The sequence below is a fragment of the Nicotiana sylvestris genome, chromosome 10 (genome assembly GCF_000393655.2).
Source record: "Nicotiana sylvestris chromosome 10, ASM39365v2, whole genome shotgun sequence".
NCBI lineage: Eukaryota > Viridiplantae > Streptophyta > Magnoliopsida > Solanales > Solanaceae > Nicotiana > Nicotiana sylvestris.
Genome location: NC_091066.1, coordinates 5575428 through 5647516, shown reverse-complemented (window position 1 = coordinate 5647516; position 72089 = coordinate 5575428). Strand labels below are relative to the sequence as shown.

Below are 72089 nucleotides of genomic sequence, written 5' to 3'. Positions count from 1 at the left end.
TCAAAGCTAGAAAGAAATTCGGGTTACTGATAATCAGGAGACGAAAATAAAATATTTTTGAGAATGATGGTAAAGCAGTAAATAGTTTTGTATTTCAGTAAGATCTCAATAGTATTTCGTGTCCTTACAGATGTTGAGTCTTTCCCCTTTTATAGTTGATTCTAGGAGAAGATATAATGTCTTTATCTTAATGAGGCAATTATGAGCAATAAATGATATTTAAAAGAAGCGTTACACAATCATTTCTATTTAATTCAGATTCTCTAACGTATTTGATATTTAATGTTGTATTTAGACTCTTTTACGTCATCAGATTCGTGTCTTCAACTTGTTCTGATCTTTGATCTTTAAACGACTCGAATAGGTACGAGACTCGTACCGATTTTAGTAACGGTCCACACCTATGTTGCTTTCTTTTCCCTCTATCTGTTGTCGCCCGTGTCTCTTGGCTATTTATTGCGTTTTGACCTTTTGATCAGTCCACGTGTCATGACACGTCATCTTCAATATTCAGACTCAGTTTTTTCCCAATACAAATATGTTTTATGTGATTACCTTATTAATGACATAATTACCTTATATGTTACCAATGATCTAGAATGTGGCTGGATATTTTAAAATTTGTAATTGTGATTAGTTAATACCAGTGTTGTGTAAACGATGAACTTGAGTAATTCATGTTAGCCAACTTGTATTAACTTTTTGAAAGGTCTTAATAAGTTACTAATTACTTATATTTATTTTTGAGATTTTTAACATCAAACTGAAAAGTAGCTTTCTAATAATTCAGATAGAAAAGATAGTCACTTATAACATATTTATCACATAAGTGAATTAAAAAGAAAAAATAAAGAAAATACAGATGATTTTTTTTTTCCAAAAAGAATATAATCAAGACAAATTCTCTCAATGACAAACTTAAAACAATTGTCTGAAAATCAAATCCGATTCACCAATTAAAAATAAAATGGCAAAAACAAAACATAACAAAACCAAACGCATCTGAAGGTGACTAAGTGACAATTATCAATCTTTACATACTAACGAGAGCAGCTCGGTGCACAAAGCATTTCGCGTTCATGCAGGGTCCGGAAAAGGGCAACATCCTAATGGGGTGTGATGTAGGCAGCCTACCCTAATGCGAGCATCAGTGGCTGATTCCACCGCTCAAACCCGTAACTTATAGATTACACGGAGATAAATTGACCGTTACTCCAAGGCTCACCTTTCATCTTTTACATACTAAACATATATATAAATATTTGGATTTGATATAAACACATAATCAATACTATTAGACAAAAGGGCCATTGCCAACCACTTTCTTCTTTCATTATTATTAATAAGCAATAATTTTCTTTTGGATTGTTGTATCATCCATTGTTTACTCTTCTTGTTTTGGGCCTGTAGGCCCACTAATCTGACCCGAAGACCCATTAGTCTGACCCGAAGGCTTGTAATATCCAGTGACCGGGTCTGGTACCCATGATGATGACTCTGAAGTTGCCCTCTCTTCCTCTTGTTTTCCTTTACTCTTTAAAGTCCTTTTTGTAGACTCTGTTTCTGCTTGTGATACTGCTGCACCATACCCTCTCCTACAAAAAACAAGATTTCTCAACAATATATTTTTACTAATTTCAAAGCAGCATTAGATATATAAGGATAATCCGATACACTAAGCTCCCGTTATACGTGGGATCCGGAGAAGGGCCGCACCACAAGAGTCTATCGTACACAACCTTACCCTGCATTTCTGCAAGAGGCTGTTAAAGTAGCATTCAAGGGCGGAGCCATAGTATTAGTTGCCGGTTCGGCCGAACCTAGTGGATTTTGTTCAAACCCTGTATTTGTATTGAGAAATCCAATGAATATGTATAAATTATTAATTTAGAACCTAGTAACTTAAAAGGATTATAATCCCGAACCCATAAGGTTCAAATTATAGCTCTGTCTCTGGTAGCATTAGATATTGCAGATTTAAAATTCTAAATTTTGCCCCAACATAAATATAGAATTAAACTTATATATACTGACATTATAGGCGAATGCAACATATCAGTACCAGGCAGTGGCGGAGGTCGGATCTTCACGAAGGGGGTTCAAAAAAAATTGTATCTTGTGGGAATTGAACTCATAACCTTATGTAGATTTTGAACCCCCTTGACCACTAAACTATACTTTTGGATTGCGTTAAGGGGGTTCAAAACTTAATATATAGAGGTAAAAAACAGATTTTGCCTTATATATACAGTGTATTTTTTCGGCGAAGGGGGTTCGCCCCCCTAAATCCGCCCCTGGTACCAGGTACTTTCGACGCATAGCATAAATTTATGTGTAATTTGTAAGAATTCACTATAATTGCAACAAATAGTAAAGACGAATTCATAGCTTTAAAAATACAATGAGTTCAATGTTAAAAGTCTTAAAGATTGAACTCATAAAGTTTAAATCCTGAATTCGCCTCTCGATAACATTACACTTTTACTGGTTGTGATAAGTTATTTACTATCTTTAGGTGTTAGCAATCATAGAAATTTACATATAATTAACTTTCAAGTGACTTGATAGTGTGAAAAATTATCATATAGAGTTGAAAATTCATATATCTCTAAAATAATAGTGTGATACTCCCAATTTATGTGACACTTATGTGGCTTCTTGAGAATCAATTTTACTTATCTTTGTAGCTAAATTGGATTAGATGAACTCCATATTGTAAAATTAAAATATAAACGTTCAAAAATTATACGAAAAGTACTATAAGCTATAATTCTTCACATATCAATACGATTAAAAATATATCTTAATATTGAGCAAAGTTCATATAATTTGAATCTTGAAAAGCGAAAAGAGCTACGTAAATTGGAATAGAGAAAATATGAATAAGTACTCGAAGATCGAACTCACCTGGTAATGAGACAAAAGGAAAGCCTAGTTTTGGAGAGTATTCCTGTCATATTTCCAGCCATTTTGATTAAAAGTAAATTTCAAAACTTGTTAATACTAATAAAAGTATTGGTGAAATATTTCGAGTTTTAGAGAAACACAAGCCAAAAGTTGCTTTATATAAGAAATGAATAGTCAAAAAGTGGAAATATTGGTGAAGCCGTGTAGGGCAATTTTATGATTGAGTCCACTTGGTCATCCTTGAACAAGAACCATCCACGTTGCAATATTCTATAGAAGCATTATACTTTAATTCCTAATATGGTAATAGAATAATATGAAGAAACTTCCTAGAGGAAGACGTGTAAGAAAAGCCAAAAAAAGAAGAGCGTTTTGGTAATTTGAAAAGAACGTGAAATTATAGTTAAATCTTGGCTCCATAATATATTGGAGTTCCAGTATAATATATTGATCTAGTATAATATGTTGAAAGTTCATACACATAGTGCTCCAATCTCCAGTATATTATGCTGGAACTTTCCACGTGTTGGAGTTCCAGCATAATATGCTGGAAATTCATATACAGGTGCGCCGATCTCCAATATTATGCTGGACCGATCCATGTTGCAGCAAAATAGTGACTATTTTTCAATAACCTTGCAAACGCTACTATTTTTTTAACTTGGCTCGTGCTATTAATGTATTGAAAGGTTACCGCCTTTGGCCTTTCTTGTAATCACGACGTACTTGTGCCCAGTGGCGGAGGCAGGATTTTCACGAAGGGGGTTCAAAAAAAAAATTGTAGCTAGTGAGAATTGAACTTATGACCTTATGTAATTTTGAGCCCCCTTGACCACTAAACTACACTTTTGGATTGTGTTAAGGGGGTTCAGAACTTAATATATAAAGGTAAAAAACAGATTTTACCTTAGGTGAAGGAGGTTCAGGTGAACCCCTTGCGCCCCCTAAATCCTACTAACGTGTACCCCGCATATGATGTATAAAAGTTGTTGAAAGCATACAATAAATAAATGTCCTATTATAATACTTTAAATTTTTTAAATAAGGTGATCACACAATTTAATACTCATATAATAGTAAAGCAGATAAAATTATAAGTTCAAGTCATACCATCACTCGTTAACAAAATATTTCTACATGTTTCGTCCAACAAAAAAAAATTATATCGCACGTGAGGAAGATATGCTACAATTACAAATATAAGATAAATATATAAATATCTACATGTTTCCAAAAAAAAAAAATTATATCGCACATGAGGAAGATATGCAACAAATATAAGATAAATATATAAATAAAGTACGTCATCTCTCGTAGTTTAAACATTTTGAATGAAGAATAGCAATAGAAATTCCCAAAGATAATTGTAGTAATGGTTCAAACATGTGCCGCAAGCTTAATTTTTTCGACGAACTCAAAAGAATATCCACCTTAATAACTAATGAATTACAAGGTACAACCCACTAGAACAAGAGGGGGGGGGGGGGGGAGAGAAGAAAAAGAGAAAAAGAAGTCACAAATAAGAAAGTGAAATATTGCAGATTATAGAGTATCCGAAATTTCAAATAATCTTTTTTCCTACGCCGGACAAAAATAGTTCCTAGCAACTGTCTGCCTTCCCACATCTAAATCCCAAAATCGAGTTGTTTCACTAGTTTTTTCCTGTCACTCGGTAGTAATTTGGTTGCGTACTCAGACGGGGCAAGGTGGAACATCAAGAGTAATACCAGCTTGGATTTGGCCCCAACCAATAAGACGCCAGTGCTTCTCGATTCTCCGGCTAAGAGCAATTTTCTCACCTTTGCTGGTACACACTGGTGATGTCAATTGCAGTTTTGCAAATACATTCTTGACAGCGACAACACGAGCGCCGGTTGACATAGACCCTATGTTTAACATGAGGATTTCTCCCTTAGCCAACTTCGAGACTTTACCCTGCCTTTCTGAGTCCTTTGTTCTCACTCCCAGAAGACGGCGGAGCAAAAAGAAATTTACCTGCATTACAAAGTGATGTCATTTGGAAGAAGAATAGAAGTCATGCTCTTTCTGTTCTAAGAAGTGTTATCTAAGTGAAATTACCTCCAGCTCAACAAACACTTCAGGAAGTGATCCAACCTCTCCAAGAACCTGCCCCACTAATCGGTCAGCACGAGTCAGTGTTGGATCCATAGTTGTTCCAACTCCAATGAGGCCTCCGGGCACAGCAAATTGTAGTTCATTTTGCTCAGCAAACAATGACACTATTCTTGAATATATTGGGGTACACTTAATGTTGCCACTCTCATCCTTGACAACAATACCAGGACGAACCTCAATGAGTTGATTTACCTTTAGGACACCCTGCAGAAAAAAGTTTACTTTCTCATTTGACAATCCATCTTCCAATCAAATTTTCATCTCTATATGAAGGTTAGCATAAGCATCGGGTAGAAACAAAAGAACATCTATTGGGTTAGTAATTTGTGCCCTTGGTCAATTAACATGAACCGCAAAAGAAGAGAAGGTGTGCCTGTAGCATTTGTTTGCTTTATGGAATATAAGAACATACCTTCAGTATACTGCCACCAGCAACACCACCTCTGATATCATCAACTTCAAAACCAGGTTTGTTAACATCAAATGATCGGATGACTATCATATTTGGTGGTGAAATGAAATTCCTTTCAGGAATGGGAATTTTCTTCACAATATATTCAGCCACAACATCAATGTTGTACTTCAGTTGCGCAGAGATTGGTACAACTGGGGCACCATCAGCAACAGTTCCCTGAACAAGGTTTGAAGTAAGGTCTAGTGAAACAGCCTTAAGATCAAGCACAGAAACAGTGAAGAGGTAAACCAATTACACTAACCTGAATAAACTTCTGAATTGCCTCGTGCTGATTAATGGCAACATTTTCCTGAACTAGATCAACCTTATTTTGGAGAATTATTATGTGCTGGAGGCGCATAATTTCAACAGCAGCTAAATGTTCAGAAGTCTGAGGTTGGGGACAGCTCTCATTTGCAGCAATTAGAAGTAAAGCTCCATCCATAATTGCAGCTCCATTAAGCATCGTAGCCATGAGAATATCATGACCCTGCAGAAAATTTCACAATACAAAAGCATTCTATATCAGGAAATTAAATGTCTTAATTTGACAGGCATAAATCAGAGTAGAACCTAGGTAATTGGCAGAAGACTAGATGTAAGGGAAGTGTTTACAGATTGATAGATTGCAAAAGAATAGTGCAGAGACTGGCAAAAGAACATAAGTGGATAATGTAAATACTATCTTTTTAAGTTTCCACAAAGGTAAAGGATTAAAAAGAATCCTACAGATCAGACAATAGACAAGTCGGGTTTTGGAGTCTATTTTGTAAAATTGTAACGGTTCCATATTTCCAAAAGTGATGGAAGTTACGAAAACAAAGTAGTTTCACTTAGTATTGAAAGTACCTACGAATACAATAACATGAAAGTAATCTGCCTAAGAAAGAATCTCTCCACATAAACGAATGAGGTAAAAAGCTCTACTGCATGCTCACAGGCTTATACATCCAAAAAAAACTGAGATCATAAAAAAACATTTGCAGATTCTCAGGGAGGTAATAAATGCAGATATGAGATTCACCAACTATTCTTTAGATAAAGACCAACATAACTGAACCTGCTCATTCCTAGAAAAGGCATTCCAGTTCTGAAGACAAAGACTAAATAGGAGCCAGAAACTTTCTCCTTTCGTATAGGCAATTTTTTTATATCTGAGAAGCCCTCAAGTACCAGTGGCACATGGTTAGGAACTCGGTCAAGAATGGGTCAGCCCCTCTACCCTTCTCCATTTAAATATCAGGCTTTTGTCTGTGGCAGGGCTCGAACCCGTGATGTTCCCCTAAGCCACACATCACGCGCTAAGCTCTTACCACTAGATTAAAGCCCAAGAGGAAATTAAGAGCCAGAAACTAAGGGAAACAAAATTTCCTAGTCTTTCGTTAAATCCAAGACAGGGCTACTCGGAACTGCAAGTAGCATGAATGCTAAAGATGTGACAGAACATGGAGAACTTCAGAAAATAAAACAGTAGTGGTCCATTTAAAGATATTTTGATACCTTCATTTTGGTGTATTACCTAAATTATGCAGCTTAAGATTTTCATTGGAATAATCATATCCGCATGAGATCAGACACACATATCATCCTCTCTAGCGACCCAATACTGAAGTAAAAATGGCTGTAATATATACCATAAATGGTAGGTGAGAAACTTACAGGACAATCAACAAACGATACATGTCTCAGCAATTTCATCCTACAGTTCTCGAAACCAGGGACATCACACATTGGACTGTCTTCTTTTCCACTTCCGTATGCCCTGAAAAAGGATATTGTTACAACACAAAAGCAACCAAATGAGCACAAGAATCAGTTCCATCTCAATTTCAAGTACTTACTTGTAGCACATGGGTCTAGGGCAGCGATCTTCTTCACATTTATATATCTTAGCATTAGCATATCCAAGCTTAATTGTGATGTTTCTTTCTAGCTCATTTTTAAAACGAACAGTCTGCATAAATATGGCAAGGCAGATAATTAGTTTCCTTCTAGAGGACAATAGACTCCGAGGTTGCCCCAATCAGTTATGTGCTTAACTTTTAAAATTTTCATAGCATGAGTTCTTCATGACAAATGCAGTGAGATCAAAATAGGTCCACATAATCAGACAAAACTGTCTTGATGGTCAACTTATCAAGGCAATCAATTGAGAACGAGCCACAAACACATACATTATCAATGAACTCAAAAGCTGATTATTCCAGATAACTTTCCCATAATCATGAGGTTCAACCTCATGCCATAATATAGGCTGCGCAGAATTCTTTGTCACCATACTAGATTAACTATATTCCATCTCAACCCAAAAAAGAGGACAAACCTTGAAAACTTAGTTTTTTTTACCAACCTTGAAATACTTAAGTAAAAATGTGCAAGCTACAAATAGTAGTAAACTGGGCCTAGGCATTTAAAACATCTCAAAATGGTCTATCCATAAATTCAAAAGTAATATAAGGACATGTATTTACAGTTACAAAGATCAACATCTTGGTATATTTTGATAAGAAAGATCAACATATTGCTTGATTTATAACTAAAGTGAAACTGATAAGAAAGAAGACATACTTAAGTGAAGGTCCAGATTGCAAAACAAAAGCCTACCTGCACTCCAGATATAGCTTTTACAACCGTTGACTTTCCATGAGCCACATGGCCAATTGTACCTGAGGAATGAAACTTAATTCAGGCTGATGCTAGAAATGTGTAGAAGTGTTTCTCAAAGAAACCATAAAAACCTAATAAGAGTCCAATACAGAAATACGTCCGCAAAGAGGGTTCAAGTGTTCAATAGTGATTAGTTTACCAATATTTATTGTAGCCTGACGAGAAATAACCTCTGGTGAAAGTGGATGCAGCTTTGTTACATCCAACTTGCTCAGGTCCTGCTCCATCAGCCCTTTTTTAGACATTTTTTAGCTGCTCTTTGATACTTCTTCAGATGTCAGTAATTTCAAGTCTGGAATTGGAAACAAAACAAAGAAATCATGCAACAGTGACTAGCGACAGACAATCGGCAACATACGAACAAACCCAAGGCATGGAGTTTTACACACATAGTAGTTTAATCACTAAAAGTTGTTTCATCAGATGGAGAACTATCAGGTACCTCATTGTTATTACTTGTCCTTTTTTATTCTTGCGATCTTATTTTTACTCGAAAGAACTGTTCTCTTCATTTACAATTTGAGGTGATCTATCATCTGATAGGTTCTCATTCTGGAGCATAGAAATTGTAGAACCTTGCTAACCAGTAAACAAACTCCACCGTGAACTACCCCAGCAAGAGAGAGACTCATCAACAGATTCTAGCTTTCCTATCATCTTCAATTTACAGTATGCAGTTGAATTTAAAAAAACAAATACAGCTTCCATAAAGTTCATGCTCAACTGATACATAGAAGCCAGTATTACAATTTGCAAAGTCTAGCAAAAAGATTCCAAAAGAAGATTATCAGAAGCACCCAAGAGTCTAGCCTTGTGGTCAATCAAATGGGCGGAGAACCATGAGGTCTTAGGATCAAGTCCAAGCGGAGGCAACAAACACTAGATGATTTCTTCTCATTTGCCTAAGCATTGGTAGGTAGAGTTACTTGGTACCTGTACTAGCGGGAGGTAGCAGGTATCCGATGGAATAGTCTAGGAACGCGCAAGCTGGACTGGACACCACTACTATTTTATTTTATTTTTTTTAAAAAAAGTGTTTGCATACAGTAATGTGTAAATTTTTTCTTTAGGAATACAAAATAATTTCTTTTATGATGTAAACAAAATTAATTATAATAACAAAGCAAACAATTTGGATGATGCTTCATCCTTTTTTTCTTCCTCCTCCTACTACATCTTCTTCTTCTTCTTTTTTCATAAGTCATCTATTGTATATTCGTGTAGGGATAAGTGCAAAATTTAGATAACCCCTAACTTTAGATAATCCGTAATTTGCCATATAGATAAGTTTTTAGTATGAGAATGAATCAGATCCCAGATAAAAGGAAAGAAAGTATAAAGGATTAATATAGCCGATAAACAAAAATCCATTACATTGGCCGATAAAATGCTACGGATAAAATGGAATAGGATTAACGCATAGTTGACTAGTCATCCATTAGATTGTCTTCAATTTCGAAAATCATTAAACAAGGCAATTTCAGCTGCAGTTACTTCACAAATTACAAGCCAAAAACAAAGCTGACTCACAATCAGATAAAAGTATAACCACATGCTTCAATAAATCAACATAACGGATTTCAAGAGCTTAAAATTCACATAATTTTAGTAAAATACCAGTCCTAAAACCCTAATTCCTAAATCTCACCTCACCAGATATTTTAGCTCCAATAGAATTAGACTTGTCACGATTCATAGTAGAAATAAGAGCAAAACTAAATATAGATAAGCAAATATATTCAGATAGAATTTTTTTTTAAAAAAAAAAACTCACAAACTAAAAAAAACATTAAAAAAATAATTTTTTGAAGGTTATTTCTTATAATAAGAAATGAGAAATAGATACAGATGTAAACATGTTGGAGGTGATGCCACCGCCGGAGACGGCGGAGGGGGAGACTCACCGGAGGGAAGTGAATACGGCAGCGTGAGAAGTGTACTGGAGCTTCCAAAGGCCGAAAGAGAGAGAAAGTAGTGTGAATTTAGCTTAGGGATGAAGAAGATGATATTTACGTTATAGACCCATTACTATATATTAATTACACGAAGACCCCTCATTTTCTAGTTTTGTTGTTTTACTCCTGTATAGAACCGTCAATATGGGCTTGACCCGTTATGCCAGCCCAGCCCAGCCCGTAATTAGTAGGTTTGGGCTACAATTTTTGATACACCTAAAGGACACCAATGGCATCTAGGTCATTCACAAGATCTCAAGCCAAGGAACTAAAATGATACACCTCAAGGAACACCAATGGCATTTAGGTCATTCACAAGATCTCAAGCCAAGGAACTAAGGGATTTTCACCACTTCACCAAGCATCGGGATATCTTGGAAGCATTGGAAGACAATTGTCGAAGACCCTTGAAGGTATACAATGTTTTGAGGGTGGAGATCTTGGAGGAGCATGGAGACTTGGATGGTGACCGCGACCATGCCTACGTGGATGGTAATAGGCGCACCTGTGAGCCCCCTCGATGACTTGGAAGCAAGCATGTGGACCTAGGCCATGCTTGCCAATGATTGGAGACTGGGTTATAAGACTTCCCTTATAGGCATGGTAGTTAGTCCCACTAGGGGTACTTATGTCTTTATTACCTTATTCGGATCTAGTATAAGTAACATATGATTAGGTCATTTCTAGTTTAGCTTATCTTTGAATATTGAAGAATTGTGAGGAGCATGTGTTTTCAACTTGTTGATTCAAACGCTTGCAAGGTGTATTCACAAGAGGAATTCCATTCCTCTCGAGGGTAATCCTATAGTTTAGGTCTACTAAGTATTGTAATTTGTTGGGTAATTGATTATTTCAATTATTTGACAATTATCTCTTTGTTGGGTCTATTCTTAATTTCTATCTTGCCTTTAATTTCTTCAATTCCGTACTTAGATTCGTATCATTTGGTATCAAAGCTTGGATTAGTGTCTGTTTCTACATACACTAGCTAAGTATTTGATTTTATTTGAAAATCACAAAAAAAAAGTCTGTTCTTCATGTTCTTGAGTTGAATCTTTCATTTCTTGGATCTATATGCATAATAATGTTTGAAATTGATTGGGGTTTGTTCTCTATATTGAAATATATCAATTGAAGTTGATTTGAAGTTATTTGGGTGGCTACAAGTGAATTTGAAAAGTTTCTTGTTTTTCGAGTGCATTATCTTCATAAGTGGGTTCATGAAAAAAAAAGTACAATTTGATCCATTTGAGTTTATGTGATTCACGAAATTGATGTTAAAAATCATTGGGGTTTGATCTTAAGGTGATTCCCAAGTGAAATATGAAGTTTGAAGGTAATACGATTTGGATCAATTTGAAATTTCAAAATCGAGCCTAAAGTGAAGAAGAAGAAGAAGAAGAAGAAGAAGAAGAAGAAGCTGAAGTCCAAATTCGTGGAGCGAGAAAAAATTTCGTGGAGCTGGACTGACTTGAACCTTAGAAAATCAGAAATTTCATAGACACGTGGACACGAAATTACACCACCCCAGCCTACCCGTGGCCACGAAAAATAAATCGGGGACACAATTTTCTCTGGCTCAATTTTTGTGTTCTTCTTATTCCTAGTTGTTTTCTTTGATTATTCTTATCTAGTTAACACTAATAATTAGTCCTAATCTGTTAATCTAGTTGTTGCGTCTATATCTTCATTTCGTGCCAATTATTTTGTGATTTTCTCATTGATTACGTTGTTAATTGTTTGACTCATGTCCGTTTGCTTTTATTATGCCTTTCTTTCGTGTCAATATAAACTCCACTCTAACCCCAAAGTGGAAGGTTCTTCTTGTTGAAAATATTCTTAATTGGAGTTGAAGATCAACTTGTGGTAAAACCAAGAGTGGTAAAAGGCAAGAGTGATTGAGAACATTTGAGTGAGATAAAAAGCTAAAGATCTTGAGTGAAACACGAGGGAATTGAGTGACACTGAGCAAAAGTGAAACACTGAGGAAGTGGACGTAAGGTTCTTATTTTCACTAACTTGTTTGCTCATTTTGTAGGTATGACATGGATTAGTGAAGAGTCTTTCAACAAAAAGAGTCCTTCATGGAGCAAATGATGAAACAAATGGAAGAGTTGACCGAGGAACTCAAAGAAACTAAGCATTCAATGAAGCTCAACGAACAAAGGATTGCTATAATAGGGTAGAAACGTCTTATGCAAATTGGAGAGGAGGCAAATCACACTGCAAACATGTCCCTTACCCCACCACCTCCTCCTATTAGACATCAACACCAAACCGCCCCTATCCAACAACCACACCATCAATCTCAACATGGTGTTCTTCAAGGTGACCATGAATACCTTTACGATGAAGAAGAGGCGGAGTATGGAGGGTTTGGTCATGGTAACCAAGGGGGTAAAGCAAGAGATAACTAAAGGATATTCCAACAGGTACGTATGAACTATGGCCAACCAAGGGTTCAAAGGAACTGGCGAAATAGAGGCAACAATGGGGAATACTTTGGGGAGAACCAAGATGATCCGGATAGAGGGGTAAACACCATCAAGGTCAACCTTCCTCCCTTCAAAGAAAGTAATGACCCGGAGGAATACTTGACTCGGGTTATTCAAAGTAATAGGATCTTTCGGACGAACCGAGTTTCTAGTACCCAAAGAGTAAGATATGTGGTCACTCAATCTAAAGACTTTGCTTTTACTTGGTGGGATTCGGAAGAAAGAAGAAAGATAAGACTTTGCATTCAATTGATTGAGGAAGGGGCAGAGTTAATTAGTGTTGTGGAAACAAGATTTGTGCCCGAGTATTACAAATAAGAGCTTCTCAAGAGAGTTTATATCTTGAAGAAAGGCAACAAGAGTGTTGGGTTATACCACAATGAATTTGAGCTTGTTCGCATAAGGGCCAGCTTTGAGGAAGAGAAAAATTCTACGGTGATCCGATTCATCGCGGGACTTAATAGGGAAATATCTTCACTTATGAAGCTTCACAAGTATGAGGTTTTGAATGATGACTTCCAAGCGGCAAGTCAAGTTGAAAGAGACTTGGAGGAAGACAAGGCCTATAAGTCCAAGAGGTACAACACTTTATAGGGAAAAGTAAAAGACTCTTAGAATCCATCTTCCAAGGATGACAAACCAAGGGAGTACAAAAAAGAGGCCAAGACATATTATGATAAGGGCAAACCGAAAATAGAGTCCAAGGAAGGAGGTAACAATGCTAAGCCTTGCTCTTCTACTTCTACTAGTAATATAAAATATTATAAGTGTCACGGCTATGTCCCAACCGCAGGGCAATTATCATTAGTGAGAATGGAGTCCATTCGTCCAATAGTGGAAATGATGAGGATTCTCATGAGGAGTCTTCTAGTGAAGAGGATCAAGAAGTGTTTGATGGGATCGAAGAAAGACCTAACATGCCAAATTGTGTTGTGAGAAGAATGATAGGTGCAACCGTAAAAAAGGATGAGCTTAACCAAAGAGAAAACTTGTTCTATGCTAGATGTAGAGTTGGAAAATATATTGGGTCATTGATTATGGATAGTGGGAGTTGTACCAATATTGCTAGTAGTATCATGGTTGAGAAGTTGGGTCTAAGAACTATGAAACATGCTCGATCATACAAGTTGCAACAATGGTTGAATGAGTGTGGTGAACTCAAGGTGACCAAGCAAGCCTTGGTCAAATTTAGCATTGGGAAATATGAATATGAGGTCTTATGTGATGTTGCTCTGATGCAAGCATGTCACATACTTTTGGGAAGACCATAGCAATATGATCAGGGAGCTATTCATGATGGTAGAACAAATAAATACTCATTCTTGTACAAGGGAAAGAAACATACTCTTCTTCCATTGACTCCTTCTCAGGTGAATGAAGATTATAAAATCATGAGCAGATTGAGAGAGAAAGAAACAAGAGAATGAGAGAGAGAATAATAAGAGAAGTAAGGGAGTGTCTAACGGAAACTTTAGAGAAGAAAAAGGAGAGCAAGAATTGAGTGATATGAGCAAGTTGACACAAGAAAAGACTGCATCTAAAAATGATGGGAAAAGGGCTAAGACAAAAAAGAAAGTATGCATAATGATGAAAAGTCAAGGGTATATGAGAGAGTTATAGGAAGATATTCCTATTATTTGTATTGTTCACAAAGATTATGTCTTATCAACTAACACTCTAACATCTTCTTTGCCTAGTGTTGTTTCTTCTCTTTTGCTAAATTATGAAGATGTGCTCCCAGAAGAAATTCCGAAAGGATTGCCAACTTTGAGAGGAATAGAGCATCAAATTGACTTCATTTCGGGTTCTCAAATTCCAAACAAGCTGGCATATAGAAGTAACCCGGAAGAAATAAAAGAGCTACAAAGGCAAGTAGAGGAATTGCTTGGCAAAGAATTGGTAAAAGAAAGCTTGAGTTCTTATGTCGTTTCGATAATTCTTGTTCCAAAGAAGAATGGTACTTGGAGAATGTGTGTAGATTGTTGTGCGATTAACAAAATCACGGTAACGTACCGCCACCCTATTCCTCGCTTAGATGATATATTGGATGAGCTTAGTGGTGCATGCATATTTTCTAAAACTGATTTGAGGAGTGGTTATCATCAAATTAGGATGAAATCGAAGGATGAGTAGAAAAAGGCATTCTAGACTAAGTATGGTCTATATGAATAGCTCTTTATGCCATTTGGTTTGACAAATGCCCCAAGTACTTTTATGAGACTTATGAATCATGTGCTTAAACCATTCATTAACAAGTTTGTTGTTGTCTACTTTGATGATATTTTGGTTTATAGCAAGTCTTTTGATGATCATGTCTACCATTTGATTCATTTATTTGATGTGTTAGAGACGTGAGCAACTATACGCTAATCTTAAGAAATGTACATTTTGTGTTGATAAGGTTATTTTCTTGGGATTTGTGGTGGTGCTCATGGTGTGGAAGTAGATGAGAGTAAAGTTGGGGCAATTAGAAATTGGACAACACCTAAGAGCATAGTGACATTAGGAGTTTTCATGGTCTAGCTAGTTTCTATAGGAGATTTGTTAAAGGTTTTAGTACCATAGCTAGTCCATTGACCGATGTGATTAGGAAAGACAAACCCTTCTATTGGGGAGAGAACCAAGAGGAATCTTTTAGGATTTTGAAGGAAAAGCCTAGTTCCGCATCTCTTTTGCAACTCCCTAATTTTGACAAAACCTTTGAGATTGAATGTGATGCTAGTGGGTTAGGAATAGGAGCCGTGCTCATGCAAGACCAAAAAACTATAGCATACTTTAGTGAGAATTTGAAGGGATCTAGCTTGAACTATTCCACATATGATAAGGAGTTGTTTTCTTTAGTGAGAGCTTTGAGAAATTGGCAACACTATCTTTGGCATAAGGAGTTTGTGATTAGAACCAACCATGAGTCTCTTAAACATATTAAGAGCCAATGTAAGTTGAATAAGAGGCATACTAAGTGTGTGGAATTCATAGAGACCTTTCCATATGTTATCCACTATAAGCAAGTGAAGGATAATGCGATTGCTGATGCTTTGTCTAGGAGATATTCTTTGATAAATACCCTTACCTCTAGGTTGATGGGCTTGAGTATGAAAGAAATGTACCCACTAGATGATGACTTTAAAGAAGCCTGTGCTAGATGTGATCAAGTAGAACAATTTAGGAGACCTAATGAATTAAAGGATGAAAAATTGATGAGGTTTCATAAGTTTGATGGGTTCTTGGTTAGATGAAATAGATTGTGTGTGCCTAAGTCATCTTGGAGAGAGTTGTTGGTTAGGGAGGCGCATAGTGGAGGTCTTATGGGTCGTTTTGGAGTAGCAAAGACCTTAGACATTTTGAAGGAGAATTTACATTGGCCTAAGATGAAGCATGATGTAGAGAATATTTGTAGTCAATGCCTTGAGTGTGTAAGTGCTAAATCTAGGAATACCCCCATAGATTGTATACACCTTTGCCCATCTCTAGCGCACCTTGGATATATATATTTCTATGGATTTTGTGTTAGGGTTGCTTAGGACTAGAAAGGGTAAAGATAGCATCTTTGTGGTGGTAGATAGGTTTTCTAAGATGGCTCATTTTATTCCTTGCCACAAGAGTGATGGTGCTAGTCATGTTACTACTTTGTTTGTTGAGAATGTGCTTAAGTTGCATGATGTACCAAGAACCATAGTGAGTGATAGAGATTGTATATTCTTGAGTCACTTTTAGAGGAGTTTGTGGGAAAAATTGGGTATTCATTTGTTGTTTTCTACTTCTTGTTACCCTCAAATGGATGGTCAAACCAAGGTAGTCAATAGATCGTTAGGTAACGTGTTGAGGGCTATAGTGAAAGGGAATACACATCTTGGGAAAAACAATTGCCTTAGGTTGAATTTGCTTATAATAGATCTTTGCATTCTTCTACTTGCATGACACCTTTTGAGATTGTATATGGTTTTAACCCTTTGACTCCTTTGGATTTTACTCCTATTTCCCAAGATGTTATTATTGATTTAGATGCACAAAAGAGAGTTGATGCCATGAATATGATTCATCAAAGGGTCAAGGCACAACTCGAGGAGAAATATCAACAAGTAACTAGCAAAAGGAACAAAGGAAGGAAGAAAGTGATCCTTCAACCCGATGATTGGGTGTGGGTACACCTAAGGAAGGATAGATTTCCAAGCAAAAGGAAAGGAAAGCTTATGCCGAGAGGAGAAGACCCTTACCAAGTGTTAGAGAAAATCAATGACAATGCCTACAAGATAGACTTGCCAAGTGAGTATCAAGTTCATAATGTTTTCAATATTAGTGACTTGCTTCCATGTGTTGTAGGTGATTATGATGATCTGCATTTGAGGACAAATGCTTCTCAAGAAGTGGAGAATGATACACCTCAAGGAACACCAATGGCATCTAGATCATTCACAAGATCTCAAGCCAAGGAACTAAGGGATTTTCACCTCTTCACCAAGCATTGGGATATCTTGGAAGTATTGGAAGACAATTGTCGAAGACCCTTGAAGGTATACAATGTTTTGAGGGCGGAGATCTTGGAGGAGCATGGAGACTTGGATGGTGACCGCGTCATGCATACATGGATGGTAATAGGCGCACATGTGAGCCCCTCGATGACTTGGAAACAAGCATGTGGACCTAGGCCATGCTTGCCAATGATTGGAGACTGGGTTATAAGATTTCCATTGTATGCATGGTAGTTAGTCCCATTAGGGGTACTTATGTCTTTCTTACCTTATTCGGACCTAGTATAAGTAACATATGATGAGGTCATTTCTACTTTAGCTTATCTTTGAATATTGAAGAATTGTGAGGAGCATGTGTTTCCAACTTGTTGATTCAAACGCTTGCAAGATGTATTCACAAGAGGAATTCCATTCCTCTCAAGGGTAATCCTATAGTTTAGGTCTACTAAGTATTGTAATTTGTTGGGTAATTGATTAGTTCAATTGTTTGACAATTACCTCTTTATTGGGTCTATTCTTAATTTCTATCTTGTCTACAATTTCTTCAATTCCGTACTTAGATTAGTATCAATTTTGGAGCCCATTTAAAAAGAGGCTTTTAAGCCCAGCTCGAATAAACCCGCGGCCCGTGAGGCTTGGCTGGGCTGGCCCATGGGCTTAATAAAAAAATTATTTAAAATATTTAAAATTTAAACAATATATAATACTGTAGCATTTAGCATTGTTGTGTGTGTTCTTACCAAGCACAAAGTTGCATCCATAATGAAAATGTCCAAACAACTTGTTACTACTCGAAATTGGTTGCACGGCTTTCCCAAACTCAAACTGATAATATTTTTTATATAAATTTGAATATTATTAGTTTTTAAAAATTTAAGTACTCTTACTATTTAACTAATTAATATTGCATATGAATTGTAGATGTAGATGAAAGTAAAGATGTTAAAACAACCTTGTCACAAGTGGATTCAAATGTGTTTGATGAAGATGATGTGTTGGATATCCCATAAGGATCATGGACATTCTCTTGAATAGTTTGTTTTGAGTTTTGACTTTTAGTAAATGAAATATAATCTCGCCTTTTACTTTTTTAGTATTCATTGTGATATAATAGAATAATATAAAAAGTTATTAAGTTTTAAGAAATTTTTCCAATTTTAACTTTTAATTTATCTTTTCATAAGTTTTATTACTTAAAGAAAAAATATAAAATTTTACTTTTAAAAATGATGGGCCAGCCCATGGGGCCCCGCGGCCCACATAAGGTTGGGGTGGGTTAGCCATTATAAGGGTAGAAATGGCGTGGGGTAGCCATTGTTTAAGCTGGTATTTACTTTTTATCTAGCATTTTTAATGCTTAGCAATAGTAGCCACTAGTTTATTAAAATTAATATGAAAAGACTGTGTTACCCTTTCTTCTTTCTCTTTTCCCAAACGGAAGTGCAGTGTATTTATACTGTTTCATTTCCGCATCTAAGGTGCGCAATCGTGTATACGGAACCTCACCTTCACCCATTGGTAAGGAAGGTCAACGAGAGCACCAAATGGTACGAACTTCTATTAATGCTACTGAATGTTAAATGCCTTTGGTTATAGTTCTTGTTGATAAGCTAAACAAGCATGAAGAACATAAGGGAACGATTACAAAAGCAAAAGGAGAATGGGGAGAGGTTCCAGATTTTAAAAAAAGATTAAGATATGACGTTGTGAAAATAAGAAAAAGAGTGATGAGTAAACAGGAAATGCAATTCCTTCTCAGAAGTTAAGGACATGTAGTCCTGACGTCCTAAAGTTAAATTCAAAAGTTAAGGACAATATGGTCCTGAACTTAGAGTTTCAAGTTCAAAAGTTAAGGAAATGTAGTCTTGAAGTCCCAAAGTTAAGTTCAATAGTTAAGACACAAGTTCAAAAGTTAAGAAAATGTAGTCTTGAAGTCCTAAAATTAAGTTCAATAGTTAAGGACACAAGTTCAAAAGTTAAGGACAGACAGTCCTTAACTTACAGTTACAAGTTCTAAAGTTAAGGACAGACGGTCCTTAACTTACAGATACAAGTTCAAAAGTTAAGGACAGACAGTCCTTAGCTTATAGTTACACGTTCAAAAGTAAAGGACAAGCAGTCCTTAACTTACAGTTACAAGTTCAAAAGTTAAGGACAATAAAAGTTAAGGACAATAGGTCCTTAACTTTGACTTACAAGTTCAAAAGTTAAGGACGGTTGGTCTTGAAGTTTGAGTTCCAAGTTCAAAAGTTAAGGGACATGTAGCCTTGAAGTCCTGAACTTAGAGTTCCAAGTTCAAAAGTTAAGGACATGTAGTCCTGAACTTAGAGTTACAAGTTCAAAAGTTAAGGACATGTACTCCTGAAGTCCTGAACTTAGAGTTCCAAGTTCAAAAGTTAAGGACATGTAGTCCTGAAGTCTTGAAGTTAAGGACATGAGCAGAAGGGTATTTTCGTCCGAACAGTTAAAGTTTATTAAAGCAGTGGCTAAAGACTAAAGACATTTTAAACGGTGGCTTAAAAGTAAATACCTGTGTTATTAGTGACCAACCGTGCACTTCCCCCATTATAAGGTCCATCAAAATGATGGGCTAGTCCAACCCAGCCCGTCAATTGCTAAAGCTCACATGGACTGAATTGGACTAATCCGACCCGACCCATATTGACTGCTCTACTTCGGTGGGCTGCACAAATTTACTCCATCTCCTTTTGAGTTTTACTGTGGCACTTTCCACATGACATGAAATGACAAAATTAGTTACTTATTTTGCACCAAAGCCAGTTAAGAATTTCATTTTACTCCAAATGACAAAATGACATTTGATTATGATGAATACAAAAAGTATGACATCCCACGTGTATAGTGAAAATATTTGCAAAAGCAAGAAAAATTGTACGCCTCAATTTCAAATGAATATATGAATGTTCACTGACTATGTTACTATGTTGTTTTACTTATGCTCATCTCAGCATTATTAAAAAAATTTAGAACTGGCTACGAACTTTGTCACTAGATTGTTCGTAGTTAACGAAACTTTTTGATAATCTATCGCTAAATAGGATTACCAACGAATTCTATTATTTAGCTACAGATTTTTTTCATCGTTAATTCTTATTTTTTTGGTAGTGCGGGTTATTATTATACAAAATAAAGAGAAGAATAAAACGCACTAGAAGTTATCTACAATAATAACAATAACAAACTATGTTACTATCCCAAATAAATCAAGGTCAGGTATATAAACTCACAAATATATTTATATATATAAAGAGAATATTGCTCCATATTGCTTACTAATATAAGCTTGAAAATTCCAAATTAATTACTCACTTTGTGTTGGAGAATTAGAAAATTGGAGGTAAGATAATATAATTACACGTGGAATAGCTTAATTTGCTAAAAAAGCAAAGTGAAGAAAGCCACTAGTCTCCTCAGACATCCATCTTATTACGGCGAAAATTCATGCAAATGCTTCCACTTTCTTCATTCACCGCCATCTTCGATTTCTCTTCTTAATTCTCTTTCTCACACAAACTAAACAAACAACATTTTCCTTTTTTTCTTTCATTTAGATCTTAAAAAAAGGGAGAAAAAAAAAGAGAGAATTTTATTTACAAAAAGCCAACATGGGAGTTGATAATGAGGTGTTTCAGAAAAATTACGTAAAGAAAAACAATATGAAGAGATTTTCATTGAAATATCCAATTCAATATGTGCTTGAAAAGCAAAGACTTGTATGTCTTTTGATTGGAATTGGCATGTCTGTTGTTATTTTTTCTCTGGTTTCTGTATCTTCTTCTCCTCTGAAGTCCGAGTTTAAGATTGATATTCAAGATACAAATACATTTGTGTCGAATCCAATTCCAAGAAGAATAGCATACGAGTTGGTTGATGAAGCTGACCACAACATTAATGCAGGTATATGGTTATGGCGAATTCAGGTTTTAAAGTTAGTGAGTGCGGGATAAATGTAATCTTAATATATGTATAGTGTGTTTTTATTGTTTTCTTATGTATACATAATTTGAGTCGAAAATAATTAGTTTGACTCGAGGTAATTGCTAGCTCTAGATCAGCCTCGCGTAACCCAAATCTTGAATTTTGAACTTATACCATTCTTAAATGGCAAATCAAGAATACAACAACAACAACAACCCAGTATAATCCCACTTAGTGGGGGTCTGGGGAGGGTAGTGTGTACGCAGACCTTACCCCTACCCTAGGGTAGAGAGACTGTTTCCAAATAAACCCCCGACATCCTTCTCTCCAAGAACTTCTCACCTTGCTCTTGGGGAGACGCGAACTCACAACCTCTCGGATGGAAATGGCAAATCAAGAATGCTACTTGAATTGTTTCTGTAGAAAATCATTGCAAATTTTAAGTTGTGTGTCTAGATAAGTGTTTTTATATTGGCTAGGATGTATATGTTATCATACGCAAAGCAGATTTAAGATTTAAATTTTATATGATTTCTAATAAAGTTTTTGCTATTATAATACGTATTGCACTTTAGAATTATGAGTTTAGAATTTAATTTACTTAAATTTTGTTAATTTTTAAAATATATATTTATGTCCAGTTTGGAAAATGATAGGTTTAATTAGTTGAATCTGTGTTCTATCTAACTCTGGTAGTAGAAACAAAGGAGTATGAGATTCAGAGAATTTCTGTAATTTTAAATGTTCTTAAAGGACAAATTATTGAATAATATTACGTAGTATAAAATGGACTCAAATAATATGGAATACATATAAAGAATTTATATAACCAATTTTAACTCTCTTAAAATTATGGCGTAGTTGATTGACTATACAAAAAGTGAATTTGTTCCTTTCTAACCTATCTTGTTCAAACCCTCTAAAAAATATTATCATACCCAAGTTAGATCGTCTAAAATCTTTCAAAAATACACTAATTTTTAGAAGATGTGAAGCTAAGTGGACGGTGGAGGTTTAGCCGAATCCCCTTCGCCGAAAATTATATTGTGCAGATAAGACTAATTTTTTTCATGTATATAATTAGATATTGAATCCATATAGCTTCTTCATATATATATTAAATATTCTTGGTGAAAATCCTGTTTCCGTCACTGCACACTCGGCGTCAACTTTGAAAAGTCCGAGCAACACAGCTTTGAACTTATTTTACTCTTGATTTGAGAATGAACAAAAATTTGTTGTAGGTGGAAAGGTTCCATTGGGATTGAAGAGCAAGAGTTTGAGAATATTAGTAACAGGAGGAGCTGGATTTGTTGGGAGCCATTTGGTGGACAGATTAATAGCACAAGGAGATAGTGTAATTGTGGTTGATAATTTTTTCACAGGTCGAAAAGAGAATTTATTACACCATTTCAAGAACCCTAGATTTGAACTCATTCGACACGACGTCGTTGAGCCAATATTGTTGGAAGTTGATCAGATTTATCATTTGGCATGTCCAGCTTCTCCTGTTTCTTACAAGTATAATCCAGTCAAGACCATCATATCCTTTCACATCTTGGAATTTTTTTTTAATTTATGTTTTTAGCATGACCTTAAGACGTAAATACTGAGTCGTTCGACTATTTTTTTGATCTCCTTTCTTTATATTCAGGCTTTAAAGGGGAGCACCGGAGTATCGGTAAAATTATTTTTGTATGACCTATAGATCACGGGTTCGAGCGTTAATGCTTGCATTAGGGTAGATTGTCTACATCACACCCCTTGGGATACGCTCCTTCCTCGAACCCAGCTATATGAGCACGGAATACCTTAGGCATCGGATGCCCTTTTTAAATATTTGGCTTTAATCGAGTGAAAAATGGGATTGATGGCGTGGTTGAAAAGGGATAGAGGGGAGAGATTTTGGATAGACAGTAACAGATTTTTTTGTCATCTAAAAAGTAACTATAAATAACTGTTTATAACAAGATATTAGTAATATGGTTAATAAGATAAGTTATTTGCTATAGCTGAATTAAGATATATTGATAGTGTAAAAATCTTTACCGTCTGTGCACATAAATAAAATCATTTTTAGCATTACAGGTACTCAAGATGGTATAATCCGGGTAAATACTTATCCATACCGGGTGTTTACACCAAACTACATTAACTTACTATGGTTAACTAATTTAATTAGATAAGAATGTGTATAATTTATCATGGTTAAATGATTGAAGTCCATATGCAAAACACATGCCATGTATCTATTGATTTAGTGTAAACATCCAGTGCGAGTAAGTTTTTGCCGTTTCTTAATGAGAATTTGATACATTGTACCTTTTATGTCCATATATGCAATCAAGTCGGTTTTATGTCTTATTACAAATGTTCTTAGTTATATGATCATTTTATTAAAATGAGAAAGATTAATAAGTAAAATTAAATCTTTTTAGGATTATTCTCTTCTATTTAAATTGTAGTTGTGAAGTATATAACTAAGTAGTTCACTGCAAAGATGTGGAGGTCGAGCATCAGGGTTGTAGGTTAAGAGGTAGTTGAGCATATTTCTACTTCGTACCGGTAAGAGGCTAGTCAGTTAGGATTTTGTCTTAGACTGCTAGTGGTTAATGTTGTGTTCAACTACTCTTCCGTTTTTCATAGTGTCGGGCCTTATTTACTGGTTATTGTTATTGCTTTATTTCATCTATTTTTTTGTTCTTATGATGCTGTTATTATTTCTATGGTTTTTATTGATAGTACTGATGTATTATCTCTTTCCGTCTTCTTGAGCCGATGGTCTATTGAAAATAACATCTCTGCTTTGTGGGATTTTATTGGATTGTTGTTATAGTAGTTTACTGCATGTATACAATTATACTATGTAAATACATGTTGGTATTTTGGAGGTATTTTTTGGGCAAGATTCCTTGACTATAAATTGGATAGATATCACAAAACAAATGTGATGGGAACATTGAACATGTTGGGATTAGCAAAAAGAATAGGTGCTCGATTTTTGCTTACAAGCACAAGTGAAGTGTATGGTGATCCATTGCAACATCCTCAGGCTGAAACTTATTGGGGCAATGTTAATCCCATTGGTAAATCACTTCATTCTACTCGTAGTTTTGATAATGGATTTAAGTTATATATACTGTCAGTCTAAAGAGTTTTTAAATTATTCGTATATTTTAACATGTGATAGCAGGTTGTCATTTGTACGACGTTACAAAACTAATGTTTTGCTTTACCTTTCAAATGAGCATTGAGCAGGTGTTCGTAGTTGTTATGATGAAGGAAAACGTACAGCTGAAACTTTGACCATGGACTACCATAGAGGACTCAACATTGAGGTTTATTTTCTACTTGATACTTAGCTAGCGTTTGGTCATAGATTTCTAAATTTGTTTTAAAAAATCTGATTTGGTTGAAGTTTGGTTTGAAGATAAAACTGTGTTTGGACGTACGTTTTCAAACACATATTTCCCAAATTTATTTTGGAAAAACATGTATATTATTAGTGTTTGTAAATATTTTGGCTCGAAACTAGCTATTGAGCTGGTTTTGGGATTTGGAATTTGGAATTTGGGATTTTACCAAAATATAAGCAAAATCTATGACCAAACATGTGTTTGCCAAATAAAACCCAAATTTATTTTGGCAAAATCTATGGCCAAACGGGTCCTTAGAAAAGATGCGTAACAGTTTTAGGAAATTCATATGATTTTTCGAAGTTCGGAATCATATATATATGTTCAAGGAGAGCCTTGGCGTAACTGGTAATGTTATTATCATGTAACCAGGAGGTCCCGAGTTCAAGCTGTGGAAACAACCTCTTATAGAAATGTAAAGTAAGGCTGCGTACAATGGACCCTTGTGGTCCGACCCTTCCCCGGACCCTGCGCATAGCGGGAGCTTAGTGCACCGGGCTGCCACTGTTCGAAATTACACAATTTTCGGTCTCTATTAAATTTTTGTTCTGATATTATCCCTGCCATTAAGAGAAAAAAAATTGTTTTGCCTTGACCCCCTAACGGAGCTCCATCTTAACGTAATTTTAAACAATAATAAGAAGCTAAGAAGTAAATTTGAACTTATTTTCCTATGGATTTGGACATATGAAGTCGACCCATTTCAAATTGTAACTCAATTAATAATAGAGGATAAATACGAGACGATTTGTTAACAACAAGAGTATGAATGGACCAAAAATGTAATAAATGATAAAATTGAGCAATTCCAAATAGTACATGACAAATTTTGAACATTTTCCTATGTCAAATAAAAAAATATTCTCAATATGTTGAATTTTTCGATGAATAGTTTTCAATTTAAAGTTTTTTTTTTTTTTTTTAAATTTTTGGTAGGTTAGGATTGCTAGGATTTTCAACACATATGGACCACGTATGTGCATAGATGATGGTCGTGTTGTGAGCAATTTTGTTGCACAGGTTTGTGTTATTTTATCAAATTAAAGAAAATCCCAAATAGTGTATTCTTTGTATTTGATTTGATTTAATATTCATTACTTTCATTTGAATATATAAAAATATGTAGGCCTTGAGAAAGGAGCCAATGACAGTTTATGGAGATGGGAAACAAACCAGGAGCTTTCAGTTTGTTTCTGATTTGGTAAATTTTTATTTCCTATTCACTTTTTCAACTCAGTCAAAAAAATAAAATAAAATGCAGTGCTTCTAATTCTATTAGGATTGTTACTGAGTTATTATGAAAAACTAATTGTGGTTTTAAAAAAAAAAAACCTCTATCTACTTGAATTTAAGTTATATACACCGATGATGTAAATATTTTTTTTATACTACTAGTAAACTTTAACATGTGATATAGAATGTTATATATAGGTGGAGCTAGTCTATTGTGTGCGGTTTCGGCCGAACCCAGTCACATTTGGTTAAGCATTATATTTATATATGGAAACTCATTAAATATGTATAAATATTTAATTGTTAATCCAATAACTAAGACGAGCTATGAGTTTTGTGGCAAATTCAGAACCCAGAACCCATAAATTTCAAATTTTGTTTTCGTCTCTGATGTTATAGATATCGTTTTTGCCAGAACCAATTAATATTTATTAAGAAATTACCTGTAATTACGTACTTAGTAAATGACCCGATCGTGTAAATATTTTATGTATGGAATTATACAGGTAGAAGGTTTGATGAGGTTGATGGAAGGAGATCATGTAGGTCCTTTCAATCTTGGGAATCCTGGGGAATTCACCATGCTTGAATTAGCTAAGGTATTACACAAAAAATTACTTTAATTAATCTTAAATGAGCAAGTAATTTTATTGCATCCAGAGATTGAATCTTAAAACATAATTTTCAAGCCAAATCTACATGTTCATGTATATCTTTGACTCAGATTTCCTAGAACTAGAAAAAAATGTGAATATATGTTTTTTATATGTAAATATTTACCTGCATCCAATATTTACACCAAAACCACATCAACATACCATGATTAAGTGATTTAATAATGTGAATATATATATATATATATATATATCTATTAATCATGATTAAGTGAAAGTTTACGTGCAAAGACATATATGTTATGCATTTATTGATTTGATGTAAATACCCGTTGCAAATAAACTTTTACCATTATTTATATTGTCAGATTAAGTTTTATTTTAGATAAGCATATTACATGCGCCAAAATATGCATCTTGATGTTGTTATTGGGTGAAATAAATATATCTATGCGACTAGTTGGATAGTTTACTAGGACCATTTGACATATACATTAAATGAGTCCTAAACATAATGTTGTTATGTTCTCTATAACAACATTTCGCTATAATATCCAAAAATATTCGGAACAAACAAGGCTGTTAATAGAGAGAGTTGACTATACAAGCAAACATGAAAAAGTTTGAAAAATAGGCATGAAAATCATATCTTTCATTGGACTTGACATTCATTACTTTGTTTCTAGATACATAAATTATTGTGGTACGCGGACTCTCTAAAATGTTACCGCACCCGTGTCGGATTCTCCAAAAATACCTTACTTTTGGAGGATCCGACATGCACTCAGAAACATTTTTGAAAAGTCCGAGCAATATAGATAAATGGTACTACTTATTAAAACTTGTATTGAGCTAATATATTTGCAGGTGGTGCAAGAAACAATAGATCCAAATGCAAAGATAGAATTTAGGTCAAATACAGAAGATGATCCTCACAAGAGGAAACCTGACATTACAAAAGCAAAACAACTTCTTGGGTGGGAGCCAACAGTTTCCCTCCGGCAAGGACTTCCGATGATGGTTGATGACTTCCGGCAACGGATTTTCGGCGACGAGAAGCGAGATTCCGGTAGCCTGTTGACTATATAATTGAGGTTTTCTCCATTCATTTGAGCCATGAAAATGGTTAAGTGGAGAAAAATGAAAAGAAATTATAATAACAAGAGAGGCTCTTTCAGAGTTTTTCTTTTTTTTTTGTTAGTGCATCGGACTGTCCTTTTTTTTTTTTTTAATTATTAAACTATTTCCAGAATAATATCCTCTATTGAAAGAGGATGGTAGAATATAAAAGAATGTTTTTGATGCATTAGTAAAGTTAAGATTGCTCTTGTGCTTTTGATCAATATATGAGTTAATGTTTGATACTTCTCTTGGGCCCTTGGCAATTGACATAGCTCAATAGCAGGGGAAAAAAAAAAAAATGGTAAGATTTACAACTGCCAATTGAAAAATAGTCACAATTTCAAAAGTAATTAAAGTTTAACTACTTTTTTATGTAAAGATAAAATCTGAACAACAGTACCCTTAAAAATCAAGAAATATTCCAACATAATATACTGGAGTTCGATTTTTTTTACATATGAGCTTCCAGCATAATATATTGGAGTTCAATTTTTTTTTACATATGAGCTTCCAGCATAATGTGATGGAGTTCCAACATAATATGCTGAAAGTTTATATGCATGAGCTCCATAATCCCGCGTATTATGCTAGAACTTTCTGTGTTTCAGCAAAATAATGGCTATTTTTCAATGAATTTGCAAACGCTGGCTATTTTTTAATGACTTTGCAAATGTTGTCCATTTTTCAATTATCAGTCCAAAAATTGGCTAGCTCGTAATATTATAAAAGAATTTTGCATATTCGTGCTTATCTTTTGGGGTTAATTCATGAATGGTTAATCGTTTTACACACTATAATCATAAAAATTTTAAAAATTATTTTTGGCACATTAAAGATCTACTATGACAGTAATGTTACTCTCACAAAATTATTTTTTGTCATATTAATATAACCAAACTGTGTGTGAATTGCTTAGAAAATATCAATATCATTTCCAAGAAAATAAACAAATACATTTTGTAAGAAGTTTAACTACCCATGATTTATAAAAAAAGACAACTAAGAACTTTTCAAATTTCTACTTAGGCTCACAAGTTTTGAGTTAATAGCAACAGACACCACATAAACATTGGGATTAATACTATAAACAGGACACTTTGAAGAATCATTGCTTTAACCAACAAATTGTTTTGGTGTAGACACTTAAAACTCTTTATGATGTTTTAATTTTTTCCGTCGACTCTAAAATTCTGCTATTGAAGATTGATTTAAAGCTTAGAAATTGAATAATAGTTCGGGAAATATCGAAATACCATAATACATCGATCGTCATACAACGTAAATTTGGATGATTGATAAGAATATCAAATATATTTAGAATTTCTCGATATTAGCGGTCAGAAAACTCAAGGTAACGAAGGAGATTAACAACTGGAGCAAGCTCCTAAGAAACATATTCTATTTTATAAGAAGAGTCATTAAGAAAGACGAATCTATTTTTAAAGGAATTTATGTTGATTGCCTAACTTCGGGGACTTTTAAGGCTCACACTAGGAAAAACATTTAATGCTTCCAAGAATCCTAGAAAAGTTAGGAGTCTTTATGTAATTAAATAAACTATCGGGTCTCGAACGTAAATATCATCGTTTTCATCCAAAGCTAAAATTCCGATTTTTATTTCACTTTCTCTCTGTTGCTGCTTTTGGAAGCTCCGGTGCAGTTCTGACGCTGCCGTATTAACTCTCCTCCGGTGAGTCCTCCGCCCTCCGACATCCGTCGATGGCGGCATCACCTCCACCATGGTTTCATCTGTATCTCTTTCTCATATTTGGTTTATAATATAAAACCTTCAAATTAATTAATTGCTTTATTTTTTTAATTGTGAATTTTTTTAAATCTATTTGAATATATTTGGTTAATTTATATTTAGTTCAGTTTTTATTCCTGTTATGAATCGTGAAAAGTCTAATTCTTTCGGAGCTAAAATATATGGTGATGTGAGATTTAGGAATTAGGGTTTTTTACTGGTATGTAATCGAAAGTATGTGAATTTTAAGCTCATGAAATCTGTTGTGTTGATTTATTGAAGCATATGTGATTATACTTTTATCTGTTTGTGAATCGCATTGTTTTTGGCGTGCAAATTGGGAAGTAATTGCAGCATCCCTGAAATTGCCTAGTTAAATTTTTGGAAAGTGAAGAAGCTCTAATGGATGACTTAACCATCAACTATGCCTTTATCCTATTCTTTTTTATTGGTAGCATTTTATAGGCTAATGTTTATTGACACTTGTTTCTACCAAGATCACAGATGCTATTTGAGTCTCCACTAACATTAAAAAAATCTTTTTCGCTTGATTAAGTAACAATGTACAAGCGCCGCTCCTTATATACGAGTCTTAGGCTACGGACAATATGGTTGGTAATCATTCTCTAGGCTAATGGAAGTATATAATTAAAAGCAAATGCACAATATCATAAAATCTCTTATTCAACACTCTATAAGATTTTCATTATTCAAGTATAATGAATCTAGACACATATTCTCTAGAAATTTAAAGAACATTCCTGGTTCAGTAATCCGCATACTCTTGGCCCAACAAATGTGATGATGAGGTTGATATAGTTGGTTTAACTTCTTGGCTGGGCAGGTCAGCTAGTAAAATGAGAAACTTGGAAGTTTGGAACTATTGTGGTCATGTTGGAGCATTGACCAGACACTTGAGCCCTTGTGATTTTGCATTCAAACGTACAACAACAACCCAGTAGAATCTCACTAGTGGAGTCTAGGGAGGGTAGAGTGTATGCAAACCTTACCCATACTCGGGGGGTAAGGAAAGTATTTTTGGAAGATCCTCGGCTCAATAGACAAGATGATAATATCATAAAAGAACAAAAGAATAAACTTGTAACAACAAAAAAAACCCACAAAAATAATACTCAGCAATCGAACAAGACAATAAATATGTGGAAGGGTAATAACCCAATGCTATGCAAAAAGAGAAGTACACACAACATAACCCGCTAGCCGTCCTAAATAAAACTCTATCAGACTAACCGGTACAAAGAGAAAAAATGCTCGACTACCCCCTAACCTACAACCCTAATGCTCGAACTCCAAACCTTCCTATCAAGAGTCATGTCCTCGGAAATCTGAAGCCGCGCCATGTCATGCCTGATCAACTCGCCTCAATACTTCTTAGGCCGCCCTCTACCTCTTCTGCACCTGCCAAAGCCAACCGCTCATCCCTCCTAACCGGGGCATCTGAGCGTCTCCTCCTCACGTGCCCGAACCATCTATGCCTCGCTTCCTGCATCTTGTCGTCCATGGAAGCAACGCCCACCTTCTCCCGAATATCTTCATTCCTAATCTTATCCAGCCTCGTGTGCCCGCACATCCACCTCAACATCCTTATCTCGACTGCTTTCATCTTCTGGATATTTGCATTCTTGACTGGCCAACACTTAGCCCCATACAACATAACCAGTCTAACCACCGCTCTATAGAACTTACCTTTAAGTTTCGTTGGCACATTCTTGTCACACCGGACTTTAGATGCTAATCTCCATTTCATCCACCCCACCCCAATACGGTGTGTGGCATCCTCGTCGATCTCTCCATTTCCCTGGATCATCCCCATGTTGGCATTCAAACATGGGGATGATATTTTATCGATTCTCATTTGAATTTCACGAAATTCACAATGCAATGTTTTCTACAAGCTATTCTTATTTTTGTGGCATATACCTGAAGTGTTAGGTTTCAAAACCTAGTATTAGTTCTCCTCTTTTATGGATGGGGTGTGGCCGACTGGCAGCAGGAGAAATAGGTGAATCATGTCAAATGCATATATACTGTTTATATTGAAATTTAAGAAAAGTGTGTGAATAATGAAGAAAATATTTGTAGCTTGCCAGGATGTTGATTATAGTAAAGTGGATAAAAGTAGGCATATGCATGAACCAGTGTTGTGAAGAGCGTGAAGCGAGAAAAAAGTAAAGCGGGATTTAAAAAAATAAAAATAAAAAAATCTGTATAGTTCTGTTAAAAACTGGGCAGCATAAAAACAATGAAAAAAGATTGGGCAGCATTTCAACGAAGAGGAGAAGACTGAGAAAGAAGAACCGAAGGAAAAAAAAAAATTCGCCAGCATTTCGCTGCTATTTGGACGTTGAAACAGAGAATGAAAATGAAAAAGAAAAAGAAAAAGAAAAAGAAAAAGAAAAAGAAAAAGAAAAAGAAGACGAAGAAGAAGAAGGAGGAGGAGGAGGAAAATCATCACATACCTGTGAAGACTTGAAGTTGAAGAACCCTAGTCGCCTCTTTAGTTGAATCTCTGCTGGTCGTATTTAATAAAAAAACACTGAAACCCTTCTTTTTTAATTAAAAAGCCTGGCAGCTGTCGCGTTGAAGAAGAAGCGCTCGCTTGCATCGCGTCGCTTCTCGCTTTTTAGTGGGAAGTGGTCGCTTTTTTCTACCTGAGTCGCTTCACATGGCAGAAGCGGGTAAAGGGCCGCTTCGCTTCTCGCTTTAAGCGAGGAAGCGACCGCTTTTTATAACACTGGCATGAGCAATAGATAGTTAGGTGTGCACCATAACTACTGCTGAACCACAGACACAGATTTTTAGTTTGAAAATATGACATGTGAATGCCTACATATTAAGCTTATCAATCCAATAGTTTGCTTCTTACAGTTTTTGTTATTGTGGCCAAAGCTCAATGTTTTTGACTTTCCTGACAGAAATGTCTGCATATGATAATGTGGTTGGCGGGAAGTTGAAACTAAAGGGAAAGGCATTGGATGTAAAAGCCGCTGGAATAAAGAAAAAGAAAAAGAAAGAAAAGAAGGATTATGATCAAATCTCCCAGGTTACAGGAAAGGAGCTTTCAACAGGTGAGTGGTGATATCTCCAAGTGCATAAAGTCTTGTGCTTTTGGTATTACTGTTCCTGTTTACTGATTCCTCCCACCCTCCCTCTACATTCAACTTGGTTGGAGTACAGTGAACTGATAGATGATAGCTAGTCCATAATGGTTGAACAGTTTATTGTTGTGATTCAAACTGATGGTCCTAAAATCCCAATTTTCTCTCATCTAATGGAAATATGTTTTTTGCATGGTAGAGTTTAGTGATACGACAGGTAGGGCTAGAAGTATTAATTTAACAACTGTTGACCACATTAAGCCTTCTTAGGACATTGAGGAACTACAATTTTTGACACATTCCAGCAATTTGAAATTCAATTAATGCCTTAATGGCTAAATGCTGTTTTCATTGTTTCCAAACAATATTGGATGAGTAACTGAGGCATATTCCACTTTCCAGCCTAGATACATTTCATCTTGTATGTTCTGAGAGATGATATATGGTTTCTCTTGTCTACCCACTTCACTGAATGTTTCTGACTGGATGTAGATGGTGGTAGTGGATCTTTAGATGATCCCACCAAGGAAGAGAGTACAGATGCCACTAAATCTGTTGGTGAAGAAAATGCTGGTCGCTGGGATGATAATCTAACCCCTGCAGAGAGGCGCTACATAGAACAAAGGGAGAGGATTGACATGCATAAGATGGCCAAGACTGCTAATAAATCACATCGTGACCGAATCGAAGATTTCAATCAGTACTTGGCAAACATGAGCGAGCACTATGACATTCCCAAAGTCGGTCCTGGTTAACTAAGAACAAATCAGAAATTTTCTCCATCTCTATATCTTGTTAATGGTTGTTTTGTTTTAGCATCTTCAATAGCTACTTTTTTCCAATTTGTATTATGTAATTTAGCAGTTTCCTTTGCTAGATGGTGAAGGGGAGCCTTGGAGTAATGGTAAAGTTTTCTCCGTGTGACCTATAGGTTACGGGTTTGAGCAGTGGAAGCAGCCATTACTGCTTGCATTAGGGTATGTTGTCTACATCACATCCCTTGGGGTGTGGCCTTTCCCCGGACCCTACGTAGCTGCCCTATCCTTTGCTAGATGGTCGCTGCATGGCATGTTAGACTTTTGAGGTTGAGCCTAGCAATAGTGTTGCTCAAAAGTTCACAGATTGTATGTACTTAAAATGAAATGCCTGAACCAGTTTCAATTTAGTAAAACATTTCAGAAGGTGGAGAATTCTCCTCTAATGCCTGTCTTTGTTTCTCCTGTACCTTCTGAAGACTGGCATGTGGTAATTATGTGTGTGATTTTGTGGTTGAAATGGCTATTTTTTGAATGTTTCTATTCTATTATGAAGATTGTGAAAATGTATTCATGAATTGTGCCAGATTTCTATTTTTCTTGAGTGTTATGTTTGTCACACCTCCTTTTTGCGCGCCCGGCCCCGAAGGGTTAAATGCGCGGGTGGAGTTTTTTCCAATTTAAGTGACAATATTCGAAATGGGATTATTTATTTAATTCAGAGTCGCCACTTGGGAAAGGTTTGGTTTTTGGTGTCCCAAGTCACCGGTTTATCTTGAATCCCAAATCGAGGAAATTTTCGACTTTTCCAAATGAAGTCTGCGAACCAGAAATTCTAAGTAAGGAATTCTGTTGACCCGAGGGAAGGTGTTAGGCACCCTCGAATCCCGTGGTTCTAGCACGGTCGCTTAAATTGTTATAATGGCTAAATATCTGATTTAAATACATGTTGTGACTTATGTGCTTTTATTGAGTTTTAACCGGTTTAAACCGCTTTTATTATTATCATTTATTTTTTATAGAATTGCAACGTCGTGAAAATGCATCTCGAACCACGTCACAATCAATGCACCCGTAGTTGTTAACACATTTCGACTCCGTTGAGATTTGAATTTGGGTCACATAAATGCGCACCCGAATTTAAGAATGTATTTTAATTAAGTCGTGCCTAAAGAGTCTAACGCGTTATTATTTTGTAGAAGGCCATGAGATTCACTAAACGGCCTAGCCTGAATCCTAAATATTATGATTAGTTGTTGAGGGCCCCGCAATTTACATTTTTATTTGGCGAGGCTCATCTCATTATTTTTAAAAGGATAAACCTATAGTGACTACATTTCTTATTATTTTTTTTGTTTCCAGAAATGGAAGAAAGAAAGATGTATGCTAATTGAAGTATATGCTTTGGCCTAAACCGGATTCCTATCAATTTCTAATTACTTATAAAGTGAAAAGACGCCATACCTTACGAAATACTTTGGTTGAACAAAGAAGTTATATGCGTGATGGATGGAATGCAATACTTAATCCGAACATTTCTCAAATCGAACTTAACTAGACTTATTTAGGCTAGACTAAGGAAATTGAACGCTAGGCATTATTACTAATGGGGATTCGAACGTGTTCCTATATATTGCCTAGCGGTCCTGGTAAAAGAACTAAAAATAACACAGAACATTATTGTGTAAGGTGGAAATATTCTATCCTATGCATGTCATTAGTTAAACGGGAATCCAGTCAAAAATTCTATACCAATTATCCATACCTTCTATATATTGTACCATTACATCCTGTACTAGCAAACAACTATAAACTAAGATGCAAGAGGCTAAAACTTGATTAAGTATCATCTAACTAATCTTTCACTACTGAATCACACACTAATCAATTTATACAAAAGGAGTCAATATACCATGAGCATTACAAAACAGACATCTAAATTTTCTTCAAACTCCTTTCATTTCATGCTTTCGAACTGTTACAGTTAACACCAAAATGGGACTCGAAATGTGTACCTGGAAATACTGAAAATGCAAAGGAGAAGAGGAAGAAGATGGGGAAATCAGCAGCAGCAAGAAACAGGATTAGCAGTAGCAGCAGGACAGAATAGCAGCAGCAACAGGAAACAGAATAGCAGCAACAACAACTCACGAAACAATTGGAGTGGGATCAAGACCCCAACTAGACCAAGTTCTCGAGTAAAACAAACAACAACCAAGCAGACTCAGTTGGGATTTGGGAGAAATCAGTGTTGCACAAACAGGTCAAGATTTAGTGAAATCAAAACAACAGGAAAGAATGCAATTTCTAGTTTTGTCTGTCTGAGTTATCAAACAAAGTTCTTTTCCAGTTTTCTGTTTCCAGAACTTCACTCTTCTGAAAGTGTTCCCTCTCAAATCACTCTGTTCTTGTCAATGTCTGTGTGTGTGTGTGTGTATATCTCTCAATGTATATCCCCCTTTCCAAACTGATGGAAGTCTGTGTCTATTCCTGATCCCCTCTCCCTCTATGTTTTCTTCTTTAATATCAGGTGGTATCCCTTTTCTTTTCCTCCTATATTGTCTATCCTCTTCCCTGTATTCTTACTCTCTTTATAGCTTAAATTCCACCCTTTTACAGCCTGTTAGACAATCTGATACCTCCCATGTGCTCCCATCTTTTCAGATTCCACTTAGCTATTTAAGTATAAACAAAAACCCATGATATTCCCTGGCAGACTCACTTTAAGTAATGTTTATTATTTTTGAGGCTAAAGTAAAGTATGGGCAGCAGAATGTAGTCTGACAGCATATGCTGTCAAACTATTTTAATTCAAACAGGACCTTTATGCACATGTTGTGCACAAATGCACATGACATCAATTCAGATTACAATTACAGACCAAGCCTTAGGTTTCTGAAATCACATTAACAACTATAAGTAACTGAACTTAGTTCTTAATTGATTCAGGCAATGTTCAACAGAGGCAAATCGATTTATTCTTGTTCAGACAGTTGAAACTAATTGACGACATATGTCGACTCGACTATATTAGCATTAACACATACAATCGTAGCCAAAAATCAGACATTTAACAGTATCACATAAGGGGTTCATATTGCAATGTTAACACAGAAAGGCCCTAGGAACTAAATGAATGACCAATTACGAATTCAATTGAACATACATTTTATACACACGCATTATGAAGAAAGACTTGACTGAATACAGAGGTCCGGCCAAGGTGGACAATAGCAGTTCAAAAACACAAAACAAAAAGTTTGGCTATACGGACAGACCTTTAACAACACACAAACATACGAACTGAAATAAAGAAAAGAAAATTAACTCACCTTAAAGCTTTTTAAGGAACAAATCAGAAAAATCCACTGGTATTTGAACAGACCTTCTTTAAGGTTGGATGGACTTTTAAACGAAGTGTTTCTCGGATGAGAAACACTTCGATTAAGGTCCATTAGACCTTAATCTCTTCGGTTTGAACAGATATGGACCAGTGACGAAGAACCTCAAAGTTCCAAAAATCAGATCTGGGATTCATGCTTCCCTGATCAGATTCGGACCAAACCAAGCATGGTTTGGTCACGAGGGGGTCTGGGGAGTGTCTGGTGTGAAACTGGGGTTAAACGGTGTAGATCGAGTTTTGACTCGAATCTTCAAATGAAGATTCGAGAAGGTGGGATGGTATTCGAGTTAAGTAGTTAACAGATCTATGTTTAGGATGGCAAGGGGATTCTAGGGTGTTAAGGTGAAGGTCAACGGCGTTCATGCCGCCGGTTTTCATGGTGAAGGATACAGGGGCGGCTCTAGGGTTTGATGGGGAAGAAGGTGAAGACGGAAGATGGGGTGTTGGATAGGGGGCAGGGTAAGGTTACAGGCTTATATAGTTAGTGGGTAGGTGGATCCTGGCCGTTGGATGAGATGCGATGAAGGGCCAGGATCCTTCAGCTCGAAGGAAACGGTGTCGTTTCATCTTTTAGAGGGTTTGGGTCGATCCGGGTGGAAACGGGTCGGGGTCATTAGTGGGTTATGGGGAGGTGATCTTGGCCATTGATCATTCGGAGATCAACGGCTCAGATCAAACTCAACCATTACGACGTCGTTTGGACGTCCTTGGTGTCAGCTTGGACTGGACCGGGTAGGCCTGGTTTTGGGCTGAATTTGTTTGGGCCAATTTGTTTAAAATTGGCCCAAGTCCGAAAAAGGAAGGGCTATTTTTATTATTTCCTTTTCTTCTTTATTTTAAAAAAAAAACACAACTAAGTAAAATCAAATTAAAATTAAATAAACACTTAATACAATTATTTGCACACACACTAAAAAATTTCAAAACAGGTAAAATCAAACAAAACAAAATCACGGACGAAGATGCCTATTTATGATTTTTCTATTTAACAAACGGATTACGGTTCGAATTATGCATGACACACACATTTTTTTTTTTGTATTTTGTTTTAAATAAAAATAAAAATGGGCAAAAGTCACAAATAATTAACAAAGTGCCGTACAGAAATCCAAAATATTGTACAGCAGGACCAATTGTTATTATTTTTTTATTCTTTTGGAGCGATTGTCGCGCAAAACAAAAATCACGTGCTCACAATGTTGTGTTGAAGTTAAGGTTGACCTGCAACAATAAGATAACTCTGCAATATCAAGTGTAACTTGAAAAATAGAGCAATAAGCTGCTATAATTACTTATTGAATTAATAGATCTAATCATGTAATAATCCAAGGAGATCAGATGTGTTGATTACTGAATATTAATCAATGCACATATATTTATATACGAACTACTTAGCAATTAACAAATCCCTTACATGGCTGATGGGATCAGACGGAGACGGTCCTACATTCATTAGAGCAGTAAAATTTTAATTGAAAAATTAACCTGAATAGCCGCCTATTCAACCCTTAAACTAAAAATAGCAGACGCATATATAATATTTATATAGTTCATGTATAATATGTGTCCCTGTATAATCAATATATAATCAATTATGTATATCGGCTAAGAAAAGTAAACAATAAATACGATTCGCTATTTGCCTGAAGATCCCTTAATCTCCCCTCCCCATTCTCACACCCTCACACACACACCAAAATTTTATTTAAAAAAAAAACAAAAACGAAGACTGTGATTATCCCATATTGTAATTTGTTTAAGTTTACACCATCCGATTTCTTATAAGGTAATAATAAATAAATTTAATTTGATAAAAATGGTAATTAACATGTTATATAATAAATTGACAAATGCAAATAGTGTGAAAATATAATTAACCTACTATGTAACTGAATAAAACATATTGATGAGTCATTCTTGAATGTGAACATGTCCTCTCTAAGAAAGAAAATAGAGCTTTTTTTAGGAAAATAAAAGGAGTTGTTAAGGCAAAAATTTCTATATATAGTCCAAAGGCTGAAAGGTCTAACTCATGCATATAGACGTGAATATTCTTTTATACGTATGAATATTATACTCAAACAAACGCGTTAAAAAGTGGTTCATCTTTTTAATGCCTCAAAAGTAAATACCATAATCTATAATTTTTAACATTATATATTATGCACTACGCATGCCGGCATGCGTATGTATAATTTCATAATCTTATGTTTTTATATATAGTGCGTGACATATTTTAAAGCTAATATAATTTTAATATTTGAGACGTATGAGACGAAACAACGATGCAACGACGTATGAGACGAAAAATATTGTCCTGCTATTGTTTCGAAGGAGCTTGGAGTAACAGTAAAATTATCTTATAGGTCACAAGTTCAGGTCGCGAAATCAGTCATTGATACTTGCATCAGGGTACGGCTCTTCCCCAAACTCTATGTAATCGCGGGATACTTTATGTACCGAACGGCCCTGTCTAGTTGTATAATTTGAGAAAAAATTGTACTATACTAGATTTGTGTATATATACATAGTGAGATGTCAAAATATCTCATATTTGTGTATATGCACAGACACATCTTTGTATGTCTCTCTCACACACAGCCGTATAACTTGATATTATAAGACCAAATTAAAGGTCCCCCCCTACTTATATCCCTCCTACCAAAAGCAAATAGAAGGACAATCACAAAAGTCAAGAAATCTCATCTCCAACTTCATAGAAATCTCAAGATGTGAAACGAAAAAAAAAAACTTCTACAATATTATCATGTCACGTAAAAAGAATACTACAAATAACGTCCATAAAAGATAGGATCAGCAACATGGAAAATTAAGCAAGTTACATTTGTTACAAACTTACAATAGGTTATTGTTATCAACACCAATTATAGTGGCAAATTTATAATTTAAACTTTATTGGTTTGCGTTTTGGAATTTAACCGCAATATTTTTGATTTACTGGATTCGAAATCAATTGTATATATTTATTTAGTGAAAATTTTAATATACATAAATAGATTTACTGGATTCGAAATCAATTGTATATATTTATTTAGTGAAAATTTTAATATACATATACAGAATCCTAACAAGCTATATACTGGGTTAGGATGAAACCGTAACTAATCCCTTTGTCTGCCCGTGGCTATGAGATAAATGCGTATCAACACTGGCTGTTTATACCAACCTAGTAAATGCATAACATATGTATTCACAAACATTGCTATCACCAAAGCATAATTAATTAATATATATTCTTACCTTAGTTTATGACTTAAGCGCAGTAAATTAATATAATTAGCATAAATACCATGTAATCATGATATATAATTAGTTAAATTCAAAGAGGGTCATTAGATGTTGATTTTAGAATTTAGATCTAATCATGTAATCCAAGGAGATCAGATGTGTCGATTACTGAATATTAATCAATGCACATATTTTTATATACGAACTACTTAGAAATAAACAAAACCAGACTTATTACATGGCTGATGGGATCACATTGTCCCACATTCATTAGAGTAGAAAATTCTTAATTGAATAATTAACCTAAATAATCGTTCATTTAACCGTTTAAACTAAAAATAACATATGAACGTATAATATATGTATTCATGTATAGTATATATATAACCGTATATAAATAATGCATAATTTATATATACCGGTTAGGAAAAGTGAACAATGAATGTGATTGGTTATTTATCTAAAGTCTTAATTCTCCCTCCTCTCACACTGACACACTTGCACCCACACACAAAAAATAAACGGAGACTATGACTATCACATATTGGAATTTTATGATGTGCATGACATAGATAATAATTTTTCTGTTCCTAGGACTCCACAAAAAAATGGGGTAGTTGAAAGAAAGAATATGACACTTGAAGATATGACTAGGACTATACTTCTTTCTAGTAAACTGCCATATAGTTTCTGGGCAAAAGCTGTAAATACTGCATGCTACATCATCCTTAGGTGCATGACTAGACCTTCTTTTAGAGAAGACTCCTTATGAGTTACTTAAAGGGAAAAAATCAAATATATCCCATCTTAGGTCATTTGGATGTAAGTGTTTTGTGGACAACAATGGTAAAGACTCCCTAGGTAAGTTTGATCCCAGAAGTAATGAGGGAATATTCTTCACATAGCAAAGCTTATAAAGTGTACAACAAAAGAACTATATGAGTAGAAGAAAGTGTACACGTGATTTTTGATGAAACTAACATTATTTCTGAGAGACAGGAGCATGAAGAGGAAGCTATTGGGCTGGTAAGAAGTTTAAATGAAATCACAATCCAGGCTGAAGCTGCACCAGAAGAAGGAATAGGTGACGGAACGGGTTCTCCTATACAGGGCAACCTGACAAGGGGAACTGAACAAAGAGGAACTGAATCTAATACCTTAATGGAACCTGTCCATGAGCCTGTTCCTCAGCAATAAAACATTGGAGAAACATCAAGAGGAAACCAGTTGGTTGTGAAACCTTACAAGTATCAACGTTCTTATCCCATTAAGAACATAATTACCGATCTAACTTTTGAAATTAAAACTAGAGCTTCATTAAAGAATCTTTGTGCTTTTGACGCTTTCTTATCTTTTATTGAACCTAAAAATATTGTTGAGGCCTTGCAGGATGCAGACTGGGTAAATGCAATGCAAGATGAACTCAACCAGTTTGAAAGGAGTCAAGTTTGGTATCTAGTTCCAAGACCCAAGGATAGATCAGTAATTGGCACAAAATGGGTCTTTAGAAACAAACTCGATGAAGATGGAACTGTTACAAGGAACAAGGCAAGATTGGTGGTTCAAGGATATAGCCAAGAGGAGGGCATAGACTATGATGAGACCTTTGCTTCAGTTGCAAGGTTGGAAGCAATAAGACTCCTCATAGCGTTTGCTGTTTACATGGAATTTACTCTTCACTAGATGGACGTCAAGAGTGCCTTCCTCAGAAGAAGTGTTTGTTAAGCAACCTCCAGGGTTTGAAAGCAAGGAGTGTCCTGATCATGTATACAGACTTGATAAGGCACTCTATGGACTCAAGCAGGCTCCTAGAGCATGGTATGAAAGATTATCAAAATTTCTGCTTGAACATGGTTACAAGAGAGGTAAAATCGATAACACTCTTTTCTTAAAGAAAAAAGGTAAAGATCTTCTAAAAGTATAGATATATGTTGATGACATAATATTTGGAGCAACCACTGAAAAACTATGTAAGAAATTTGCTAAACTAATGAGGAGTGAATTTGAAATGAGTATGATGGGTGAGCTTAATTTCTTTTTAGGTTTACAAATTAAACAAAACTCAAATGGAACTATGATCCATCAGTAAAAATATGCGAATGAGTTGCTTAAAAAGTTTAAAATGGAAGAATCAAAAGAAATCGATACTCCTATTACAACATCCACAAAATTGGATATGGATGAACCTGGTTCATCTGTTGATCAGAAGTTGTATGGGGATGATTGGTTCACTTTTGTATCTTACTGCTAGCAGACCTTATATTGTTTTCAGTGTAGGTATTTGTGCTCGAAGCAAATCCAAAGTAATCCCACTTGACTGTTGTCAAGAGAATAATGAGATACTTGAAAGGCACCACTGACCTTTGCCTTTGGTATCCAAAAGGTAGTAATTTTAACCTAGTGAGATATGTCGATGCTAATTATGCATGTTTCCTTGTAGACAGGAAGAGCACCTCAGGTATGACATACTTTCTTGGTTCATGTCTTGTGTCATGGGCTACTAAAAAGCAAAATTCAGTGGCCTTATCTACTTCTGAGGCTGAGTATTTTGGATCAAACAACAATTGATGGATTTTGGAATTGATGTTGGTTGCATCCCTAATTTTTGTGATAATACTAGTTCCATTAGTATGACAAAGAACCCGGTTCATCATAAGAGAGCTAAGCACATAGATGTTAGGCACTATTTTTTTTAGGGAAAACTATGAGAAAGGCTTGATCACTGTAGAGTTTTGTACTACTGATAAGCAGATTGCTGACATCTTTACAAAAGCACTGGGTAGAGAGTACTTTGAAAGGAACATGTTAGAATTAGGGATGATTAAGATCACCTAATGGAACCAGTTTAGAATGCACAATTGAAAAAAGGGAAAATGAAAAATGAAAAAATATTGGTTAGAAAATCTAGAACTTGTGTAAATAACTAGATTAATTTTTGCTCAGTCTCATACTGTAAAAAGTATACTCTTGTGCCATGTGTTAATATGACTCACTGGTCTCTAATGGAATTTTCTCTAATTTGGCAAATTGAGACATGATCAAGAGGATTCTCAGTGAAGAACCTGGTTCATCTGAATAACGAGGTATATTTTCCGAACTCTACATAATTTGAAATATTAATATTTAAATCATGAGCAAAGTCTTGCCCAAGTTCAAAATCTTAAAAAGCCTATCCAATTAAGTTTGAACCAGTTCCGTTTTCAACAAGAATCCTCATTGTGTCAAAATACCTAGATTCTAGAGCAGCCTAACGGACTATTCAAACTGAAATTTCAGGATGATTAGACTTCTATTTGACTGCTAAAAGCTGACGTTGTGTATTAATTGCCCTCCTCTTTTAAATCCCTCATCATCATCCCTACTACTCTCTTATAATTTCTGATAACCGTCGAACCTTTCTCACTTATCTTCACCTTCAAAATTAAATCAAGTCATCCCCTACCTTACAAAATCAAGAAAAATGACTAACCCTCAAGATAATCCTGGTACACCTCCTCCACCTACCCCTTCATCTTCTTCACTACCCCTCAACCTAGCACTACCCCTCTACCTAGGAGAAGGCGTGATAGGTTTTTAATGTCTTTGACTTATGTTATTATGATCTAACAAACTTTGTCAAGAACCAGATAGGGAACCTGACACACTCGGGATACACTGCAAGTTAATGGATTTCAGCTCAATGTGAACTGCTATAGCTTCAGGGGATAGAGAACCAAACAAGGACCTGATACCCTTGTTGTTCCCTCATAGCAATACGAAGTCAATGGGACATAGTTGGAAGCGACATGATTGCCTACACTGTTTCTGCCTGCACTGCACTGTTTTTAGTGCCCACTTATTCCTTGACCAACTAAAGTGCTTACATCATTTCAAGTGATGTCATCAAGGTGTATCGACAATGAGTTTATATCAAAACATCACTTGAACACTTCCGTTTCTCATTTTCAAGCCTTTTTGCAAAACAGAGAAATTAATTCTCACGAGCTTGTAGAACTAAGTTAAACGCTACTACGGATCAGTTCCTAAAGTTAGTATTTTGTTGTCCCTAGTTGAGTTGTAACTTTGTAATTGTTCTTATTGTATCTCCTAAATTGCTTAGCCAGAAGCGTTGATTAGGAACCCTCTTGTAAAATCAGTAAACTCTCTGAGTTTATGTTGTGACTAGGTTTAGTCATAAGTTAAAGTCTTTGTAACTAAAGAGTGACAAAATGGCTTGTGATGAGAGTATCACAAGTTAGTTAAAGTCTTTGTAACTAGAGAATGACAAAGTGGCTTGTGGTGAGAGTACCACAAGTTAGTTGAGTTGAATTCTTTGTAATACAGTGATTATAAAGTTGCTTGTAATAGGTGTTTACAAGTTAGTGAAGTTAAAAGCCTACAGGTGTAGGTCGTGGTTTTTGTCCCCTTGAGTTGGGATTTTTCCACGTAAAAATCCTGTGTCTCATTTACTTACAGCTTTATTAGCATTCTCAGTATAACCTCATAGAGGACTAGGTACTCTACTATTTGGTGGACTCATACAAACTAACAAGGCTAGTAAAAATGCTTACTCAAAAAATTGTGGCTACAGGTGTGCTTTCAAGGAAATTAAATGCACAGTTACAGGCTAGTCAAGCCCAAGAACCCCAAAATTCTGACGACTCTTTCAAGTCTGCAACTGTAGGGGAAGGAACTGAGTTTTCCGATTCTGAGCAGGTAATATCTGTGCAAAACCCTTCTACTGAGGTCATCTCTGATTTGGCCGAAAATTTAGAAAATAGATTTATATTGGTTGGGTATTTGGTGGATGTGAAAATGCCCGAGACAAGAAGGAGATGAGGTAAAAATAAAATAGAAAAAGAAAAGAAGAGTAAGGGAGTACAGGGTGATGAGAGGGGAAAGGGGAAAGAAGTGGCTGATTCTTCACCCACCTCTAAAACTGTTAAAATGGCTATCTGTGGAGCTGAACCAGAAAAGGTGGAAGAAAGTAGCAAGAATGCAGGGGGAAGTGGATCGGGAGAAGCCGCTGAAGGGCTAGTGAATCTTGGAAATCAAGTAGATGAACCTAGTTCATATGTTGAGGAAACACTGGCTGATCTATTGAAAAAGATAGGTGACAGTTACAAACCCAAAAAGACAAGAACCCCTAGAGCAACGACCCCTGGCACAACTAGAGACAACAAGAAAGGTAAGGCAGCTTTTTCTGAAACTTCTGAAATTCCTCTCCCAAGAGGAAGAACTACAAGGATCAAGTTAAGGCAAAGTGAGGAGGAGTTGCAGAGAGCTTTAGCGGAGAATAAGAAGAAAAGAGTGGAAAAGGGGAAAGAAAAATTGGTTGAGCCTATTGATCCTGTTGAAGTGGATGAGATGGACCCGGTCCATCAAGGTGAACAGGTAACTGTTCAGGTGGAGGCTCAAACCTCTAAGCCCAAGAAAGCCAAGACTTCCTCAAAGAAGTCTTCATCTGTATCTAAATATGTTGAACCCTCTACCTTGGCTAAACGGCCCAGGTCTGCAGTGAAAGCCAAGCAAGTAAAAATTACTGAATAAGAAGAATGGAGTAGTGAAGAGGAGGATGAGTCTGATAATGAAACGGACGAGTTGGCCAAGTTTGGCAAACGAACTCTCTTGAAGTGCAGACTCTTGAAGAACTTGGAAGAAGAAGGGATAGTTCTACTGCTTGAAAATCTAGAGGTACAAGGGTGGAAGGACATGGTCCTTCAGTTAGATGGAAGACTGGCAAGGAATGAGATGGTTGAATTCATGGCTAATGCTGAGGTAAAGGATGGAAGAGTCACCAGCCTGGTGAAAGAGGTTCAAATTTTCTTTGATGCAAAAGAGCTGGGTGAAGTCCTTGGTATACCCTCTGAAGGTTATGATGATTACACAAGGCAGAAATGGATAAGTATGGACTCTCTTCCTACTGCCTTGGCCATAACTAGGAAATTCTGTGATAATGAAGAAGAAAGTGAGCCCAGGGCTGTTTATAAGAGTGAAATGAATCCACCCCACAAGGTGTTGTTTGAATTCGTCAACAAATGCATGCTGCCTAGGCAGGAAAGAAGGCACATTGCCAACTATATGGATTTGATTTTGATGGAATGTCTGGATAGTGGACGACAGATCAACTGGCCTGGGTTTATAATTAAGCTTCTAGATCGGGTTATCAATGGCTCCAAGGCCCATGTCATTTCTTATGGCTTCATTCTCACTACTGTTCTTGCTCATTGTAAGGTGTCACTGAAGAAGTGTGAGATGGCCACAAGCAAAGACCATTTTGGAATCAATACTCTTCTTGCTTGTGATTATGAGATCGATGTTATTCCCAATGAACCTGGTTCATCTAAAAAGACACATGTCAACAGCAAGTTCAGAGCCCTGGTGCAGGAGAGTGGGGCAAAGGATGCTGAGATAGCAAGGCTGAAGACTCGTTTGGCTGAGGTAGAATATGAGAGAGATGCTCTCAGAACTGAGCTCACAAAGGAAAGGGAGAAGAACGATGGAATTCTTCAAGACATGTTGCATCTTCTCCAAGATAAAACCCAAGCCCTTAGTTCTTCCAAGCTTTAATTTCCTAGACCTTGCCTAGACCTTTCAGTGACCCAGATTCAGGATGTTTCTTTTTGTTGCTCATGTTTTAAATGTTTTTGTTCCTTTTTGTGGATTGTGGCAGAATCATATTCTCTATCAATGAAGTTTGCTGCTTTTGCTCTTATTATCTGTCTATATTTCCTTGATAGTTTGAATTAGTAGTTGATTATTAATGATTAATCCATGAATGCATTTGCAGTTTTCCCAGTGGCCATGAGTAATTTTTAACATCTGGAATCATATATTTTTTATGCAACTTTTAGATGATACCAAAAGGGGGAAAAGAAGTTGTGCTTTATACTCTGAAAAGTGATGTTTATAACCTAATGAATCTGGTCCTTGATGATAAGTGATAAAAAGGAAAAATGTTTCTAACAGAGTTTGGTATTGAGCTAAGTTAAAACAGGCCTAAACTTATGGAAGCACACAGTTTGTCATCATCAAAAAGGGAGAATTTGTTGGCCCAAGAAAAATGATAGTTTTGAAGAATGACAAAGGAACTCAGAAATGAACCAGGTCCATCACTAGTAGACATAGACACATGTAGACTCAAGGCATGTGAGATGCACATGTAGGGGATAAACGTATTATGGCATAATGGATATTCCCTGATCGAAAAGATTGCATAAATCATAAGGAGAAGGACTCCTTACTCAAAAAGAACATTATCCAAGATAAGAAAGGGTTTAGTAGTTGAGATTAATTAGAACTCTTCCACCAAGGAAGAGTAGCATTAGAACTCTAATTATTTCTTCATCTACTAACTCTATATATGGCAGAATGTTCTCATTTTACAGGTACTCACATAAGCAGAAGTAAAACGTGAATTGAGAGCAAATAGCAAGATAATTTTGCAAGCAGTTTGTGTGTGATTCAAGTGTGCGAACCTGAAGCTAAATGAACCAGATAGAAGAACCAGTTCCAAGTGTATGTATTTTATTCTAGTTCAATTATAGTAGGTGTTTTCATATTGTACCTTTCAGCTTTATCTAGAGGCAATTATAATAGGTACTCAGAGTTTTCAAATTAGAGTTAATTTGAAGTTGTCGCAGCAGTTAGAGGTTGTTTGCCACAACGGGATTAGAGTTAGTCCTAGGTTTACAAAAGTATTTTTGTAAATGCAGTTTTTGGCTCAGTAATTTAGTGAAGAGTTTTGGAAAATCCTACTGGGAAATAGGTCGTGGTTTTTTCACTTTTTGAGCCAGGTGTTTTACACGTAAAATACTTGTGTTCTTTACTTTTCGTATTTACTATTTCTGCAGTAGTAGGTTAAGGAACACTTAGAAGAACCAGGTCCTTCCATAATCAGTTTAAGTGAAAAATTGGTCACCACACAAATCACCCTCTCCCTCTCTTGTGTGGTATTGAATTGAAGTGTAAAATATCAAGATGTAAATCGCACTAGGCAAGCCCGGTGCGATGAGTTCTGACTGAGGAGGTTGCTGGTGAGGAGAATCGATCACAGGTCTCCCATGTGGAAAATCACGCACCCAACCAACTCAGTCGATCTTAGCGGGCGGATTAATAACATAAAAATATTGATAGTGTAAAAATGATAATTAACCTACTATGTAACAAATTAATTCATATTGATGAGTCATTCTTGAATGTGAAAATATCATCTCTAAGAAAGAAAATAGAGCTTTCTTTAGGAAGAGAAAAGGAAATGTTAAGGGAAAGATTTCTATATATAGTCCAAAGGCTGAAAGGTTTTTTAGGTCATGCATATTGACGTTAAGGTTCTTTTATATGAATAATATCATATTCAAACAAACGCGTTAAAAAGTGGTTCATCTTTTTAATGCCTCAAAAGTAAATACAATAATCTATAATCTTTAACATTATATATTATGCACTACGCATGCCGGCATATGTATATATAATTTCATAATCTTATGCTTATATATTGTGACATATTTTAAAGCTAATATAATTTTAATATTTGATCTTTCAATTTCATTAAAACAACAGTACAAAGACGTATGAGATTGAGTTAGCAACAAAAATATTGTCTAGTTATTGTCCAGAAGTAGAGCGTGGAGCAACGATAAAGTTATTTTTGTGTGACGTCCAAGTCACGGGTTTAAGTTGTGGAATTAGTCAATAATGTTTGCATCAGGGTAGACCGTTTACATCACACCCTTTTAGAATGCGATTTCCTCGAAACCTGCGTAAACGCGGAATGCTTCCTGCATCGGCGACCCTAACTAACTATGTAATTTGAGAAATTTTATACTACTAGATTTGTGTGTATATACATAGTGAGATTTGTGTGTGAGATGTCTCTCTCTCTCTCACAGCCATATAACTTGATGTTATAAGACCAAATTAAAGGTCCCCTCTACTTATATCCCTCCTACCAAAAAAAAAAAGAAAGAAAGGGAAGGCCAACCAGAAAAGTCAAGAAATCTCTATCTCCAACTTCATAGAAATCTCAAGATGAGAAACGAAAAATGAAAAAGAACTTCTACAGTGTCATGTCACATTAAAATAAATACTACAAATAACGTCCATAAAAGATATTCGTTTGAGTTTTGGAATTTTACCGCGATTAATTTGATTTACTTAATTCGAAATTAATTTTTGTATTTATTTAATAAAGATTTTAATACATATACAGAATTTAAACAAACTACGTACTGGGTTAGGATGAACTGTAACTAACCCCTCCGTCCGCCTATGGCTATCATGAGGTAAATACTTATCAACAAAGGCGGATCAGGGAATTAAATTCTATGGGTTCAACATTTAAGGTTCTTAATATTAAACTCATTATATTTTTGTGGTTATTCATATCTACTATTTATTGTAATTTTAGTGAATTTGTATACTCAAATTTATGCTCCGCATTAAAAATTATGAGTTCAATTAAACTCGTAAATACAATACTACATTCCTTATCAACACCAACAATTTATACAAACCTAGTAAATACTGTTAGGATATACTATAAGCTATGCGTATTGTTATAGTATTCTTTATGGAACAATTATTTATTTATTTATTTATTCAATTCAATAAAATTTTATTTTAAATAGATCATGTATTTGTTTGTGTGTCCGTTGCTTATATAGTAGATGATTTAGTGTATAGAGTTTAGCTTATACACGGAAGATTAAATCATCAGTTCTTATAAGTCATAAAGTTTATGTTCACAATCTAATGATGGAATTGGACAAACCATCGGAATAGTTGTAGCACAAGATTAAATATAATTTATCTTGTATGTATTGAACGGATCAAGTAGAGATAGGTATTTTATACTGACTTAATAAATAATTTCTCTAAATCCATTCAATGTACTTATACTCTTAATCTTGATATAATTATTATTAGTTGTGTATATCATTTATTGTTTTGATTTATTAAAAGGCGAGATTCTTTCGTGGGTCAATAAGCCTGGTAAGTTCGACAATAATGATATACATTGGTGAAATAATAATTAGTTGATAGAATCCATGTCTCGATTTTTGAGATTGATGATACTCCTTTATGACAGCTTATAAGTTTTCATGTGTAAACCCGGGCGGTAGATTTTGTATCCGACACATGAAATAAGTTAAGTGAAAGTCTAAAGAAAGTAATTAATAAATTAAATTATCAGTAATTTAATTTGATTGGTTAGTATCTGAAACTTAACATGTGGAGTTAAATAAGGTTTTATGGAAGAATTTCGAAATTGAACTAAGGAGTGCAATTACGAATTTTTAGAGGAATAATTCGTAATTTATTATAGTAATATGAAGTCTTGTTAATTAAATTTGGTGGTCCCTACTGTGCCTAAATAATAGGAAATAAAGGAAACATTTCCTTAGTGGAAGAAGTAAAACCTAACAGGTTTTGGAAAAAGGGCTTTAACCTAAAAAAAAACGTAGCTATATATACATGGTATATAGCTGGCCGTTTTTTACACTGGAAAAAAAAACCACACGTTTTTCTTTCTTGAATTTCGCTCACCTGAAGTTCTCTATTTTCGGTTTTATTTGGGTAATACAGTAGAAGACTGTGGAAGTTTGTTGAGGTCTTACAATTCTGGAACTGGAGAAAGATATCGATTTGCTTTGTTCACGGTTCAAGAGGTAACTCGAATAATCTCCGTATGTGCTAATTATTTAATTCACACGTGAATAAGACACTGTGTTTGCTTCCGCTGCGATATATAATCCAACAAATACAAAACACATGTATTTATAAACATAGTTATCACTAAAGTATAGTTAATTAATACGTATGTTTACCTTACTTTATAACTTAACTATGGTAAATTAGTATATTATGATATAAACACCACGTAATCATGATATATGATTAGTTAAATTCAAAATGGTCACCACCCACACACAAAACTCACACACACACACACACTAAACGCGTAACTCAATATTATAAGACCAAAAAGTCCCACATCTACTCATTTCCTCTTACCAAAAGACAGAATACAAAGCCAAGCAAGAAAAACCAAAAGCTAAACACACATTCCACTCTCCAGAAATCTACAAACTCTTTTCACATTCACTCATATTTCTGTCAAAATCCAATCCATATTACAACATGAATATGAACATGAACATGATCGAGGAACAACGCCGCGGACCGCCGCACGCCGTCCTATTAGCGGTGGTTGTGGTGGTAATAATGATAGTTCCATCAATGATTGGTGAAAATGGTGAAGCCATTACTGAATTCATATCTGAACTTCTTAGTCCAGTTGGTTTACTTCTTTTGCCAATAATTTTACTTCTTATTATACAATTTTTGTCTTCTGATAGTGGCTCTTTTGTTTCAAGTATTTTTTCAACTGGTGAACCTAACTCTATACATAGAGTTAGTGGTTCACCTTTTGGTGTTGCTCTTGTTCTTGTTCTTGTTTTGTTTCTTCTCTATAATAAATTTTCCATTTTTGGTGGTGATGATGAGGGAGATGATTGAAGTAATAAGAGTCAAGGTTTTGCTTTTACTGGTGTAAGAAGTGGATTTAAAATTTAAATTTGACGAGTTCAAGTTCAGAGGCGGATACAAGATTTTAACATCATGATTTCGAGTGGGAGATTCTATCATAGCTTATGTGATTTAATGGATTCGAAATCTATTATTTGTACATCTTTTGTGGATTTCAGTGTCCGAGCCAAAGCTACTGGAATATATTACATCGGCCCCTGGTTCAATATCTAAGTTCTTAACACTAAACACATTGTATATTTGAAATTGTCGTTTCAAAATTTAGTTTTTAATTGAAATTATAGTTATTTTTTCTCATTCTGTGTTGAAAATATAGAATTTATTTGCATCCGCCTCTAACTATAAGTTGTGACAGGTTGTATTAATATTGAATTCAGTTTAATGCTGAGTTTATTCATTTCTATGACAAAAAAAAAAAAACATTGGTTAAATTTACCTACTTTGTTGGGGATGGTGATTTTTGTATAGAATTTTTACAGATCATTTAAAATAAATAATAAATAAATGTCCTTTTCAACCAAAGAAAGCGGAATAACATTTAACAACTAGTCCTTTTCAAGACTTCAAGACTAATTTGTAAAAAACAAAAAAAGATGAATCAGACGAAACATTTTTTAAAGTCAGTTGAAAGATACAGTTTTTAGTTTTTTTCTTTTTACATTTCAAATTAAAATACTTGTACAATTGTCCCACTCCATGTACTAAAGTAAATGAATCAATTTAAACATTCATAGGTTATTTTTAAATGAGGGTGAGCCTTTGAGCAACGGTAAAGTTATCTTCGTATTACTTCTAACTCGTATATGTTTGAGCTGCGGAAGCAATTACTAATACATACTTGCATTAGGCTAGTCTATCTACATCACACGTGGTCCTTCACTGAATCCTGCAGGATGCTTTGTGCACTCACGACCCTTGTTAGCTATATTTTAAATATTTAATAAAATACTAGTTAGGGATACCAGATCTGTGGTATAACATAGAGACTCCACTCTTTATAATATTGTCTTACTTGCACACTTGCGGCAAAAGTTTTTTTCCACTTATTTTTTGTCCTTTTGTCTATGAGCGAAGGGTCTCCCGGAAACCTCTCTATCTCCAATTAGAGGTAAAATATGCGTACACTCTATTCTTCCCAGACCCCACTAGTAAAATTATTACTAGGGTGTTGTTGTTATTGTTTTGTCCTTTTTGGGGAAAAATACAGGTGAAAAGCAAAGAAACTTCTAGGTTACATAAGACCCTCGTCTTCTTTTGGTGTATTACAAGAAACATTGAATATACAAAACTTCGAATAATTTACCCGCACATGGTGTTTATCACAAAAAATTATCAGACTTAATACTACGACTGAGTAACATTAGATGATTTCTTCTCATATATTCAAGTATTTGTAGATAGAGTTATATACTCCCTCCGTTTCAATTTATGTGAACTTATTTCCTTTTTAGTCCGTGCCAAAAAGAATGACCTCTTTCCCTATTTGGAAACAATTTACCTCTATGCAATGATTTATAGCCACACAAAATATATGTGCTTCATTTTACACTACAAGTTCAAAAGTCTTCTCTCTTTTCTTACCGTGCACAGTCAAATGGGTTCACGTAAACTGAAACGGAGGGAGTAATATTTATACTTAGTGAAAATAACACATACTCTATAAAGTACCTGAGATGCACGCAAACTGACCTAAACACTGCGATTATATATGTTTGGAGGGAACTGTAGCATTGTCAAAATAGGTGAAGAGTCACACTAGAGTTGCTAAGGAGACAAGTGTGAATTTTCGACTATTTCCATGCTATGACTGACAGGTCTCAAGATTCTAAAGTCCGATCTGTTCATCAGATCTAGGCGACAAGCCATGTGAAAACCAAAGCTATTCTCCCATTATAAATATCAGATTTCAGATCCGATGCAGCAACCAAGAAAGTTACTGAGATTAAAGAAATCAAAATATAATTAACCCCATATATTCTTCTGCTTTCATTATTAGTTTCAAAGGTTCATACTAACTTCGGAAGCATATTGACAAGAAACAACCAGAAGCAAATCTAGAATTTAGGGTTTAGGGTACGTAAAACGAGCTCAAGTTAATATCATAATAATAAGTTTATTCCCCGTCAATATTTATAAATATTTAATAAATTTTTAATATATAGAGAGAGAGGGGATCTGAATAAAAAACTATTGGGCTGACATGAACTTGACTAACACTATGATTCCATCATTGCAACCAATTGACTAGAATTTTCAATGGTAGTACGCGCCAACTTGAATTTGAACGCTGATCTTCCATGATTTTTATTCTTTACCTACTTCATAGATCATTAAGCCACACCTTTGAATTCGACAAAACAACGTCCAAATTGGTATTCCATGATTAGCTCACACCCTTAGAACGTACAAAACAATATCCAAAATCTTTATTTATTAGATGCTCGCTAACGATTGGATGACAACGCTCTTAATTCCAATCGTGCATGTAGTTCATCAACTTCTAAGAAAAATATTCGAAGTTTCAAATTCCCACTTAAGTAAACACAAGGACAAAAAGGGGGGAAAAGAACTTCGATATTCTAGCCTAGATCTAAGCAAAAAAACTGAGATATACTGGAGAATATTCTCTATTTTTTACCTGACGTCTGGAAACCTCAGACAATTTCCCCATCTTTTAGAGGGTAAACCCTTCACTTGGTGAGAAGCAAGATTCATTCCATCTAAAGCCTTGCGTCTAGTGTTTCATTGCACTGCTTGGAACAGTAAACGTCTGGAAACCTCTCATTTAGAATTAGGAGGCAAACTCAACTTTTAAAAGTGTTGTTCATTTGAATCCAATATAATATCCCACCTAGATTTCAAGGTTGTAGCCAGGTGGTTTTACCGAATATACACAAGCACGTATATGCGTACTCGCACTTTTCCGAGGCTCATAGTACCTAAGATATTGTACAGATTCAATGATCTTTCAGCACATACCTCGAGCTAGAAGCTAAACTTTGATATTTCTGCAGACCGCAAGCAGTTAAAGTTGCCTTCAACATGCTCCATGGTCTTGTGACCAAAACCTTTGTCTGACTCTGAATAATTTAGGAACAATTAGAAACACATCCAGTACAGCATGAGTTTCAACAATATCAATTAGGTCCGTTACAGAGCTAATACCAGGTCATAATCTTCCTCATAAATGGCAAGGCGCATGATTCCTACACTCTTATTTGGGTAATAAAGTTCATATTTTTGAACACAAACAAGGAGGGGCATTGGCTAGCTTCTACAACAACTAAATAAATCAAGCTCCAGGAAAGCTTTGCATGTATTTCGCTCATCATACAGTTTAACAACCTGGATATGCATGAGTAGCGAGTATATAAAATAACAAGGTTTCTCTCCAGAAGCAAGGTAATCCAAGCCCCGGAAAACTTTCCAGGCTTATTTCATTATATATTGCATTCCTTCACTTTCCTATGACTACCAGCTGTGTTAGCAGGTTGTGGAAGCTATTAATAGATGAAGTACCCAACCACTGCAAAAATAACAATACTGCTAAATGAAAAGTTTAAATAAGGTGTGAAGCAGCCTCAAGTCTTTCTCTGTTGTCAAGCGAATGGACATCCATAGCAAGATGAGAACGATGGCTGGTCATAACTTGCGGAAATGAAGCTTCAATACTTGCATTATCTGCCAAGCCAAGCCTCTTTTTTCAGGGTATACAAAAATGCTCAACTAGCACCTGAAAGCTCCATCCATCAAATCAACAGACCTTGAAGATCAAAAGAGCAAAAAGCATCAACATTACGACAGTCTACGACAAAATTCGAGCATTAGATCTTGTGTATACCAGACATGTTTACATGAATTACTATCATGCTTTGACTTTCAATTTACACAGGAAAATAGTTGAACTACAATTCTATCCATCCAGATAACTGCTGCTAGGTTGCTACTAAGTATTGGGGAAAACCTTCAGAGTGGAAAAAATTTAACAAGCTATGTGCATTACAGTAATTGCCACCTAAGTTGCTCAACTCGGGTGCACGTGTCGGATACGGGTGCGGATCTAGAAGTCGGATTCTTCATGATCTAAATTCTAAGATTCAGGATACGAATCCAAGTACGGATATGGGTGCGGGGATTCGGCTAAAAGTAATTCAAATATCTAAAAACAGAGTAATAAAAATATGCCTAAATTATGAAACATTATGTGGAAAACATATAAGGTATTCCGAGAAGGAGAAATTTTAATCAAGAGGAGAATCCGAGGAGATAAAAAGGAAAATGACAATAGAAACTTCGTATACAAAGTATTCCATTTTCTTCAATTTCACCATAACATTTGTTTTGATTTCAAAAATCAATGCATTTGTCCCGAGATTTCTCCGTTGATTTTGGTCAAAGTACCTAAAATCGGTTGATCAGATCCCGTATGGATCCCACACCCACGTCGTGTCGACACGGGTGCGGCACCAAAAGTAAAGAGTCTGAGCAACTTAGATTGCAACAATATCTCAAATAAGGGAATCACACCATTTTTGGCTAATTTTCACACTAAAATAATCTGAAATAGGTTAAATTAGGAAGGGCCTTTATTTATATTCATGTATACTTGCGGATATAATTCAGAGATGCGTCGGAAACAAGGTTGTTGAGCATTTGTGCTAGAATTGCAAAAGATGCATCTTTAGCAAGACGGCAAGCCTTAGAAACACTAAGTAATACATCAAAACCTCAATGTTTCATATATTTCAAGCATTCAGGATAGAAAGATAAAGACGAACGACTAAAATTGTAGCTTCCCAGAGTATCCCTCCAACATGTCTTCCTTTTAGATGACATACACATAAACTTATCTTAGTCCTATTGATGACATAAAGCTTCTCTAGGTCCTAATGATGACATAAAGCTTCCCAGAAATAACACATATTTTGTGAAGTCACTAAAACTCAGTACAGCAGCAAAGGTTTTTGCATCAGAAAAGTACTACATAAGAAATGAAATATAACTTAGCTAACCTCATGCTACTCCAAACGTTTGAAGCCTGTCACAGTGAGGAGTTGGGTACTTCCTGTTCCATTGTCGCCTTTGGAGTTCTATATGACAGTAACGACCAAGCATATTTTTGTAATCCCTGATAACATGGTCTTCAATGTTTTCTCGAGCAGGACTATCAAGAGGATATTTCTGATCAAATTCAGGCGATTTAACAAAATATTCTACTCCATGTTCTTCTGTAATCTTCCTAAACTGATATTGGTAGTTCTTCTGCAAAGAATACTCAGGCTCCGAGAAAGGAAGATAAGCAAGTAAGATGATAAGCAAAAATGGTAATAACTGAAGGAGGAGAAGCAAGTTAGGCCCAGTGGAACCTAAATCCTCTCTCTGTGGAGCAGCATTTGTTCTTGTCCTGTAAACATGAGATGTCCTAAACATATCAGAACGACCAAAAAATGCCCTGAAAATCTCGTCAGGATCAAAATCATCATCATAATAGCTGTGCCCAGTTCTCCTCCTGCGTCTAACATTATGCTGCTGATTATACTCAAATTCCTCAGCCAAACCAGTCTGGTCATACTGCCTCCTCGAATCATCATCACTCAAACACTTAAATGCCTTAGAGACTTTCTTAAACGCCTCTTCAGAGCCCGGAGCCTTATTTTTGTCAGGATGAACTTTCAATGACAGTTTTCTGTATGCTTTCCGGATCTCCTCAACTGAACTACCCTTCTCTAGACCAAGAATAGCATAATAGTCCTTCTTAGTCTTAATTTGCCTAATCAACTGCACGTGTTCTTCTGTATAGTTCCTCTCCCCGTCAGATACATCATCAGACTTGACACGACTCGTGACATTATTCACATTTTCAACATTTCTAACCTCACTTGAGGACCCAGCAGTTGACGACTCCAGATTTTCACAAGCAGACAAAAGATCTTCTACAGATAAATTACTGTTAAGGCGCCGTGCAATTCTAATAAACTTGAGCGCTCTCTGCTTATTGCCAGATGCAATTGCATCCTTCGCAATACCAATGCATTTTAAAGCCTCATCCTTGTTACTATCCATTCTATCGTTCAAATCAACAACTTCAACTCAACTCGACAAGAAACCTTAATCTGAATTTCGGCTCTGAAACAGAAACACTATCTTCTACGGATCACAATACACCCAGAGAAACAAGCAATCGCAATTTCGATTCACCTGATTACCAAAATACCAAACAAACTCAGAATTATCACACATAAACATGCAATGAGCATTTTACAGTATAGGTTAATATCTATCAATCAAGACAAACAAGACGCAATCTACTAGAGATCATGAGACACACAGAGAACTGATGAAAAATTCACCTGACTACCAAAAAAACATAACAAACTGCTCCAAAATTAACAGACAAGCAAGGAAGCACAATAGTGTTGATCAATAACATAAAATCTGAAAATATTACTAGAAGTTACAATTAGAACTTGAAACACATGGAATCGTATTACAAATGAACAAATAACCACTGAAAAATAGACATTATACAATCACATCACAATATTCACAGAGAAGCAACCGCAATTCAATTTACCTAATTAACAAGACACCTAACAAATCAAAATTAAGCAATTTGGCACCAACATCACATCATTAAAATTGAAAAAAAAAACTTAGATTAGAGCTTGAGTTGTCTAAAATTGCACTGCAAATGAACGAACGTCCACGAAAAATAGACAGTTTATTATAAATCACAATACTCATAGAAAAGCAATGAGCTCAATTCAATTTGTCTAATTACTAAAACGCCGAAAATTCACACCAAAAAACATGTAATAAAGCAAAATATTGATGGAATATTGACACATAGAGGCTTGAATAGCTTAGAATTGGCTTGCAAATATGCATATTCACTGAAAAATAAACATTCAAACAGAAATCGTGATACTCACGGAAGCAGAGATTGCAATTCAATACACCTGATTGCTAAAATAAATAATACTTACTCAAAGTTATCACAGACGAATGTGTAATGAAGCAAAAAATCAACTAGATATTAAATATTAGGGCTTGAATTGTTTATAACTTTACTACAGATGAACTAAATCCGCTGAAAATACACATTCTATCAGAAAACACAGACAAGCAACTATTGCAATTCAATTCTCCTAATTACCAAAATACCAACAATTACTCAAAATCACACGCAAGCATGTAATGAAGCATAAAAAATCGAAGAGATACAGAAAATTAGAGCTTGAATTGTCAATAAATGAATTAAATCCACTGAAAATTGCTTATTCTATTATGGATCACAATACACACAGAAAGTCGCGATCGCAAATTCAATTTTCCTAATTACGAAAATACCTATCCAATTGCTCAAATTCAAATATAAAAAAAGTAATGAAGCAAAAAAAATCGATGAGATATTGAAAATTAGGGCTTGAATTGTATGAAATTGAATTGCAAATGAATATCGACTAGGAAATTAATAAAACTCACCTTCTATCGGAAATGATGTCTGAAGAACGACCGACCGACGGGCAGACGGAGAAAAGAAAACTGGTGTTTCTTCTTCTTTGGAGAGTCGCCAAGAGGTAAAAATGATAACTATGTGAAGAGTTGTGAGCAGATTTGAGGTCTTTATAGTCGAACCAATTCACACGCGCCACATCACTCAACCAGTGCCCGATCAATATTAAAAAATAATAATTAAGTAAAATTATGAGTTTAAACATATTAAATCGTATTGCTTTAATAAATTTCAATACGCCTCCTATTTATCAATATGATATATCCAATAATAAAATATCTATTAAATTAAAGGAGACTTATATAATCGTGAATAACTTTTTTGTTCTGTATTTTTCCGTATTATATTATCTAATATTTAGCAATATTATTAATACAAATTTTTATTAGCATATTATTTTATTTATTATTTTTATGTGATACTCTCCTTTTAATATAATAAAAGATATATATTTTGTTATACTTGAAATATATTTTATTTTAAATTTTATTCTGTTAATAATATTGTCTGAATTTTAATAAATAAATAGACTTTTTATTTTAAAAAGAAAAAATAATATGATTTTAAAAAAAACTAAGAAATTAATTAACCTAAACCATCCCTAGTTAATTCTAGGTAAGTTAATTTCTTTGTGTCTTTTTTTTTATTTTTCATTTTCTTTTTTTATTTAAATAAAAATTGTGCCTATCCTTTAAAATTTTAGATCCGCGTGAAAATTACCTACAAAGTTGCACCGAATTGGTAGATTTTTATTTTTTATTTTTTTATTTTAAAACTTCAATTTATAAAGACTGCCAAATTTAAATAGGTAATTTCTTTATATATATTTTTATTTTTTATTATCAAATAATTTTAAAACTCCAACTTTTCCATAATTTTGTCCTAAAAATCTACATTATCTATGGTTGTGCTACTTGGCATCATATAATTATTTTACTTAACTTTATTTATTTATATATATATATAAGACCTTATGTTGAATCTTTGAAATCATCCATTTATTAAGACAATCTAATTGTTGTGGCATATATCATATTCCTCTTTCCTACTATTTTTAATAGTAGCATGTTTCCTAATGATATTCATTATAAAACTATGTGTTGAACTTAGTAACTATTACTACTCCTTCATATGGCTCTGATACCATTTGTGTTCTGTAACAACACTTTAAGAAATTGATATTGAAGCTTATTTGCAATAACACTTCAAGACAATTGTGGAAGAATCTTCCACCAATACCAAAAAATAATGAAGGTAAAGAAAAAGAATGAGAAGTCGCACCTTGTGTATTATTAGGGTAGTGAAGACAGACAACTTTTATAAAGAGATTCTTTAATAAAGCAGAGTGTAACACTCCTCAAATCTAGAGAAGTTTCAACATACGCTAAATATAGAATTTTATTTTTTAACTCTAAAATTATACTTTTATTACATATTTAAACTCTTATGATTGATTTTTGAGTTACTTCTATATTTATAAATAATTGGATATATAATTAAGGGAATACTAATAATTTTAATACTATTAATTATTAAAAGTAGGTATAACTAAATAATAGTTAAGTCAAAAAAATAAAATAAAAGAGAAACACAATAATAAAAGCACGTGTCAAGCTTAAGCCCATAAAGGGTTGTTGGAAGTCAAGATGCATAATAGCCTTATAAGAACAAAACAGAATTAACATTTTGTTTGCTCAATAAATAGAGGCAACTAACTATTCACGCAGGCAACAAAATTTCTAGGGTTCTTTACAAATCACTAATTCTTGAACTCAGGTATATAAAATTCCCAATTATTAATTATCCTGAAGTAGTAGTAGGTAAGAATTGAATAGTTAATTCTCTTCTTTCTTTGTATCAACATTAAATTTCATGTCTAGGTGTGCAACTTTAAAATTAATTAAAATGCACCGGTTGTTGTAGAATTAATTGTTTGACGGGTATAAATTGGACTGGGGCCTACGTATTGGCTCGATGAGTTTTGAAGTGAGCTGATATAACTCTTTACTAAAGTGGTTTAACTCATAAAAGCATGTGTAATGACTTGTCGGGAGGTTTTGTTTTGGTTTTTGGAGTGTTTTGGGACACTTAGTCCTTAAACGGAGGCTTAAGTCTTAGGATTTGGATCGTAGCCAGAACTATGTGAAGATGACTTAGGAATGAAATATCGTTGACTCCTTAGCTCTGTTGGGTGATGTTGGGCTTAAGGGCGTGTACGGATCGTATTTTGGACGTCTGTAGCTTAGTTAGGCTTGAAATGGCGAAAGTTGAATTTTTGGAGATTTTGACCGGCAGTGGACTTTTTGATATCGGGATCAGATTCCGATTTCGGAAGTTGGAGTAGGTATGTAATATTAAATATGACTTGTGTGCAAAATTTGAGATAATTCGGATGTGGTTTGATAGGTTTCGGCATCGGTTGTAGAAATTTAAAGTTTTAAGTTCCTTAAGTTTAAATTGGAGAGTGATTCGTGATTTAGCATTGTTTGATGTGACTTGAGAACTCGAGTAAGTTTGTATGGTGTTTAAGACTTCTTGGTATATTTGATTGAGGTCCCGGGGACATCGGGTGAGTTTCAGGTACTTAACGGATCAAAAGTTGGATTTGTGTTGTTGCTGAAGTCTTCAGGCATCTGGTTTTTTCGCACCTACGGTAGGGAGATAGCAGGTGCGGGACCGCACGTGCGGAGAGTCAAGTGCAGAAGTGAAAAATGGAGGAGTGGCCAGGGGTCGCAGGTGCGAGGTGGATTCCGCATCTGCGATGCCCGCAGATGTGTTAGAGTGATCGCAGAAGCGGTGAAGGACCGCAGAAGTAGACAAGCCTCCGCAGGTGCGCACACGCAGGTGCGATCCTTTGATCACAGAAGCGGACGTTGAGTTTTTAAGTGGAATCCGCACCTGCAACGGGAATTTTGCAGGTGCAGTGACGCAAATGTGGTGGTAGGTCCGCAGCCGCAGATGCGGAATAACTAGGCAGAAAAAAAAAATTCGAGGGTTTGATTCCCATTTTAATTTTGGGACTTTGAGAGCTCGGTGTGAGGCGATTTTTCGAGGTTTCTTCGAGAAGATTGTTGGGTTAAGTGATTCTAACTCGAATTGGGCTATATTTCATCAATCTATTGCTATTTTAATCATCTAATTAGGGATTTGAGTTGGAAATTTGGGGGGGAAATGGTAGAAACTTCATAGACTAAAATTTTGAGTTTTGGAAGGTAATTTGAGGTTGGATTCGAGTAAATCTTGTATGGTTAGACTCATGAGTAAATGGGTGTTCGTACTTTATAAATTTTACCCGATTTCGAGACGTGGTCCCGAAGAGACTTTTTGGGGTGATTTTCTAATTTCTTGCCATAGCTTTGATTTCATTAATTAGATTAGTTTCTTATAGTTATATTTATGGTATGTAATTGATTTTGGCTAGATTTGGGCCATTTGGAGTCAGATATTAGTGGAAAAAGTATTGTTACCGGATTGATTTAAGCTTGGTTCGAGGTAAGTGGTTTGCCTAACCTTGTATGGGGGAACTCCCCTTAAGATTTGGTACTGTTTTGATATGTGAGCATCATGTACGTGAAGTGACGAGTGCGTACTCGGGCTATTTATTGTAAAACTCCGTTTTTCACTGAGTAATAATCTGTTTCGCTTTAATTGAGTTATACTAGCATATGTAGTTTTCCTGTTTAGTTTAGAATAGCATGTCTATGTGCCTTAATTGCTTATCTGAACTTTGTACAACATGCTTAGTGAATTCCATGCTTCTTCCTTGACTTGTAATTGGTCTAAATTGTAGGATTTCGTATTGTAGTCGTTATTTCCATTGTTTGAGCTGCATATTTACTTTGGGACTACAGAACGGCATTCTGGGAGATCCCCTGCACATTTACTTTAGGACTATGGGACGGTATCCCAGTAGACCCCCCTACGTATTTATTTTGGCACTACGGAATGGTATTCCGGGAGATCCCCAAGTACATGTACATTTGGGACTACGAGACGGTATCTCGGGAGATCCCCTGTTGTTATCTTTGTGTAATGTACTGTTATCCTTTCTGTGATTTTCTTCTGTTTAAATTCAGTCTATACATTACTGTGATATTTTTGTTCCGTCTTACTTTATATATTTATACCAGTATGAGTATGTATAGGATATTCTAGAAAAGATTTAGACTTGAAAAATCACAAGAAGAAGTTTTAGAAAGAAAAGATTTTTGGGAGTATCCTCTATTTTGATAAGGGGTCATCGTCCAAGCTGAGGGTCCTGATCAAGACATTGACTTCCTGAAACTACTTGTGCCAAAGTAGGGAGCACATGAGTCTAGGGTTTCGTTGCTGAGAATTTACCTAGCCATCTAAGGTATGACACATGAACGCTGAGAACCATGAAGCGAGTGGCACCTCGTGGATTGAGCCTATTCGATCAGGTTGGGATCGAACCCATGTCGATCACACGGTGACTGAGACAGAATTAAGTCAGGATAGTTGGAACTCCCGAAGTATAAAGTGAAATATTTTTTTTCATAAGAAAGAAAAAGAAAAGAATTTTTTTTAGAATATTCATAAACTGCTATTATGAAATTATTTCAGAATTGTTCTTAAAAGCTTTATGTTTTCCATGCATTTAGAATCTTTGCTCATAATTTATATTTTATTAAAGTTTCGTCTCTTGTCGTTGAGACTCACTGAGTACAATGGATGGTACTGACGTTTTTTTTTTGGTACCTACGTTGGTTTACGGTACAATGTAGGAACTGGTTTTGCAGGCGAGCAGGCTACTGGTTAGGACTTCCCTCTCTTCCAGTGCTATTGGTGAGCTCCGCTTTTGTTCGTGGAGTATTCCTTTGAGTCACCTTTATTTAGTTATTTCTTTTTTTACTTGGAGAACTAGCCAGGCAATCTCATGTCCTAAGCAGTACGTCAGTTTATCAATAGAGGTTTCATAGACACAATAGATGGGTTAAGATTGAGATGTTTTTGATAATAAATTAGCAGTATTTTAATGGTTACTACGATAAAGTTTTGGAGTTGGTTTAGTTTAGATATTTAAATTAATTGAAAGAAACCACTGCTTTCACTCTAGGAAGTGATGAATTTTTGAAGTTGAATGATCGGTTATGTGTGCCTAATGTAGATGGTCTTAGGAAGGCCATAATGGAAGAATCTCACAGTTCGAGGTACTCTATCCACCCAGGTACTATCAAATGTATCTGGACTTGAAAGAGTTGTATTGGTGGAAAGGCATAAAGAAGTAGGTAGTAGATCATGTGGCCAAATGTTTGAATTGCCAGCAAATCAAAACCGAGCATCAGAGGCCTGGTGGTCTAGCACAATATATAGAGATATCACAATGGAAATGGAAGATGATTAATATGGATTTCGTAGTAGGTCTGCCTCGCACATACCGTAAGCATGATTCAATTTGGGTTATTGCGGACCGACTGACAAATTACGCGCATTTCCTACCAGTAAAGACGACAGATTCCGCAGAGCAGTATGCATAATTGTACATCAAAGAAATAGTTTGATTATATGGTACTCCAGTTTCAATCATATCTAACAAAGACCCTCAGTTCACGGCGCATTTTTGGCAGGCATTTCAGAAAAGATTAGGTACCAAGGTCAATTTGAGCACCGCTTTCCATCCAAATACCGATGGTCGGGCAAAAAGGACCATTCAGGCTCTCGAAGATATGTTGCGAGTATGTGTTATAGATTTTGGAGGTTATTGGGATGATCACTTGCCACTTATAGAATTTGCTTACAGTAACAACTATCAAGCCATCATTGATATGGCTCCTTATGAAGTGTTGTATGGGCGAAGATGTAGATCTCTAGTGGGTTGGTTTGAACCAGCAGAGGTGCCATTGATTGGTCCAGAATTTGTTTGTGAGGCCTTAGAGAAAGTACAGCTAATCAGAGAAAGGCTGAAAGCGGCTCAGAGTCGTCAAAAGTCCTATTCTGACAAGAGGCATCGTGACTTGGAGTTCATGGTTGGTGACAGGGCATTTTGAAAGTTTCACCAATGAAAGGAGTTACGAGGTTCCGTAAGAAAGGAAAACTTAGTCCTAGGTTTATCGGACTTTATGAGATTATAGAAAAGAAGAAGAAAATGGCTTATGAACCAGCGATGCCCGTTGAATTGTCCTTTGTTCATCCTGTCTTTCATGTGTCTATGCTTAGAAAGTACATTCATGATAAGTCACATATAATGCATGCCGAAAAGAAGGCTTGACTTATGAAGAGGTACCTATAGAAATTCTCGATAGGCAAGTAAGAAAGTTGAGAACAAAATATATAGCATCAGTAAAAGTTTGGTGGAGTAATCATGATTTAAAAGAGGCTATGTGGGAGCTCGAGGAGGATATGAAGAAGAAGTATTCTTATTTATTTGAGGAACAAGGTATGTGAACCTAGGTTTGGCTTGACATTTATATTTCATTTATTAAATAAAAATTAGCATGTGTTTATGTCCTTGCTAGATTATACATAGTTATTGAATAAATTTAGTTTCTGTCAGAGTATATTTAGTTATTAAATAATTTAGCACCGTGCCAGAGTATTTTTAATTATTAAAGTTATTTACTTTTTGTTGAAGTGTTGTGCTATAGATTTTGGTTGGTTATTGTGGTACCTCCTTGCCGGAGTGTGAGTAATTAGTTTATGATCTATGTATGGTGCCTATAAATGGCTTGTTATGGTATATTTGGTTGTGGTTGGTGTAGTTTTGGTATTTGTGACAGGGATAGTTTTTTGGATAGTCCAATTTACAAGGAAAACTCTGCCGAAATTTTTGAAAATTTAGGGAGTTAGCCAAAATTTTGAGTCCTTTGGGAAAGTGAGTAATGCTAAGAAAACTTAAGAAGTTCAAGGACCTATGGAATGATTGTTAGCTTATGAATAAGGTCCTAGCAACATCCGAGGACGAATGTTTTTAAGGAGGGAAGATTGTAACACTCCTCAAATATATAGAAGTTTCAACACACGCGAAATATAGAATTTAATTTTTTTAATTTTAAATTATACTTCTATTACGGATTTAAACTCTTGTGATTGATTTTTGAGTTACTTCTATATTTATAAATAATTGAATATACAATTAGGGAAATATTAATAATTTTAAAAAAGTAGGTATAACTAAATAATAGTTAAGTCAAAAAAATAGAAAAGAGAAACACAATAATAGAAGTACGTGCCAAGCCTAAGCCCATTAAGGGTTGTTGGAAGTCAAGAGGCGTAATAGCCTTATAAGAACAAAACAGAATTAACATTCTGTTTGCTAAAAAAACAGAGGCAGTAGACTATTCACGCAGGCAACAAAAATTCTATGGTTCTTTACGAATAACTAATTCTTGAACTCAGGTATATAAAATTCTCTATTATCAATTATCCTAAAGTAGTAGTAGGTAAAAATTGAGTAGTTAATTCCCTTCTTTCTCTGTATCAATATTAAATTTCATATCTAGGTGTGAAACTTTAAAATTGATTAAAATGCGCTGGTTATTGTAGAATCGATTATTTGACGGGTATAAATTGGACTGGGCCTATGTATTGGCTCGAGGAGTTTTGAGGTGAGTTAATATAACTCTTTACTAAAGTAGTTTAACTCACAAAAGCACGCATACACAGTATTTGATAAATTTCTTAAAAGAGTTAATATGTACTTAATTGGAATGAGTGAGTACGTATCAACTTAGAATTGTTCTAGCTAAAGTTTAGATAATTTATTATGATATATGTGCATAAATTTTAAGTTTTTTTTGTTATTCTTACATGCCATTTTCATATTGAAAATTCGTGAAGAAGCAAGAATCTTTAGAAATACTTTTGAATGTTTATTTCATGCTTTACATTTAAGGATACCAGTATGAGTATGTATAGGATGTTCCAGAAAAGATTTAGACTTGAAAAGTCACAAGAATAAGTTTTAGAAAGAGAAGATTTTAGGAGTATCATCTATTTTGAGAAGGGGTCATCGTCCAGGCCGATAGTCCTGATCAAGGCGTTGACTTCCTGAAACTACTTGTGCCAAAGTAGGGAGCACACGAACCGAGGGTCTCGTTGCTGAGAATTTACCTAGCCATCTAAGGTATGACACATGAGCGCTGAGAACCATGAAGCGAGTGGCACCTCGTGGATTGGGACTATTCGATCATGTTGGGATCGAACCCGTGCCGATCATACGGTGACCGAGATAAAATTAAGTCAAGATAGTTGGAACACCCGAAGTATAGAGTGAAGTATTTTTTTCATAAGAAAGAAAACTAAAAGAATTTCTTTTAGAATATTCATAAACTACTATTATGAAATTATTTTAGAATTGTTCTTAGAAGCTTTATGTTTTTCATGCATTTAGAATCCTTACTCGTAATGTATATTTTATTAAAGTTTCCTCCCCTATCGTTGAGACTCACTAAGTACAATGGATGGTACTGTCGTTCTCTTTTGGAAACTTACGTTGGTCTACGGTGAGCTATTGGTGAGCTCTGCTTTTGTTCGTAGAGTATTCCTTTGAGTCATATTTATTTAGTTATTTCTTTGTTTACTTGGAAAACTAGCTAGACAATCTCATGTCCTGAACAGTGTATCAGTTTATCAAATAGAGGCTTCATAGACAGTAGATGAGTTAAGATTCAGATGTTTTTATAATAACTTAGCAATATTTAGTGGTTACTATGATAAAGTTTTGGAGTTAGTTTATTGTAGATATTTAAATTAATTGAAACTATTTGATTAAAGTATTGTCTTGTTGCATATAAAGTTTAAAGTTATAATATATTTGATAAGCGTACATGCTTCTCTCAGTCAAGTTTAGTGATCAGGTGACGGTCACGGGTTGTTCAGAAAATGGGTCGCGAGACAGAGGCCCGCCTTATAACGTTCGGGCACATTATTTAAAGTTGTTAGAATAAGGATCCATTATATAAGGATCCTATCGGATTCAGTTAGGAACGGGCTTTTCTTTTTAGAAATTTAATTTCATAAGTTTTCTCTTTTGGAAACAACGTACACAGTTTTTATTTATAAAATTTTTGAATAAAATTCAAAAAAGATCTATCCACAACCTCGACTTATCCAGGTATTGCTAATTTTTGTTAATTCCTCTTATATTAGGATTCATTTAGCCTAAATGATAGGCTAAATAATTTTGTGTTGAACTTAAAGCACAATACGCTACTGTGAACATATTTTGTTATCGTTAACAATTGTATCACCCAACGATTCTAAGTTTGAGACTACAGAATCCAGGCAATACAGTAGTCCAGACAAAAAGCCCGGGTTATGATTTCATAATCGGACGTCCCGTTGAAAGAAGTTGTAGCCGAGTATTCGGGTTTTGGGTTTGCTTGACAGGACTATTCGCTTAACATGACCGGTGTCTCGGTAAAAACTTTCCTTTTAGTTCCATCAAAGCGATCTAGAACACAAATTAAATTGTTTTTTTTTTTAAAATAATTTTAAAACTTCAACTTTATTTTTGTCCTAAAAATCTATACTTGCCATTTTATGGTTATGCCACTTGGAATCACACACACACATATATATAGAGAGAGGGTCTGAAGAGGATCATGAACCCTATAATTAGGAACAATGTTCAAAACAAACTGATAATGAGTTTTATAATATATATATATATATATATATATTTTTAAAAATAATTTTAAACCCCAACTTGAAACCATTCTCCAATTTGAATAGGTAAATTTTTTTATTTAATATTTTCGTTTTTATAATTAAATATTTTTAAAGCTTCAACTTTTTTTTAGTTTTGTCCTAAAACTCTACATTGTCATCTTATGGATATGTCACTTGGTATCATATAATTATTTTATTTATCTTTTTATGAATACACACACACTACTATTAGAAGAAACTATTCCCCAATTTAAATTGGTAGTTTTTTATTTGCTCTTATTTTCGTTTTTTTTATTTTAAAATAATATTAAAATTCCAACTTGAAACTATTCTCCAATTTGAATTGGTAATTTTTTATTTTCTCTTATTTTCGTTTTTGTTTAATTTAAAATAATTTTAAAACTCCAATTTGAAACTACTCCCCAATTTGAATGGGTAGTTTTTTTTCGTTTTTTATTATAAAATAATTTTAATACCTCAACTTTTTTTTGGAGCTTTGTCCCAAAAATTTACATTTGTCATCTTATGGTTATGCCATTTAGCTTAATATGGTAACTTTGTTTCTCCTTTTATCATATATAGACGTGGCTTAATATGGTAGCTTTACTTCTCCTTTTATTATATATAGATATAGATTATTGCTATTACATTACCTAATATATAGTATGTCATGCTTTTATGTGACCTTCATTAACTTTCCTCTTTATTTAATACCGTTATCCATTTATATCCTTTAATGTAATATAGCTCAATGTGTGATTTTTTAATCTTGAAATAAATATTTATATTATTTGAAATTAATATTCGAATTTATTAAATTGTTTAAATTTATCAATAATATTTTTATCCATTATATAGTAAAATTTCCAATATTTGGATTTAGTTATTTAGTATTAATTAATTAAGAAATAATTTATATGTGGTTTTTTCTGGTTATGCCACATGGTTGAATTAGTTATTAGTTACTCCCTCTCGTCCAAAATAAGTGATTTTTTGGCTTTTTTCTTGTGGTCCAAAATAAGTGATTTTTCCAGATTTCAAGAATGAATTAATTATTTTTTTCCTACATTGCCCTTGGAGTAATTAATGTTGGAGTATGTGTTAGGAGTGTTTATGTGAAGAGACAATCAAGGTTAATATGGTAATTTCATTGCTAATTAATGTTAAAAGGTGAATTTCTTAATATGTGTGAAAACAACCAAAAAAATCACTTATTTTGGACCGGAGGGAGTAATAGTTAATTAGTTAGAGGGTGTTTGGCTAAAAGCTTATAAGCTGGTCAAACTGGCTTATAAGCACTTTTTGGCTTATCAACGCGTTTGGTAAAATCAAAAGTGCTTATAAGTTAAGTGCTTATAAGCCAAAAATAAGTCAAAAGCCGTAAGTTGGTCTCCACCAACATATCAAATTTCAGCTTATAAGCACTTTAAGTTTGACCAAAATAATTACTATTCTATCCCTAAAATATTTCCTTTTAAAACAAAACTCTTCGTATACCCAGTTCTTCAAGTGCATATTATTAATTTCAGCACTTTTATCCAAACAAATAACTGCTTATTTTTTAAATCAGTTTTAACACTTAAAAGTGTTTTTCAGCACTTAATGCTTATCAGCTAAGTCAAACGGGCTCTTAATATGTTACATGTGACTAATTTTAAGGATGTCACTTGGCTTAAGGAGAGGGCTTTTTTCTCTCTTGTTAATAATATATACATTTGATGATATTTATTTTTGTTTATCTTTTTAAATAAATAATATAGATAGATATTTGTATGTGTACTATATTTGAAGATTTTATTTTAAAAAATAACTTGTTGCACTAAGCTTCTGTTATGCATAATTTTGAAAAAAGTGTGATCACATCGAATCTATTATATGAAGTCTTACCTTGCATTCCAGAATATAGAAGTACAACAAAAGATTTATATAAATAAACATTATTTTAACTTTTTTTCCTAATAGAATAGCTTACACATGGTTAATTACATTTATAATTAAATAATTCCAACTGACTAGTGTTTATTTTAAAGTAAAGGCTTATTTGGTACAAGTGATAAGGGATAATTAACTCCAGGATTAAATTTGAAATGAGTTTATCCCATTTGGTGGGAATAAAATTGCAGTATTACTAATCTGAGGATTCCTTATCCCAGGATTGTACTGTTTTTCTTATCCCTGTGGGAGATTGGGAGGTAGGATGACAAACCCAGGATTAATTATCCTAAGATAATTTATTTCCCAACCAAACAACCTCTAAGTTGTGTAGTTGATAAATTCTTTATGAAGCCTTAAGATTTTATTTCTAATTTTTAACCTTATTTCAAGTGCTCTTCACCTTGTTATTAAGAGTATTTGAATAATTTAAATCAAGAAAAGAAATACCATATGACCATTTTAGCCGTGGAGATGTTTTTTTGTTAATAAGGACTGTTTCAGCATCATATACTGAGCTACAAAACTATTTACAATGCCTTCTTCCTCTTGGAAAAGAAAGGCAAAAAGTTAGCTACAGTTACATTGCAAAAGGATTTGAGCTACTAATTTCCATTAATGTATATGGAATGAGAAATCAGTTTTCTTCATCAGAATCAAAAGTTGGCCTTCTCCTTAAAGACTCAATCACTTCAGCAGGCATGTCTCTTCTACTAAATGTTCCACCTGAGTTAGACTTGAGCCTAGGTGTCTTCATTGCACTAAGTGGAGGAGTTAATGTTCCTTTATTCACTTCCCTGAGCACTGACCGAGCTGCGACAGCCGCCACTGCATCTGCCACGGCTGAAGCTATTTTTGTATTTCCCTCATCAGATTTCTTGTTTCTGAAGCTTGAATTTGCTTTAGGATTACTTGGCGAGCGATAAAGCTCTGATCTTTGCATGGTTGCAACTGCTTCGGCAGCAGCTGATTTTGCCTTCATTGTTTCATATCTTTGCATGTCGTAAATGAGCTCTTTCTGGAGTTGTTTATCAGCAACCAACATGTCATCAATCTCATTCTTGTAATCCTTGAGAAGGTTCCTAAGGCATTCCATGAGAGAACCAGTAAGAGGACTGTTTTTGCTCTCGAGTAGACGTTTTAACTCTATAAAGATGGGGATTGTATTCTGGATTAAGCTTTTCTTGACTGCTTGTGTTATTGCTTTTCCGTTTGCTGCTGAGGATGCTCCTCCATCTGCCCCTTCTTCTTCCACGTCCGCTGATTCTGAGGTTGACCCGCGGCTAGAGGAAATTCGTATCTCCTTACTAGAAAGAACTTGGAAAGCGTCCTGATCACAACAAAATTTGCACCTGAGTATCAAAACAAGTTTATTTACCAACAAAATTTCTCCAATTGGTGAAGGAATCCTCATAATCCTCTCACAAACAACATGAGATTTAAGCTCAGTAGTACGGAGCACAAGATAAAATCTTCTATTGTAGTCAAACTCCAAAATTAAGGAAAGACCATGGACTATGGTTTTAGGTGATATACAACAGCAGCAACTACTACTACTACTACTATGCCTCAATCCCAAACAAAGCTGGGGTCAGTGATATGAATCCTCATTTATTTCTTTGAGCTCAACTCATATCATCATCAATGCCAAAATAAGATAATAGTAAAGTAGTAGTGAAAATAAGTTTTATATGTATGTATGTGTGTGTGTGTGTGTATATATATATATATATATATATATATAGTAGCAACAATAAAAATATAGTAATGATATTAAAAGTTCTTCTACAAATTTAAAGCAT

General features: G+C 34.9%; 6 protein-coding genes and 1 long non-coding RNA gene across 8 annotated transcripts in view; 2 read left to right on the top strand and 5 right to left on the bottom strand.

Moving 5' to 3' along the window:
• Positions 1-927: 927 nt before the first annotated feature.
• LOC104220181 (uncharacterized) lies at positions 928-3033 on the bottom strand. The gene is made up of 2 exons (XR_011402967.1): positions 2908-3033; positions 928-1595 (listed from the first exon to the last, which is right to left on the bottom strand). It is a non-coding gene; the product is annotated as an uncharacterized lncRNA (long non-coding RNA).
• Positions 3034-4232: 1199 nt separating this feature from the next.
• LOC104220173 (eukaryotic translation initiation factor 2 subunit gamma-like) lies at positions 4233-10168 on the bottom strand. The gene is made up of 9 exons (XM_009770992.2): positions 10069-10168; positions 8304-8456; positions 8102-8163; positions 7339-7451; positions 7157-7259; positions 5760-5987; positions 5456-5674; positions 4987-5247; positions 4233-4902 (listed from the first exon to the last, which is right to left on the bottom strand). Exons 2-9 carry the CDS (start codon positions 8407-8409, stop codon positions 4600-4602), a joined length of 1395 nt encoding a protein of 464 aa, XP_009769294.1. The 5' UTR covers positions 8410-8456; positions 10069-10168; the 3' UTR covers positions 4233-4599.
• Positions 10169-20602: 10434 nt separating this feature from the next.
• On the top strand, positions 20603-27591 carry LOC104220160 (UDP-glucuronic acid decarboxylase 4-like). Its single transcript, XM_070160388.1, has 8 exons — positions 20603-21001; positions 22267-22566; positions 23962-24108; positions 24281-24360; positions 25375-25458; positions 25565-25639; positions 26178-26270; positions 27153-27591. The coding sequence occupies exons 1-8, from the start codon at positions 20710-20712 to the stop codon at positions 27372-27374; spliced, it is 1293 nt and encodes a 430-aa protein (XP_070016489.1). The 5' UTR covers positions 20603-20709; the 3' UTR covers positions 27375-27591.
• Positions 27592-28986: 1395 nt separating this feature from the next.
• LOC104220152 (uncharacterized) lies at positions 28987-33474 on the top strand. The gene is made up of 3 exons (XM_009770973.2): positions 28987-29097; positions 32091-32243; positions 32766-33474. The coding sequence occupies exons 2-3, from the start codon at positions 32093-32095 to the stop codon at positions 33026-33028; spliced, it is 414 nt and encodes a 137-aa protein (XP_009769275.1). The 5' UTR covers positions 28987-29097; positions 32091-32092; the 3' UTR covers positions 33029-33474.
• LOC138878958 (uncharacterized) lies at positions 30527-30988 on the bottom strand. The gene has a single exon (XM_070158525.1). It carries the CDS (start codon positions 30986-30988, stop codon positions 30527-30529), a length of 462 nt encoding a protein of 153 aa, XP_070014626.1.
• Positions 33475-54497: 21023 nt separating the features above from the next.
• LOC104220143 (chaperone protein dnaJ 49) lies at positions 54498-58808 on the bottom strand. Its single transcript, XM_009770963.2, has 3 exons — positions 58695-58808; positions 56222-57407; positions 54498-54972 (listed from the first exon to the last, which is right to left on the bottom strand). The coding sequence occupies exon 2, from the start codon at positions 57270-57272 to the stop codon at positions 56223-56225; it is 1050 nt and encodes a 349-aa protein (XP_009769265.1). The 5' UTR covers positions 57273-57407; positions 58695-58808; the 3' UTR covers positions 54498-54972; position 56222.
• Positions 58809-70724: 11916 nt separating this feature from the next.
• Positions 70725-72089, bottom strand: part of LOC104220136 (condensin-2 complex subunit CAP-D3) — a 7110-nt gene continuing 5745 nt past the window's right edge. Inside the window, exon 9 of one of the 2 annotated variants that reach the window (XM_009770953.2) lies at positions 70725-71617. In XM_009770953.2, coding sequence (XP_009769255.1) covers positions 70925-71617 — 693 coding nt within the window. In that variant the 3' untranslated portion in view covers positions 70725-70924. Of the gene's footprint in view, positions 71640-72089 lie in introns of both variants that reach the window. The other variant, XM_070160629.1, reaches the window with a different exon arrangement.

Bases quoted from the DNA above. Each gene is read 5' to 3' on its own strand.
- LOC104220173 (XM_009770992.2), bottom strand. From the start codon at position 8,409: ATGTCTAAAAAAGGGCTGATGGAGCAGGACCTGAGCAAGTTGGATGTA. The intron at 8,164-8,303 runs GTAAACTAATCA...TTCATTCCTCAG, and splicing joins TCAGGCTACAATAAATATTG to GTACAATTGGCCATGTGGCT. The intron at 7,452-8,101 runs GTAGGCTTTTGT...ATATTTATGCAG, and splicing joins AAGCTATATCTGGAGTGCAG to ACTGTTCGTTTTAAAAATGA.
- LOC104220160 (XM_070160388.1), top strand. From the start codon at position 20,710: ATGGGAGTTGATAATGAGGTGTTTCAGAAAAATTACGTAAAGAAAAAC. The intron at 21,002-22,266 runs GTATATGGTTAT...AATTTGTTGTAG, and splicing joins TGACCACAACATTAATGCAG to GTGGAAAGGTTCCATTGGGA. The intron at 24,361-25,374 runs GTTTATTTTCTA...AATTTTTGGTAG, and splicing joins ATAGAGGACTCAACATTGAG to GTTAGGATTGCTAGGATTTT.
- LOC138878958 (XM_070158525.1), bottom strand. From the start codon at position 30,988: ATGGGGATGATCCAGGGAAATGGAGAGATCGACGAGGATGCCACACAC.
- LOC104220152 (XM_009770973.2), top strand. From the start codon at position 32,093: ATGTCTGCATATGATAATGTGGTTGGCGGGAAGTTGAAACTAAAGGGA. The intron at 32,244-32,765 runs GTGAGTGGTGAT...GACTGGATGTAG, and splicing joins AGGAAAGGAGCTTTCAACAG to ATGGTGGTAGTGGATCTTTA.
- LOC104220143 (XM_009770963.2), bottom strand. From the start codon at position 57,272: ATGGATAGTAACAAGGATGAGGCTTTAAAATGCATTGGTATTGCGAAG.